At 32.8% G+C, this 72,089-nt stretch overlaps 4 protein-coding genes across 8 annotated transcripts; 1 reads left to right on the forward strand and 3 right to left on the reverse strand.

The window, feature by feature from the left end:
• Window positions 1-7,636: 7,636 nt before the first annotated feature.
• LOC114385126 (DDB1- and CUL4-associated factor homolog 1-like) lies at window positions 7,637-15,072 on the reverse strand. Of its 2 annotated transcripts, none has more exons than XM_028345107.1 (5): window positions 14,757-15,072; window positions 14,122-14,201; window positions 12,596-14,015; window positions 9,860-11,480; window positions 7,637-8,290 (listed from the first exon to the last, which is right to left on the reverse strand). In XM_028345107.1, the coding sequence occupies exons 1-4, from the start codon at window positions 14,979-14,981 to the stop codon at window positions 11,055-11,057; spliced, it is 2,151 nt and encodes a 716-aa protein (XP_028200908.1). In that variant the 5' UTR covers window positions 14,982-15,072; the 3' UTR covers window positions 7,637-8,290; window positions 9,860-11,054. The 2 variants fall into 2 exon arrangements, with proteins under 2 accessions (XP_028200908.1, XP_028200907.1); XM_028345106.1 differs by having other exon boundaries at window positions 7,637-8,301.
• Window positions 15,073-37,682: 22,610 nt separating this feature from the next.
• On the forward strand, window positions 37,683-41,972 carry LOC114383551 (endonuclease V). Of its 4 annotated transcripts, none has more exons than XR_003660541.1 (9): window positions 37,683-37,858; window positions 37,946-38,198; window positions 38,826-38,888; window positions 39,129-39,168; window positions 39,808-39,872; window positions 40,027-40,158; window positions 40,390-40,514; window positions 40,906-40,978; window positions 41,366-41,972. XR_003660541.1 is itself a non-coding variant. In XM_028343237.1 (9 exons), exons 1-8 carry the CDS (start codon window positions 37,779-37,781, stop codon window positions 40,963-40,965), a joined length of 822 nt encoding a protein of 273 aa, XP_028199038.1. In that variant the 5' UTR covers window positions 37,683-37,778; the 3' UTR covers window positions 40,966-40,978; window positions 41,366-41,972. The 4 variants fall into 4 exon arrangements, 3 of the variants coding, with proteins under 3 accessions (XP_028199038.1, XP_028199039.1, XP_028199040.1); XM_028343237.1 differs by having other exon boundaries at window positions 40,390-40,518; XM_028343238.1 differs by having other exon boundaries at window positions 40,042-40,158; window positions 40,390-40,518.
• A 1,553-nt stretch (window positions 41,973-43,525) lies between these two features.
• Window positions 43,526-47,078, reverse strand: LOC114384886 (glucan endo-1,3-beta-glucosidase 5-like). The gene is made up of 2 exons (XM_028344712.1): window positions 46,217-47,078; window positions 43,526-44,798 (listed from the first exon to the last, which is right to left on the reverse strand). The coding sequence occupies exons 1-2, from the start codon at window positions 46,564-46,566 to the stop codon at window positions 43,697-43,699; spliced, it is 1,452 nt and encodes a 483-aa protein (XP_028200513.1). The 5' UTR covers window positions 46,567-47,078; the 3' UTR covers window positions 43,526-43,696.
• A 7,224-nt stretch (window positions 47,079-54,302) lies between these two features.
• Window positions 54,303-57,368, reverse strand: LOC114384615. The gene is made up of 2 exons (XM_028344321.1): window positions 55,306-57,368; window positions 54,303-55,224 (listed from the first exon to the last, which is right to left on the reverse strand). Exons 1-2 carry the CDS (start codon window positions 57,200-57,202, stop codon window positions 54,947-54,949), a joined length of 2,175 nt encoding a protein of 724 aa, XP_028200122.1. The 5' UTR covers window positions 57,203-57,368; the 3' UTR covers window positions 54,303-54,946.
• Window positions 57,369-72,089: the final 14,721 nt, after the last annotated feature.

Below are 72,089 nucleotides of genomic sequence, written 5' to 3' on the forward strand. Positions count from 1 at the left end.
TCAGTTCATTGAAATTGCTATCCATTGCTCCAACAAGATTTGCCTCCACTATTGTAATGCTCAAGAGATTCAAGCAATTGAAGAAAGGACTCCAAGAGATAGTCATTAGTGACCAATGGTCTTCTTATAAGGAAGATGATGTTTCAAAGGCTAAATTAGTGAAAGATACTTTGTTGGATGATAAATGGTGGGATAAGGTTGATTATATTCTTTCTTTCACTAGCCCTATCTATGATGTTCTTAGAAGAACTGATATGGATGCTTCATATCTCCATCTAGTATATGAGATGTGGGATTCAATGATTGAAAAGGTAAAGAATGCCATATATCAATATGAGAGGAAGGAGGAGAGTGAAAGATCAACCTTTTATGAGGTAGTACACTCCATATTAATTGACCGTTGGACTAAGAGTAGCACTCCTCTCCATTGTTTAGCTCATTCCTTAAATCCTAGGTAATTAACTCTATACTTTTTTACTAACATTTTTTTTAGAATTACATAAATTTTAATCATGTATATATTTCTTTTTAATTGTAGATATTATAGTCAAGAATGGCTAAGTGAAGATTCTAATCGAGTTCCTCCACATCAAGACATGGAACTCACTCGTGAAAGATTAAAATGCTTCAAGAGGTTCTTTCTTGATGTGGATGTAAGGAGGAAAGTGAATATTGAGTTTGCCAACTTCTCGGATGGAAGAGAAGGTTTTGATGATCTTGATTCTTTAAATGATAGAGGTCAAATGGATCCAAAAGCTTGGTGGCTAGTTCATGGCGTTAATGCTCCAATACTTTAAAAGGTTGCCCTTAAGCTACTTGCGCAACCTTGTACATCTTCAGGTTGTGAAAGAAATTGGAGTACATATTCATTTATCCATTCTTTAAAGAGAAATAAGATGACACCACATAGAGCTAAAGATTTAGTATTTGTTCATAGCAACCTACGACTTCTCTCAAGCAATACTCCATAATATCATCAAGAGGAAACTAAAATGTGGGCTGTAGCTGGAGATGATTTTGGATCACTTGATGATTGTGGTATTCTTGAAATTGCTAGTTTGTCTTTAGATAAACCAAAGTTAGAGGGTGTCTTTTTCAATGATGATTTCTAGTTTGTGGAATTCTTGAAGTTGCTAATTCATCATCTTGCTTTATAATTTTTTTGTTTGTAAAGAAACAAAGCGTACAAATTGTATAATGAGGTCTCTTAGTATTTTTTGTGACTTATTATCATAGGAAAAGTTCTTTTTAGATGATAATAAATATATAAATCTTGATTTTGAATTTGGATCTTTTATGCATATCACTCATATTTAATTTTATGTAATTTTATTTTATTTAATTATATATTTGTGTGTGTGTGTGTGATGATAAATATATAAATCTTGATTTTCAATTTAGATCTTTTATGCATATCGCTCATATTTAATTTTATGTAATTTTATTTTATTTAATTTTGTGTGTGTGTGTCCTACATTTTGGACATTACAAATGTCCACGTGTCTGTGTCTGTGTCAGTGTTTCATAGCTGTAAAACACACGTTTTCATGTGTTGTTAGTGATGGTATTTGGAAACAATGGCAAGCTTGGTTGGACACTTTTACTCAGGTTTTTATGGATGAGTGTTTGGAGTTAATCTTGTGGTTTTGAAGTGATTGGCATGTAGGGGACAGAGTAATATCCATGAGGACGAAGTGGTGACTTTTGAACTATATAATTGTTGCGGGTAGTGGGTTACAAAGTGTTTGATTTTGGTACAGAGGAATGAGGTGAGATGATAGGGTGATAATTCTCATTTGTGAGTTTCATAAATAACCAAATGTTGTGAACCTTTTTGTCACATATCCCAATGTTGAGTAACGGTGGTATGAGAGGTAGAGAGCACTTGCTGGATCAATTTCATTGGTGGTAGAGTAATGTAGATAGCATGTATTTTTGTTGCCTTCTCCTGGTTAATAAGTATTCCACTCTTTCTTGATCTAATACTACTTAACCGATGAGATGCGCATAGTCAATTGGGTTTGATGCATGTAACATTCTAGTACCTCTGGTACCTTCCTCTATATTAATACACTCACATTTGCTGAGAGAAAAAAAAAGGTTTACCTCTAACATCTAGAGTCTAGATTCCGTATTTTAAGGAAATGTTTGTCAACATTTGTGCTAAGTTGTAGCTTTCACGAGATATTTGGAATCTAGAATCTGGATTTTAGGAAAAGGGAAAAATGAAAATTAACATTATGAGACTTTGGTCATGTGTGACTAGATCCCTTTGTCTTTGAACTTTCAAAGGGTGTATTTTCAACGTGTAAAAAATAATTCTTTTGTTAATTTTTTTGTTAAAAGTTGACAGAATCACTAATTAGTACATGATTAATTTGTTTCTAAAACTACCCTAAAGATAAATGTAAGTTAGTAACTCAAATTTAAATTGTGTGACATAGTCCTGACTTTTAAAAAGTCTATATAATTAAGGCTTAAAAATTTTCAAGTGTATAAGATAGTTCATCATTTTTTTCTATTAAAAATTAACAATTTATCATGGGACTAGTACATAACTCATTTTATTTTAAAATTATTTCCATTACTTAGACTTTCTTAGATGAATTATTTTTGCTAAAAAAAAAGTGGTAGAATGGGAAGGCACCCCAATACTACTCGTAGGATCCAATGATATGTTAAGACTATTAGCAAAGATTATTATACATATTTAAATCCCAAGTAATTTTACTATTATACATGTTAGAAAATTATTATACATGTTTAAATCACAAGTAATTTTGTCTAATTATAACTGCTCAACTAATATCTCCGTACCAAAAAATCACCCCAAAGAGGACCCATTAAGTAAAAGAGAATTGCTTTGGGCACACAGTATTTTTGTTGGGACACCCAGCAACTTAGGTGAAAGGACTAAAATGCCCTTCACCTGTTTAATATAAATAGGAACAGTGACTCGTCTGTACAAGTCATTGTCTCTCTCGTGCGTGCCGCTTCTGCTTCTTCTTTGTCCTCTGCTTCTTCTTTTCTTCTTCTCTGCTTCTTCTTTGTTTCTTCTTGTTCCTCCACTTCGCACACATTGGTGCTTCTTCTCACGCTTTCTCACACACGTTGCTGCTTCCTCTGGTTCTTCTTCTTCTTTCTGGTTCGTCTTCTTCTTCTTCGTTTCCTACTCATTTTTGTCACACACTTTGCTTGATTCATTGTTTTGGTTGATTGAATGTATTGAATCAATGAATTGCTTTGTTGTATTGAATGAAGTTCTTTCTTTGATGTGCTTTGAACTGAATCAATGGTGGAAAAAACCTTATTTTTCTGGGGAAAAACCCATTGATCCGTATGGGTTTTTTTTATTTAATTGAAAAAAAATTATGAATTATTTTTGAAATTTTTTTGTAGTGTAATTAAAAAATATATATTAAGACTATTATTTTTCTTTCTCTCTTTTGGGAGTCAAATACCAATTCTTCTGAATTCCAGGCATCGAGCAACTACCATTTATGCTTAAACAAGAGGATTAGTGTCAATTTTGGTATAGGATTGTATAATAATGTGCTTAAATGGTTATTTATGTCTGAACATTTAACAATGTGCACCCTTGAATTGTATGTGGAATTTAGAATTGATGAATCAAGACGCAAAACATTTTGTAAGCTTAGGCTCTGCTCCACCATCATCACGGTTAAGCACCCTCAACAAGGAATTGGAAATGGTTCTTGACACTCTGCCTAGTAAGAATGTCCAAGCCCTTGCGTTGTACTGAATGCATTTGTATTTTCACTCACAGACACAATATTATTTTAGCATTAATGTTCTATGCATGCACTTTCTTTGGTTAATGGAGCATATATTTGTTATGTACCTGCTTATGTGACGCTAAGAATGAACTGGTGTTCATCATGACTGCTAATTCAATGTCAATTTTGTTATATCGTTGTCTAATAATCTTCTTAAATAGATACTCAACATCATGCTTGAATGTGAATTATGTCAGAATTAACAAATGAAGAGCACAAACAGTGCTGCGAAATGGCCAAGATCATGTTGAATGTCACGGTTGCATCAGAGGCTATTTTAAACATCAATAATGTCAAGGACCAGGTCATCTTCATTTTGATTTAATTAATATATCATTTTTCAGTTATTTTGTGCAACTAACCAACCTATTTGTCTCATTCTAATGTTTTATCTATTTCAAATGTAGATTTACGGTGAAGTTAGTAGGTCATTTGCTATGAGATGGAAAGACGTGCTTGACCGTTATTGGCATTTGCTTGACAAGGATGGAAATTTGCATACCGTTCTCTACAACCAAGATTTGGATAGACCTGCCATTGTAGCAGGGTGGACAACACTGAGGAATTTCTATCGCATGCATGACCGGAGATCATCAAGGGTCGTTAACCCATTATGGTAAGAGTGTATTCTTTCTGACCTTATTCAAGAGCAGTCGTCATCCAAAATAAGTGTCAAATTCTGTCACTTTTAACGTGTTTCTCACTCAGCACAAAATTACCTGCAGCAGCCTAGTAAGCAACTTTCCAATTTACTTGCCAGCAAATCTTTATCTCCCAAGTTTTAAATTTCGTCTATTTCTCACATAACATTATTCTTAATATCAGGATGTTTCAAGCACCATGTATTATTTTCTTAAAGACAAAGGCTGGACTCATTTGAATTTGGAGAACATTGCAGAATGTCGGATTGTGTTCAATCACTGGAGAAAGACAGCTAAAATTGGAGCTAGATGGAAATATTTGTGTGAAACCCAATCCTTCAAAGCTGGCATGGAAATTATTTTCGAATTCCCTAATCCAACAGTTAACCATGTTTTATTTTGGCCATGTTTATGAATTAAATTCAACATTATTAGGACTTGGAACATTATCCCTTGTAGATATGCTTTTGCTACAAACAATTTGTCGAATATTATCCATTTGTTAATTACCAGTTTCTTATATAATAATTGTTTTACTATGTCTTGATCATAAATTTTTTGTAATATTGAAGTAACATTTGTAAATTTTTGTAAATTGCACACTTATTTGCTTCTCAATCTTGTGCGACAAACACTATCTTTTATCCATGTCATTCACATCTATATTGTCAATTGTATTTCTTAGCTTACCCATGGGAACGCACGGGTTACTTGTATAATCTAATTTTAGAAATCTAATGTTACTTTTACCAATCTAATTACTAAATTATTTTCAATTAATTACTAAATTAATTTTTTAAGTTTTTAAGCAATCTAATGTTAGTTTTAGCAATTTTTAAAAGTTTATATATATTATCATTTTTTTATCAATCTAATTATTAAATACATTTTTTTATACCACTATAAAATAATATCACCAAATCAATATTTCTAAAATTGCTAAAACTATTACAAAAAAATTTACACTACAAAAAAAATTAAATATATAATTCATAAAATTTTATTTACAATTAAAAAAAATAAAACCAATGGATTATCAATCCGTATGGCCATACAGATTGGGCTCATACGGATCATCAATCCGTATAACCAATATGGTTCATACGGATAAGCAATCCGTAGGTTTCTAAATTTTTTTTACACACCTCTTCTTCTCTAGTGATGAATAACGACTCAACTTCATCGTATACTCCTAAACAACACGTGCACCACTGGAGACAAAAAAACGTTTGAAAAAGGAGGTTAATGGACGCTAACAGAAATAACTTACACTAAGGGAATGAGATTTTACTAATAAAAGGCATTGCAGAAATGAAAAACAAATATTACTATTTATAACCGAAAATATCCATAAATGTATTTTTGGCATTTTCAAAAACTGCTGGATGCCCCAAGTAGTAAGAATTTTACATTTTCACGGGAATAAAACTTTCTCAATAATTTCATAAATATATTATTTTTGAAAATGTCAAATATTAACCAAACTAAAATTCCTATTCTAGAGAATCTCATCCAAAAAGAATAGCTTACTTAGAAATGAAGAATTCTTGTACCAAAATAACTTTAAAAAATATTGTCAATTATTTAACACTAGACATGGCAATGGGGCGGGTCGTGTACGGGTATTGTCTCTCCAATCCCTTACCCCGACTCCTCAACATATCCCCATACCCGTACCCGTAGCCGATATCCGACGGGTTTGAGTTTATTGTCTCATCCCCGTACCCGTCGGGTACCCGTCAGGTATCGGGTATCCCCAACCCCGTTCCATACACCATTTAGAAAAATAATTTTTTTTTGTAAAAAAAATATTAAAAATTTGATTTTAGAAAAAAATAAATTGATTGTTAAACATTTATTTTTAACTACTTATATATCAATAAATTTATTATAACGCGTGTGTCTACATAAATAGTTAAGAAAATAATATTAAATTATGTAAAAAATTTAAAATAAAATTAACTAGTAATAAAAATTATATGCCTTTTGATTAAATTATGCACAAATTCTAAAGATTTTAAGTGGCAGGGCGGGTTCGGGTTCGAGGTCGGGACCGGTCTAGTAATCCCATACTAGTACCCGTACCCGACTTTTGGTTATCGGGAAAAACCCGAACCCGTACCCATACCCGGTCAACTCGGGTATTACCCGTCAAAGTCGGGACGGATTCGGACGGGTACCCACGGGTACGGGTTTTCTTGCCATGTCTATTTAACACTACACAAATAAGTTTTACATTTTCACAGGGATAAAACTTTCTCAATAATTTCATAAATATATTATTTTTGAAAATGTCAATAATTTCATCCCCGTACCCGTTGGGTACCCGTCAGGTATTGGGTATCCCCAACCCCGTTCCATACACCATTTAGAAAAATAAATTTTTTTTGTTAAAAAATATTAAAAATTTGATTTTAGAAAAAAATAAATTGATTGTTAAACATTTATTTTTAACTACTTATATATCAATAAATTTATTATAACGCGTGTGTCTACATAAATAGTTAAGAAAATAATATTAAATTATGTAAAAAATTTAAAATAAAATTAACTAGTAATAAAAATTATATGCCTTTTGATTAAATTATGCACAAATTCTAAAGATTTTAAGTGGCAAGGCGGGTTCGGGTTCGAGGTCGGGACGGGTCTAGTAATCCCATACTAGTACCCGTACCCGACTTTTGGTTATCGGGAAAAACCCGAACCCGTACCCATACCCGGTCAACTCGGGTATTACCCGTCAAAGTCGGGACGGATTCGGACGGGTACCCACGGATACGGATTTTCTTGCCATGTCTATTTAACACTACACAAATAAGTTTTACATTTTCACGGGGATAAAACTTTCTCAATAATTTCATAAATATATTATTTTTGAAAATGTCAAATATTAACCAAACTAAAATTCCTATTCTAGAGAATCTCAACCAAAAAGAATAGCTTACTTAGAAATGAAGAATTCTTGTACCAAAATAACTTTAAAAAATATTGTCAATTATTTAACACTACACAAATAAGTTTTTGTGATCTTCAACAGGTTTTACATATATTAGCACAAACCCAGATGTTGAATATGAAAAATGAAGTACTGTCTACCATAGTTTTGAAACTTGGACCAGTGATCAACCTAGGTATTGGGTTAGTAGGTCAATGGTCGCTTATTTAACCGCATGAACTGATATTAATAAATAAAAATAATTAATGCAGTATATATATCATATTTATTGTATATTAAATAATTAATTTATTTGGTCTAGTGAGTTATTTCTAATCCTTTATACTCTATTTGGTAGAGACTAAACAAGTAAACATCCATAGGACCAGGCCTCATTGGTGTCCCCTTTCCAGCAATGTAACGCGACATAAAGCTTTGGTTAGACCGTTGTGCGTATTGAAGGTTTGCATTTCTGTCTCTATCCGCAGGCCACCCAGCTTCACCTACAATTGTGGGCATGTTTCCAAAACCATTCTCTGCAGTGCCCAAACTAGAGTATCATGGTTGGCATCAAAGGCATTGTCATAGATCCTTCCTTCTTCAATTATGGGAGACTGAAAGCCATTGAAAAAGGCATAATCAACAGGAAACTTGGGGTCTCAGTAGAGGCTGATGAAAGGATATAGATTGTTCTGGCTCAAGAACTTGACAGTCTGCACCATGAGATCATGGATGTCTTGCCTGAAGTCACCATCAGAAGGTACTTGAGCACTCTGCTACACGTTGGCATTTAGAGAGACTGTGACTTTAACCTGATTGCCTAAACCAGTTTTAACAAGGGCTGATTGGATGGTTTGAAGATCTGGAAGTGTCATAGCTTCCAAGGTACCATTTTAAGTTGACAAGGTTCATTCCCACTGCAACATACCTTGAAAAAATTACAAAAAATAATTTTTGAGAAAATATAGGAATTGCAACACTGACATATGAATAATCAGTAATTTGACAATTGGGGAAATAAACATTTCTAAAGTAGAAAACATAGGCTTCCTTGATTTCCCTCCATCAGAAGGAAAATATTTCAATCTTAACTTCTTATGAGATCTAACTACACTCAATATTTTCAATCTTAACTTCTTATGAGATCTAACTACACTCAACCTCTGACAAAATTACGAAGACATTGCAACCATTTAATTTTAAAAATGGAACAGAGTAAATAAACATAATATGTTTTCACACCACCAGCTCACACAGTGATACTCATGGAATTTGATAAACCATGTCGTACTTTTATGTTCTCATTTCATCAAACATTGGCCAAGAATTAATACTAGTGGACAAGAATTTAGCACCATGTCTGAATCACTCTTGTGCAACTATAATCAATTTGGTACAGACAAACAACAGAAAAGCAAGAGAGCAGAGACATGAAGTGATCAATAAATTCAGATTTGAAATTACACGTCAAAACAAGTTTAGTTTCAAGTAATGGAGGATCATTAATTTTACTCATCTAGGACTGAGAAATTCCTCAGGGATGCCAAATGCCAGTGGAATGACCATAAAATCCTGTTCAATAAGTGCAACACTTGATCTGCCCGTTCTCATGTTAGACAATAAGGACCAAAGAAGGACAACAACTCATCTTACATTGACTTGCATATATATATATATATATATATATATATATATATATATATGAAAAGGGATCAAATTACACCGTGTAACTTTGATCAACTATTACACCATTCAATAACTTTAAATTAGATAATATTTTCTTAAAACCCACCATTGAATTGAAAGTTCCTTTCAGATGGATCACATATACAAAATTTCATACCAATCCAAAATTATTTGAAACCTTATTCATATAGATTAAAATCAATGTAATATAAACTTGTCAAAATATATTAAAATATGGATCATTTGATTACTTTCTTATTGTTATTCAATTTTGACAAAGTTTGACACAGAAAATCTTGATTATATGTACATATAATTCAATGGTTGGATCAATAAAAATCACATTCATAGCAATAAGGTTCATATATATATAGAAAATCATGAATTACAAAGGTAATTTACCTGATGTCCATATAGAAAATCACTCAAACTTGGTCAGATTTGAGGGGATTTGATTTCAAAACCAAATCAATTAGAATAGATTTCTTAACCAAACCAAGTCAAATAATTCTATTTAAAAAAATTGAAGCAATGCTAATTTTTAATGATTCCAAACACATTTGAAAGGATTCCGCAGAGTATTCCACTAAAAGTACATCAAGGAAAGACAAGTAATTTCTATCATTTGAAAGTCTCCAAACTCACAGCTTAACACAGTTCATCCACAACATGAAATGCAGAATTACATAATAGTTGAATCGCACAATCCATGTATTCATACCTAAAGTTGTGAACTGCATAAAGCAATGGTTGATTGAACTCGACATAATTCAGACAATAGTAACAAAAGAGTAATTTACCTGATGTCCACTCCCCCAGATGAGATGAGCTGAAACATTCTTGGAAACCCATTTTTCAGCTGCTTACGTACTGTTAGCCATTGTGTAGAGCATGACATTTGGTACACCCACCATCACCTGAATCCCAGACTTCTTTAGAGCATTTAAAATCAGGGTGAGCATCAAAAAGCTTAACTTTTTAAAACCATTGTCCTATAGCATTTTAACCACAGTGGATGGTAGCAAATGGTATGTTGCTTGTGTGCCCCGATGAAACACCAATTCCACTCTCCAAACCCACCAACAGTCCAGCAAAGATCACAAGAACAAGGCACCCCCTAAACTTTCCACCCCATCAACTCCACAAACAATGAACCAAGATAACCAGAATCAAAGACCAATAGAAAATCAAATCCATCCTCTTTTATAAAGTATATCAAATTTGAACCTCAAAGCTGGTTTTTTTATTCCTGGGTTTCAATAAGCATGTTGATTTATTCTGCAACCAGCCTTGAAATCAAAGTGGAAAAGTTTAGAACACAACAGGGTGAATCAGTGACGCAAAAGCAAGACCAAATTTATGGAAAGTGCCAAGTAAAGGCCCCGGATGGAAATTCTCAGAAAGTAACAAAGTTGAGGCATTTAAAAGCAAAGCAGAAAAGCTAAGAACAGATCTCTGGATACCAGAAAAGATTTTGCTATGTTAAGCACTTTAGCTGATTAGCTTAGCTGCTTCCAGAAAACAGTAAATAGAGAAAGAGAGGAGGGGATGGATACGAGACAAAGATGGAGAGAGAAACTGGCATTATTGCATTATGAGAGATAAGTTTTATGGTGGAGAATCTTTTTTCTTTGGGTGAAGTATGTAGCCAAGCATGGAGAATCTGTTCATGGAAGTTAACACAGCAAAATTTTGAACCAAAAATTTCTCGTCATAAAATGGATATAAACAAGAAAAAATAACAATAATTAAAGCCTCTCAAACCATTTGATCAATAGTTAATACTCCAAACCAAAATCTTCTTCACCACTACAAAAAGATTCAAATATTTGTCTTCATCTTCATCCTTGTTGACTTCATTTACAATGCCCACTATACCAGTTCTTCCTTCCAGCTCTATACATCATCCATGATGAACTCTCCATCTTCGTCATCAAGCAATCTACCATGATCAAGCTCACTTACAATTTGTTCATCCTTTCTTTACTTGTGTCATCAATCGTCATTGGTTGGACTTCGATGACCAATTTCATAGATTTTGACACAGCCCCACGTCTCTGGAAGAAGACTTTCATCTGAATCTGAATCTTCATATTCAATATACCAATCATGTTTTGCTATAGTAACCAACCCTACAAATGAATCTGTTGGCTCAGTAGTAAAATCAAGCACACAATGTTCCACTGGGGTAGTAGCAATATCAGAATAATTCACTGCATCCACAGTGCGGAAAGCTGCAAAAAGCGGATGCTTGACCCGGCGTGTGTGAAATGCTGACATTACATCCTCAATATTTCTCCTTAGAATAGCATATATTACATCTCCATGAGCATTAAATGTTATTGTTGTTTGATCTAATGAAGGTACACTACGAAGAAGTCTGAACTTGCGCAGATCCCACACTTCAGAGTTTATAATAACCTAGTTACAACAAAACATTTTTTGACATTCAATAAAAAGATCATTCAAAAATGCCACATTATCCTTCAACCAACCCAAATTAGATCTACAAGAACTTCTGCGAAGGGTTTGTTTGGTACACCTTAAAAAATGTTTTAAGAAAATAATTACAGAATTAAGTAGTACTCAAATAGCAAAGGGAAAAAAATCCTGAGTTATAGCATAAAATTTTTCATTCCTACTTGTTTGGTAAGAAATAGAATGCAAGAGGATCAACTTTTAACCCCTGAACCATTTCTTGTTTAATATCAGTATAGATCCTGCATCTTTCAAGCAAAACAATGTCGCAACAGAAAGGCATTAGCACTGCTGCATAGGTGAAACTTTATCCATGCCGCAACGATATAGGGATTCATTGTTGCCAAAGCACTAACCTCAGGAGCCACAGCCCTAACCTCAGGAGCCAAAGCCATCTGTGACAGCGAAAACCCTTGTGGTTTTACTCATCCCCAGTGACCCAAGCCAGAGGAGTTACAGAGAAAGCCATCACTTTCTGTGCCATAGTCTCAAAGGTGCTGCCTAAAACCTTCTCTACCACGGCACACTCCCTACTGTGGCAGGGAAGAGAACCTACTGCCTGACAGAATGATCACCATTCATTGGTTAAAGTTCTCATCAACAACTACCAATCAGTTTGTTGGTACCAATTCCATGATTTGATGGCCGTGATCATTGGTGGCAAAGACAACAAAGGATGGTGAAGCTATGAGTATGAGGTACAAAATAGGGGGGAAGTTTTAACCTAGTGAAAGTACAGTAACATTTATGCCCCAAAATTGGAAAAAAAATCAGAAAATATTACTCCCCTTAACTTTTCACCTCTCCTTTACAAGTAAAGAAAACAAAGTCACTTTCATCAAAATTTACTGCTATAACCCCCTACCAAAGCAAGTATCAACCCTTCTCTATATCTCTTATTCCCCTTAATTGAGACTCATCAGTCAATGTCAGAGTAAGTAGTATACCTATATTTTCTAGCTAACTTTACTTGCAGTCAGTGAGTCAGATCAAGAAAACATTCCTACTTCCTGCAGCATACATTCTATTTTGTAAGACAGGTGCAAGATTAGGAATACCTCATTGCCAGCAGGATGAAAGCCTCCACCCCCAAAGTCTGTCAACTGATCAAAATGATGAACAGGCCCAGAAACCCTACGGTCCCACAAGACACCATTCCAAAGCAGCATTGAGTCAGAATGGCTAAAATGGATTGGAGAATAAAGATGACCCCTACTGGCAAAATTTGTAGAAGTATATAACAACATAGACTCTAGCTCACATGTTTCGATATCATATAACTTGATTTCCTGTGGTGCAGATTCCGATGACAAGGCTGCAAAAACATTCCCTGAGTGGCTAAACCTGGCAGCCTTGCATCCATGAAAAAAATGGATTACATTTTCGTATTCGTCCCAAACATTGTCATTTAAAAATGATGAAACATTCCACAACTTTACATCTTCGGAACTTGAAGAAAGCAACAGCTGGCAGTCAGCAGAAATAAAAGACTGAATAAGTGTCAAGGGATCTCTGTGACATTCTTCATAATGATAGGTGTCGTCATGGTGCTTCAATGAAGTAGTATCCCAAAATTGGATGTCTCCACTGTTGTTTCCAACAGCAATAAAAGGAGAGTCCCCAAGAAACGTAATGCCTGTTAACGAGTAAACATCAGCAGCAGTGCCCGATGGTCTGAATTGGCTATAAACAAATTTACGATCCCTGCGATTTCCATGTACATGATACATAAATTTAAATTCACGTGTACCAAGACGAGATGTCACATTAGAAGGGGCATCAAGACTTTGCTTGGGTTCAGCACAAACATGAGGGTGCAAAAGAGAAAGTGATGGAAGAGTGATAATAGGAGTTGGGCACTGGCAATGCTGATGCTGCAGATACTGAACCACTAGAGAATCTAATGTTATACGTTCTGGGTAATTGGGCAGATGATCATTAATTACCAGAGAGGATGGTGTAATCTGACCTAGATTTGGCATACTTCTTTGACTCTCATCCACATAATCAGCTGTACAGGGCCCTTGTTGATTTCTCAGATTGGAACTTGGTGTATAAAGCACAGTGGCATCAGTCTGCAGGCTACTTTTACGTATCACACTTGGAGTTGGACAAATAGGAGAATGAAATCCTAGATCCCCAACATTCAATCGCTTTCCAGATGATGACGACACTCCTATATCCTTTAAATCAGATAACTTATGTTTCATTGGCAAGATTATTGGAGTCTCATACTGAGATTCAACATCCTTATCCTCTGCATTAAGATTTAATTTCTTAGACAGAAATCCTGGAACTGGAGCAGAAGGCCACTGAAGTTGTATTGGAGGAGCTTCCTGTGAGTAGGGTTGTTGCACAAGAGAAGATGGGGCAACCAATGTTGGCAAAGGTTTCAACTGAGCCTCTTTAAGCAACATTGAAGCAGTTTGTAACAATCCAGATGCCAGTAGGTGTTCATGAATTAGGAGCAAAAGGTCCCTGATTATTCAAAGAGAACAAAAACATTCAGATGGGAGGATGAAAATAAAACTGCAAATATATGGGAAAATTCAGGAAAGGACAATCATACAAAAACACTGAATACCTTGGAAGGTACGTTATAGGGGTGGCAGCAGCTATAGCTTCTATTTCAATCTGCCTTAAGGTAGGAATAGCTCCATCAATCTACAAATATAACTTGCATACATATATTAATACTGCCGTCTCAAAGCACAGATCATTATTAGGCTATCTCAGTTTAAGCAACAAACTTAGAAAAACCACGTGATCATTATCCCCGAATATGTAAAACTAAAGTCCAAAGACGTAATTGTACTACAGCCATGTTGAAACACTATAACCATGTGATCTACGCCCTTGATTCTAAGGTTAGTGGCATATGGACAAGAAACAGACAAACTATGACAGAATTTATTGAATATGAGGAATATATCTGTTAAGAGTAACTAATTAGGAATATTAGTTTGTTACAAATTAGCTCTATATCCTCAACCTCGGGCATAAAAAAAATCACGTTTTTTTTAAAAAAAAATCGAAAAGGGCAAAAATATGTATATAAAAAAGAGGCAATTGATGATATGATATTGTGTGCATGGAAAAACCATTAATCCTGCTCAATCCAACAACAGAATTCAAAGCTTTATTAGTATCCTCACACAGAGTTGAAATCAAACAATTAGATAATGAGAAGCGTATGTGATATATATGATATGAATATACCTTCTTTTCGTGATGGCGAGGCAGAGAAGAAGCAGGATCACGAAAAGGATGTTGGTGAATTAGGGCGGAAGAGAGAGGTTGAAGAAGGTCGTGGAGTTGGTCGATTAGGTTTGAGACGGTGGGGTTGGCTTGGAAAATTGGGTCTTCGAGTTCAATTTGGAGGGAGCGTATGCACTTGCTCAGCGCCCTAAGGGATGAACCATCCCAATCTACGCTCGTCGCCATTGTAGAGTAATGGAGTCAGAGACAGAGTCAGTTTGCACTGCCGTGTAGTGGAGTGTTTTTAAACATAAACAGGGCTTTGTTTTGTTTTGAACCTCAGAGAAGGCAGGGTCAAGTTTCAGTTTCACCTTTAAAAAATAATAATTTATTGGTTCTGTTGGATTTAGTCTTCAGTTTTTTTATTCAAATTTGATTTTTTAATTTTTACAATCCACTCAATCTGATCATTACTTCTGAACTAGATTAATGATATTAAGAAATTATATTTTATAAATATTTAAAATCATATTAAATTAATTTTAAAAATTAAATGATTAAATTAAACAAAAAAATTTAAAAAATTAAATTGAATATAAAAAATAAAAAATTAAGTTAATGTTTTTTTCTTACCTTAGAATTCACTTGAATAAGAGACTAATTATACTTGTAATATATGATTATCATTGTATTAAGAAAATTTTAGAAAAATTCAACATGAGTTTCCCATGATATTTGACAAAAAAAAAGTTTGGGATCATCATATTTTATATTTTTCTTAACTGAAATAACTTGCAGTGTACACTTGAGGAATGTCCTCTATCTATTTAAATCAATTTTTTCTTCCGCTTATCACTTACTCTTATAATTGTGTATTTTTTTTTATTTCAGATATAATATATTATAATCTAATTATGAGGTTCTGCCACCTTTCCTGATCTATATTATATTATTTACTTGTTTGTTTTTATTTCTAATCCTGCCTAGGTTAGCTTTGCTATTCTTAGCCGGTCCCAAGCCCGGATAAAAGGAGAGGGTTGTGTTAGGCTTTCGACAGCCAACGTTAAACTTTGTCGAATCTCTATGACATGGATCAATTACGTAATAATGTGAATGTTAGGTCGTTGCCCGGAAGCAACGCGTTGTATGGCTCGAGTACAGTGTCAAAAGAGCAAGGGCCGCTGCATCGCCGCCCGGATGTAGTGAAAAGTAAGCAAGGGTTCCCACATTTTCGTGAACGGGTGTGGGTAAAGAAGCTAGTTCATGACAGGAGGATTCGCTTTGGTACATGGAATATAGGCACACTTACTGGAAAATCTATGGAAATAGTGGATGTTATGGTGAGGAGGAAGATCAATTTTATGTGCCTACAAGAAACTAAGTGGACAGGTGAAAAAGCGAGAGAATTAGACAACTCGGGATTTAAGCTGTGGTATACGGGAAAAATCAGATCAAGAAATGGGGTAGGGATTATTGTGGACAAGGAGTGGAAGAAGGATGTCGTGGATGTAAGAAGAGTAGGAGATCGTATCATAGCCTTAAAATTGGTAGTGGGACAGGACACCTTTAATGTTATTAGTGGGTACGCACCTCAGGTTGGGTTAGCAGAACACTTTAAGGTAAAATTTTGGGAGGATCTAGAAGGGGTACTTCAGGAGATACCCCAAGGAGAGAAAGTTTTCCTAGGAGGGGATCTCAATGGACATGTAGGTAGCGTGGCTAGAGGTTTTGAGGGGGTGCATGGGGGTTTTGGCCTAGGGGAGATGAATGGGGAGGGTAAATCCATCCTGGAGTTTTCGGAGGCTTTGGATCTTTCTATAGCCAATACATGGTTTAAGAAAAGAGAGGAACATCTTATCACTTACAAAAGTGGAGGGACATGTTCTCAGATAGATTTCTTCCTTATCAGGAAGTCTGATAGGAAGTATTGCTTGAACTGTAAAGTTATCCCAGGAGAGAGCTTGACTACCCAACATAGAGTTTTGGTTATGGATGTAAGAATTAGAGATAGGGCAAAGAGAAGAAGTCCTATGGTAGCACCAAGGATCAAATGGTGGCACTTGAAGGGTGAGAAACAAGGAATCTTCCAACAAAAGATATGGGAGGGATGGTGTGGACAATCACAAGGAAGTGCAAATGATATGTGGAACAAGATGTCCCAAGAGATTATTAAAGTGGCTAAAGAGACGTTGGGTGAATCTAGAGGTTTTGGACCTAGGGGTAAAGAATCGTGGTGGTGGAATGAAAATGTTCAGAGCAAAGTTAGAGTAAAAAAGGAGTGTTTCAAGGAGTGGTCTAGGTGTAGAAATTCTGAAACTTGGGATAAGTATAAGATAGCTAGAAATGAAACCAAAAAGGCGGTGAGTGAGGCAAGAGCCCAAGCTTTTGACGGACTATACCAAGCTCTAGGAACCAGGGACGGAGAAAGATCTATATATAGGCTTGCTAAGGGTAGAGAGAGGAAGACTAGAGATTTGGATCAAGTAAAGTGTGTTAAGGATGAAGAAGGAAAAGTCTTAGTGCATGAAAAAGATATCAAGGAAAGGTGGAAGGCGTATTTCCACAACTTATTTAATGATGGATATGGATATGACTCTAGCAGTCTAGACACAAGAGAAGAGGACCGAAACTATAAGTACTATCGTCGGATTCAGAAACAGGAAGTAAAGGAAGCGTTGAAAAGAATGAGTAACGGTAAGGCGGTGGGGCCAGACAACATACCTATTGAAGTGTGGAAAACTCTTGGAGATAGAGGTCTTGAGTGGCTCACCGAACTCTTTAACGAAATTATGAGGTCAAAACGCATGCCGGAGGAATGGAGGAGAAGCACGTTAGTGCCAATCTATAAGAACAAGGGGGATATACAAAATTGTGCAAATTATAGGGGAATCAAGCTCATGAGTCATACCATGAAATTATGGGAAAGAGTGATCGAACGGAGATTAAGAAAGGAGACTCAAGTTACTGAGAATCAATTTGGTTTCATGCCGGGAAGGTCGACCATGGAAGCGATTTATTTATTACAGCGGGTGATGGAGCAATATCGCATGGCCCAACAAGACTTGCACTTGATTTTTATTGACTTGGAGAAAGCGTATGATAGAGTGCCTAGAGAGATTTTGTGGAAAGCTCTAGAGAAGAAAGGGGTTAGGGTTGCATATATTCGAGCTATCCAAGATATGTATGATAGGGTATCGACTAGTGTTAGGACACAGGGTGGAGAGTCAGACGATTTTCCCATCACAATTGGTTTGCATCAAGGGTCAACCCTTAGCCCCTACCTTTTTACCTTAATTCTGGATGTCCTCACGAAACAAATCCAAGAGATAGCGTCGAGATGCATGCTTTTTGCAGATGACATAGTCCTCCTTGGAGAGTCGAGGGAGGAGTTGAATGAGAGGTTGGAAACTTGGAGACGAGCTCTAGAAACACATGGCTTTCGCCTAAGCAGAAGCAAATCGGAGTATATGGAATGTAAGTTCAACAAAAGAAGGAGGGTTTCTAACTCAGAGGTGAAAATAGGAGACCATATTATCCCTCAAGTCACACGGTTTAAATATCTTGGGTTTGTAATACAGGATGATGGGGAAATTGAAGGGGATGTGAATCATCGTATTCAAGCAGGATGGATGAAATGGAGAAAAGCATCGGGGGTGTTATGTGATGCAAAGGTACCGATCAAGCTAAAGGGAAAGTTTTATCGAACTGCGGTAAGACCGGCGATTTTGTACGGAACAGAATGTTGGGCGGTCAAGAGCCAACATGAGAATAAAGTAGGTGTAGTGGAGATGAGGATGTTGCGGTGGATGTGTGGTAAGACTCGACAGGATAAAATTAGAAACGAAGCTATTAGAGAGAGGGTTGGAGTAGCGCCTATTGTAGAGAAGATGGTGGAACATAGACTTAGGTGATTTGGGCATGTAGAGAGAAGACCGGTAGACTCTGTAGTGAGGAGAGTAGACTAGATGGAGAGAAGACAAACAATTCGAGGCAGAGGAAGACCCAAAAAGACTATAAGAGAGGTTATCAAAAAGGATCTCGAACTTAATGATTTGGATAGAAGTATGGTATTTGATAGAATATTATGGCGGAAGTTGATCCATGTAGCCGACCCCACCTAGTGGGATAAGGCGTTGTTGTTTGTTTTTATTTCTAGCTTGTTTAATTATTTCCTTGTTTATACTCGGTACCTCTTTGGTATCAGAGCCGTTATTTAGCTTTGGATAGACATAGAGATCTAACCGGTACTAACAGTTCTATTAATAAATTTTCAATAAAATCCTTTGAAGATTTATCTAAAACTTTAGAAAGTCTAAAAAAACACAAAATTTACTGTTTAACAAGGTACAAACTTTAGAAAACAAAGTTAACGATATTTTGGAAAATCTTAAATTTAAAGATCAACAAATTCGTTTTTCTACAAACGAACTCGACAAAATTACAACACAACTCTCTAAACTATCTTTAGAAAATACCACTAACCAAACCTCAAATAAATTTGTCTTAGCAAAACCAAGAAAATGAGAACAATACCATTCACAGGAACCTTACAAACAGTTTTAGGACACAACCCTGTGACTGAATCTATAAACCAACACCCGGGAATCCTAGATAGATTCTTCAGAAGAACAAACTCCGAAACCAGACAACTAGAACAAATAGTAGATATAAAATCCAACATTGATATTGGGTCAAATTCTAGGATAGACTCCCTCAATCCTAGACATTTATACAACCTAAACTGGCTAAGTTCTGATAGAACTAGTTTATACAAATATAGAAGGATTGACGACTTTCATCTTACTAATGGAAGACATGAGATTATTAGACTAATCTCAGGACAAACTGGACGACAACTTCTTAGTACAAACAGAATATATGTAGACCTAGGGTTAATTGCCAAAGGCGTCAGGTCTCTAACAAGATCTATTGTGGGAGCTAAAGCTTTTGTAGTGCTATTCGATCAAAGGTTCAGAGATAATAATTCTCAGACCATAATAGGGATAATAGAAATAGATCTAAATCAAATAGTCTCTCTGGTGTATATTGCCCCTAATTACACAATGAATCTTAGTGATTTCATACAAAACATACACTTAGAAGTGCAAACAATAGGTTTTGGAAGAAACTTTGTTGAACATAACTTACACTTAGATATCACCTTCATAGGAAGAATAAGTGATCAAATATCCCCTAGATATAGGATAAACATTAATCCATTAGTAACAACCTTATCATCTGATGGAATTCAATTTTTGCTGCCCGATATCTTTGATTCCTCCAGAAATCAAAATAATCAATGGCAAACACATATCGATGTTGGATCCTCTAGGAGTGCAATAACCATTCCTGGATCAGCTATAATAAAAAATAGAAGAAATAGTCTTTCAATAAGATTTACTGATTATGAAGACATACAAAATCTTTCGAAAGAGGAGATGGAACCCTCTAAAATGTCCATGATGAATTTATGGCATTGCTCACATTTTGAATCATACATTTCCTACGAGGAACCTAAACAAACCGAAAACTTTTTTTCAGAGAAAACTTTTCTCTCCCAAAAACTTCTTAAAGCAGTTGAAAAATGGGAAGAAGACAAGAAATGCCAAGGACAAAGTTTTGTAAATAATGAAACAAATCCTAATGACACTGATGAATATATTTTCAGGCAAAAATTATTCTTATCAATAGATAAAGAAAATTCAGATATATATATATATATATATATATATATATATATATATATATATATATATATATATATATATATATATATATATATATATAGTATTGAAGATTTACTTGAGAAGATTGATTTACACGAATTTTACGAAAAAGAAATCAACTTCAAAAATACTTTAGAAATTAATTCCAAGATTGATGAAACAGAATCATTAGTTTTGTTTCCTGAATCTTATAAAGGTCTCATGGCCGATGCTTTTGGTACTAGTTCAAATTTTACCCCTCAATTTGATTACAAGTATGGAAGATTATCAGATGGAATTCCTTACCCATGAAAAAATTATCACTTCAGTAGACCTAGCTCTAGGAGATAATATAAAATCCAAAAGGAAAAGGCTACCCATAGAACCAACATTTAATATGCCATCTCTTTTATTAAACATAGGAAGTGTTGATCCTCAATTACTTCCAAATTACATAGAACGGTGGGCTTCTGCTATTATAAGAAACTATAGGATGAACCATGAAAATCATGTATCCACCAGCCAAGACATGATAGCAAGAGCTGAAACATATCTAGGAGATATAGCTAGAGCCTACTAGAAATCATTTAAACAAACTTTCCTAGAACAAATCAAAATAAATCTAGTAGACCTTGGTCCAAACATCTACAATTTCTGTAGCCTAATATAGAGAATCTTTACAGCTCAATCTGTAAATGATGGAAATACCATCAGACAAAAGATTTACCTAGGTAACCTGGAAAGGCACTCTATAAGTTACTTTGGTCAAATAAAAGAATTTACCCAAGATTACCTAATGTATGCCTCTATAGCAGTAGGATTTACCGATAAATCTTTGTGAGAAAAACTATTCCTAAAACTCCCTAGTAAATTAGGACAAAAAATCAGAGACAGTTGGAATGATCTGACTGTTAGAATCCAACACATTATGAAAGTGATGGAAGTTACATGTACCAACATAGCCATTAACAAACAAATAAAGATGGCTGATTCAGAAATCGGTAAACAGATTTACACTCCACAACAATACCATAAAGAAATTAGGATGAAAAGGCCTCAGTACAGACCTCCCAATAGACAACCCTCTAGGAAAAAGAATCCAACTCGTAGGTATTCAATTAGAGCCTCTAATTCTAGAAAACCTACTCTTAATAAAGAAAGGAATGTTAGAAAACTTAGAGATAACAAAACATATACAAAGCAATTAGAATGTTATGCTTGCCACCAACCAGGACATTACTCCAGAGATTGTTCGAACAAAACCAATATGTTTACAAGAGAAGCATAACTGATAAAAAGCTGTAGGATGAATCTCATTCCCATAGATGAGACAGTCTCTACTGACTCAGAAATATATTCAATAGTTAGTTAGTCTGACTATACTTCTGAAGAAAAAGAAAAAGTTAACAAAGATTATAAAATCTTAAACGGATTCACTAGAAATGAGTACACTAATCTCTATCCAGTGGACGATAAATATAATCATTATGGAGAAATCCTTGATGATTTGGGATATAGCCTTATGCTCAAAATAGAATTAAATGAATGTGAACATGAGATACAATTCCATATAGGACCTAATCACAAAGAATGTCATTTTTGCAAAAGATATCCTCACAAAACGTTAAGAGCTCATTGTAGTTTATGCTACAAGAATTTTTGCAAAACTTGCGTTCAAAAAGTTTTAAAAATTGACTTTCCTGATTTTAAAAAGGAAAATGATTCAGGAAATAAAATTATAAATAACAGGATTTCCACTTTGGAAACCAGATTAAACCAAATTGAAAAAACGGTAGATTTTCTCTACGAAAATTTTGAAAAAAAATAGAGCTCCAAATTTTTCTGAAAAACACACAAGTGGGCTTATGGAACTACAAAACAAAAATTGCATTCCCATAATTTGCAATAAAAAGAATAATAAAAGCCTACATATTTTGGCTAAAATAAATTTTCGTAAAATAAACAATTTTGACCAAACTGAAGTAATCTTGCAGGCTTTGGTAGATACTGGTTGTTCATTTACTTCCATATGCAAAAGTGTTGTACCCCAACATAATTGTTTTAGAAGTAACATAATAATTAAAACCAGAACCATGTCTGGAGACATAATAACCAATGATACAGAGACCAGAAATTTCACTATCCAATTATCTACAAATTGTGACATTTTTAGCAACAAAATTTTTATAAACAAAGCAGACGTTGTAGATTTGCAACCAGCCACAGAAAAAATGATTTTAGGACTTGATTTTATCGTACACAATAATAGATCAGTCACTATTATAAAAGATTACTTATTAATTTCTACAAACTCACAAATGTTACCCATAATAGACGAACTCACATCAGAGTTACGAACAAAGCGTGGTGATGCCCACCAACACCAACACTAATACCAGTAACCAATGTCCTTGTCACATACCTGGTAGTTGTACAATAAAAGAATCACAAAATTATGGTAGGATAAGCACTTTAGAAACATCCCATGATTCTTACCATGAAAATATTTTAGACAACATAAAAACAGAAACTGAACTACAATATGAATTATCCTTAGCAGAATCCAACTACAATTCCATCAAAATCAACAAAATTATAACTTTCGATAACATACAACAAATTATAGATGGACTAAATAAAACAAGCATAATAGGAGAAGATCATACTAAATATTGGGAAAAAGATTCTATTATATGCAAATTAGAAATTATAAACTCAGACTTGATAATTAAAACTAAAGATATTCAGTATGAGAATTTTGAACAAGAGGAATGTAAAAACCACATAAAATCCCTCTTGGATCTAAAGGTTATAATACCTAGCACTAGTCCTCACAGAAGCCCTGCTTTCATTGTTAATAAACATTCTGAACAAAAAAAGAGGAAAACCTAGAATGGTCTATAATTATAAAAGACTTAATGATAACACTCACATAGATGGATACATTATTCCTTCTAAAGATGTGTTGATAAATAGGATACAGAAAGCCAAATGGTTTTCAAAATTTGATTTAAAATCAGGATTTCACCAAGTTAAGATGCATCCTGACTCAATAAAATTAATTGCCTTTTCTTGTTTAGAAGGATTATTCGAATGGAAAATAATGTCTTTCGGATTGAAAAATGCACCACAAATTTTCCAAAGAAAAATGAATAATATTTTTGGAAATTACAAAGAATTTATGTGTACATATATAGATGATGTACTTGTTTTTTTTTTTAAAACTAAAGAAGAACATTATCTACATCTTAAACAAGTTCTTCATTTATTTGAAAATTTTGGCTTAATTATCTCAAAGTCAAAAATGGAGATTTGCAAGACTCATATTTCTTTCCTAGGAACAAAAATAGGAAACGGAAAAATATGGCTTTAGCCTCACATCTCCCAAAAAATTCTTGGTTTTCCAGATAAAATGGAAGATATAAAAACCCTAAGAGCCTTTCTAGGCCTGCTTAATTATGCAAGAAATTTCATTAAAGACTTAGGGAAATACATAGCTCCTCTTTACAACAAAACCTCTTTAACTGGATAAAGAAAATTTAGTACAGAGGATATAAAATCGGTTCAGAAAATTAAAGAAATGGTTAACAATTTGCCATATCTATCTCTCCCACTAGATTCTGACTATCTGGTCATAGAATGTGATGGTTGTGAACAAGGATGGGGAGTCATCCTAAAGAAAAAGAAAAATAAATATGAAAAAATTCATGATGAAGAAATCTGTAGGTATGCTTTAGAAAAATACCATACAAAACCACAGGTATACTTAACTTCTATAGATTACGAAGTAAATGTTGTGATAAATGCCTTAGAAGGATTTAAACTCTTCCTGGTCAATAAAAGCGAAATTACCATAAGAACTGATTGCGAAACAATAGTAGCTTATGGTAGTCAACAGATAAATACTTATAAAAAACCTCACAAAAGATGGCTTTTATTCCAAGAATATGTTTATCATAACAGAATAAAAATAAATTTTGAACACATAAAAGGAGTTAAGAATGTTGTTGCTGATATTCTTTCTCGTTTTGCAAGGATACAACAAGATGAAGCCTTCTAAGGTCTTCTATCAAAACATAAAACAAAAAATAAAATTCGGCAATCAAGAATTGCCCGTACTTACAAATGAGTTTCACTACCCTGGTAGAGAAGCCATCAACGATAAATTCAATTGCCTTATTGATAATATTTGGAATATTCCAAAGCACACAAACAATAATGAGCAATTTGTCTATTCAGTAAAAAAGGGCATAATTTGTGCCTTATAGAATTTCTATATAGCAGATAACCAAGGAGTCCGTCTCCTTACAAAAAGCCCCTCCTTTTGGGAAAGGTTATATAACTTTTGTTCTGTTATCAGGATCCCATAAAGGTGTTTACACCAATTTCAAAGACCTTTGCTTGGCAAAGGAGGGTATTCAAAGCCCAATTTATAAAAGATTTTATTCAAGGGAAGAAGCAGAAAAAGCCCTTGAATACCACAAACATTAATAAAATCAAGAAGGCCCTTGAGCCAAAAACCACAACCATAGTCATAAATGCTGACCAAACCAAAACCTGCCACAAAACCTACAAGGACTCAGTCAGCCCAAATGTCCCCAAACCAATAAACAGCTTGATCCTAGACAACTTCAAGAAAATACAAAAATTATTGTTTATGGTACACAACAACCAAACCCAAATTTCGGGTCTTTACATAGGTGTGCATGCTTACTTTAACCAGAAATTTGGATGCACCAACAAAACCCCATTCTGTGAAGACAAAACTAATTGTCCTTGCAAAATAAATTTTCTTTTCAGGAAAGCCAGATTAGACACGGACCAGTTCAAGTCCTTCAGATATGAGGACTTGGCAATTTCCACAAAAAGTTTTATGGACTATGGATGCTTAGAATCAATCTTGATTCCTCCATCAGACAGATTTGAAGGGTTTAACCCCTCAATTAATGAAGCCAGAAATGATGGATTACATTTTCATCAAAATTATAAGCTGCTCGAGCAATTTTTCTGCTCAAAATTATCCATGTCATGTTATGAAACTCCTACTAGAGGACCATAGAGACTTTCCCTATCTATTCAATGATGAATATGAAACTTGGAATGTACAGAGTAACATATAGTACCAATACAGCCTCATGAGGGCACAAATACAAGGGTACCAATGATTTTTCTCAAATTCAGACTAACGAGAGTTTGACCTGATAAGAGAAACCTACGACACAAAGCTCTTCCAGCCATCATACAATGGGAAGTTTTTTATTCCTTTCCTGATTGATCATAACAATAAAGTGGTTCAATTCTTCCAGAAAGAGAAGAAAGATAAAGAGATCTATGAAGTCAGTGGATGTCATGGACAAAAAACTCCTCCTTTTCCATCCATTGATCTTTCCATGGAAGACTCATCAGATATTTTCTGCTCTGGAAACATCCAAGAAGAAGAAATTGTTACTATTACAAAGTCACCAAAGAGTTTAGAAGACTGAAGCATCCTGTCAAAATACAACTGTAAATTTAAGCAGGAATCTTTGCTTTTGCCAAGACTCTGACACTGAGTCTATCCATAAATATGTATTGTAAAATGGGCCCTATGACAAAGTAAATGAATAGTATTTTTACTATTCTTGACTGAAGGGACCTTTTGTCGTTTTCTTTCTGCTTTCTCTATATAAAGAACCTCAGGGCTTAGTTGTAATACACGATAGACAGACACTAGAAAACTAGTGAAAGAAAGAAAAAGTGAATGTTTGTAATAGTTTTTGGCGAACAATAATATCCAACTTCCTTCGGATCTCTCCCTCTTCCCCCTTGATCTTCTTTCAATCTATAAGTATGATATCTACTATGATCGGCTAAATTCTTTGAAGGCGTCCTCAAGGGGCCTTAGTTGTCTTCATTTAGAAAATGCAAATATGATTTAGAACTTAAACATTTTACTTTATTTTTTTTAAGAAAACCTGGGATTTGTAAGCTTGCAAAGGTGTGTCCTTGATATCTATTTTTGAAAACAATAGAAGTACCTTATGATTAGGCTAGTACTTGGAGGAAAATAAGAACTTCGTAAGACCCAAAGAGTGTGGGTTGTTAGTGATCTTTAGTACTCAGCTTAATATCCAAAAAACCTAAAAGGTTCTTCTATTCTATTTTTTTATAAAAAAAAAAAAAGAAAGAAAAAAAAAGAGTTTGAAATCATCATATCATATTCTATATCTGAATTTTCTTTATCTATTGATGAGAATAATTTTTGTCTGAAAATATATTGATCATCTTCGTCAGTGTCATCAGGATCTGCTTCATTATTTAGAAAACTTTGTCCTTGACATTTCTTGTCTTCTTTCCATTTTTCAACTGCTTTAAGAAGTTTTTGCGAGAGAAAAGTTTTCTCTGAAAAAAAGTTTTTGGTTTGTTTAGGTTCCTCGTAGGAAATGTATGATTCAAAATATGAGCAATGCCATAAATTCATCATGGACATTCTAGAGGGTTCTATCTCCTCTTCCGAAAGATTTTTGTAGACGTTAGAATTCACTTGAATAAGAGACTAATTATACTGGTAATATATAATTATCGTTATATTAAGAAAATTTTAGAAAAATTCAACATGAGTTTTCCATAATATTTGACCATGCAATCATGAACTCATGATCCAATGACTCGTGTTATATATAGTATTAATATTTATTTATAGAAATAGTTGAAAAATAAAATTAACAGTTGAGACATTTAATTTTTTGTTCTTTTATAATTTATCTCATATATTAGAATAATTACTTTAAATGATAATGTTTTTTAACTGTTATTCTTTTAACAACAGTATTTTTAAGAATTTTTCATAAATATTTTATCTCTTTTATTCTATCATTTTCAATATTTTATTTTTATCTTTTATTTTTTGTGTCTTTGATGTGGGATTTGACTATTTGATACCTTCCTAAAAGGAATTCAACATTTATGGAGTCTACTAAGAACTTTTAGTGATCGAGATGACATAAGATATACTTGCGAACATACAAAACTATATTTTATTTATGCATTTAATTTTCTTATAATTATAAACGAATTAAATTAGCTTTTTAAATTAGTTAAATATTTTTTAAGAGTGTAAACGAGTCAAGCACCAGATATATTTAGACTTGATTCATGAAAAAATATTGGTGACATTTAGGGTTTGAATTCAACTAAAACCTTGGATTTGACTTGTTAAAAAAAGAGTCTGAACTTGAGCTCATTTATAACTTAATTGTTTCTTTATTTTGTCAAAAAATCCTTAAATTATTTTTAAATTTTATCAATTTAGTCTTTAATATAATATTTTAATATTAGATAATATTCTACAAATAAAAACATATGTTAAACATATATATATATATATATATATATATATATAACATCACCTTCTTCACTAAAACTTAAATTTGTTCTATGACAAAATTATCAAAATATTGTGCCTCCATGATAATCATATAACGTAATTTATTATCTTAAAACTTCCTTTCGTACTGTTAGATTGGAAGAAAAAATTCAAAATTTTATACACAAATAGTAGACACTGAAGTTATTACCATAAAGCCTAGTTTAAATAAAAATTTAAAATAATGTTCATAAAACATTTTTGTGCAATTAATAAATAGAATGTTCGACATCCAACACAGATGCCCCAAGTAGTATCAATGTACAACCAAAGAATAAAATCCATTTCTTCAATTTTACATTAATACAACCCATATGTATCTCTGATCCAAAATCGAGAGACAGCAAGAAGATAGCAAAGTATGAGGAAAACACTGTTTTGAAACGATATATGCAGTTACTTGACCATTTACTTTAACATGGCAAAATTTAGAACCAAAAAATTATTTTTTCCTAAAAATTAAAATGAATATAAAGAAGAAATAAATAACAATAATTACATCCTCTCAAACAATTTGATTAATAATTAATCCTCAAAACCAAAACTTTCTTGTTGCTAAATAATCAATTTTTCCTCAAATAAAATTACACACTCACAAAGCATTATGAGAACACTACAAAGATGACAAGATTGTAACTCACACTAAAATTCTATATTACTCTACAAACCATAGTATTTCACTCAATAGTTACAAAAAGTGATAACACTTTCACACAAAGACATTTTTCTCTTAAACAAAATAACTTTGTTTCAAAATTCCTCTTTTCACGCACTTTCTCTTCACGTGTGTCTTCTCCCCTAATTCTTTTTATTTATAGTAAAGATTGTCAACAACTATAATAAATAAGTTTTCTTGAAAGTTGAAACAAAAATAACTTTCAAATAGACTTCATCTATTAAAATTGAATCTTTTCCTTTACATTTAAATCACCTAATGATAAAAATTCAATTCTCACTATACATTAAATTAAATGTATGTTATATCTTTTGGATTGAAATTTTATATTCAAATGCTAGTACTTGGCTATCTTAATCATGTTCGTTACATTTAGCTAATATCATCCATGATGAAATATTCATCTTCATCAAGCTCACTAACACTATCATCATCGTTATTAGTGTCATGTGAAGGAAAATAGGTATTCAAAAACACACATTGCGAAATAAAAGGATCTGTTTTGTATTTAAAATTATATTATAAACAAACAACATTTAAAGAGCGTACATGTTGATGAACTCTTGAAGCAAAAATAATTTTTCAATAGTGTGAAGACTCTACATGTATCCACACGGAGATTAACCTCTATTCATCAACAACGTTAACAAGTGAAAAAATAAGAATAGAAAAGTGATGTTTTCAGAAGCATTTCAACGTGCAGCCGAAGACTCTATTTATAGCACGCTAAGGATACCAAATTTCTGATCAAATCAAAATCATTATTGATAATATCTTTTTTTATACTATATTATTTCTTGTTACCTTTTATTGCTAACCATTTAGCAATTAAAATTGAAATAATAATTGACCAAGTCAAACTTGTATCTAGCCGTCTTTTCAACCCAAATTCCAAATACAAAATCATACATGTTTGTTTCTCTTCTTTTATCAAATCTTTCATATTATTTTTAGTGCTAGCAAAAATATAATAATATTCCACCTTTTGAAATCAATTAATCATTTGATCATATTAAATTCTCTAATTTAATTAATCATCAAATATTAAAATAGTTTCTTTAACAGAGATTAGAATACTCGTTTGTGTGTGACCCCATAGGTTCAATACTAAGCCGGTAATATATTAATCAAATTGATATACTAATCAAGGTAGGCGTCTAGCAACACTCCTTAACGTCTGGATAACATGAAGTGACATTTTACTTTCAAGAACCATTAGAAGAGTAGTGTAATAATTTCTTTCATCTTTACAACTCTAGGTTAACTCTAGAGTATGGTATTACTGTCAAACCCTTTTGAGTTAACTCATAATTCTTTCATTTAATTTTCTTGGCCAGGATATAATTTTTATTCATAGAGCTCAAACTCATTACCAAGAGTTGATGGATTCCTTTTTTATTTTTCTTGATTAATCAATATCCATTTAACAAATGCTTTGAAACATTAGGTGTCCGGAATCAAAATACAACAAATAACCTGTTAATTACTATGACAATCTCAGGTCAAAGAAAACTATTATACCTCTTCTTGAAAATTTTCTATTGACAGTTTATGGTAAATTTTAACCATTAGAAAATTTCAATTGAGTCAGTTCAATGATCACATCAACATGTGACTCATCTATATATGCAAATTAATAAATGAGATCTATTAATATTTATCCAATAAATACTATCACATATATATTAATCTATTCGGATTATTGATATCATATTTACAATAATCTTATCATCAAGAATGGTTTAAATTAAAATTAGAACAGACTTGTTTCTCATTATCATAATCTATATTATAATAACAAATCTTTAATTTTAATCAATGACATTATCAAATGCACCATTTAATCAAATAGTGAAATATGACAATGAAAATAAATTAATACTTTATTATTAAAATTAAAATTAATTACATGATGACTTGGATCGTAAATATATAAATTTATTCCCAACATCATGAAGATTAGAATCATTATTTGTTGGTGTTTGATAACCAATTTCATAGGCTATGACATTGCCACACATATCATCTACATCTCCACCTTCAACATAGTCATCATTCTCTGACATAGTAAGCAGCCCTACAAACGAATCTGTTGGCTCGGTTGCAAAATCAATAACACAGTCATCCACTGGAATAGTAGCAATATCAGAATAATTTATTGCATCCACTATGCGGAAAGCTGCAAAAAGAGGATGCTTGACCCAACGTGTGTGAAATTTATCAGACATTACATCCTTAATATTTATCCTTAGAATAGCATATATTACATCTCCATGAGCATTAAATGTTATTGTTGTTTGATCTAATGAAGGAACACTAAGAAGCAGTCTGAACCTGCGCAGTTCCCATACTTCGGAGTTTATAATAACCTGGCCACAAAATAATTTTTGACATGCAATAAAAAGATCAGTCATAAATGCAAAATTATAAAGTAAATAAAGAAAATTTGGATACACCTTGCCCTCCACAACACCCTTCAACCAAACCAACACATTTGGTTCATTAGTTAATAATCAATACTACTGTAGAGGTTCATTGTTGTTATGGCCCTAACCTTAGCTGCCAAAGCCATCTATGACAGATTGACAACATTCCCTTTGATTCCATCCTGTGTAACCCAAACCATAGGAGTTATAGAGAAATGCATCTCTTTCCATACCATAGTCGCAAATGTACTTCCAGTAACTTTTTCATCATAGTGCATTCCTCACCATGGCAAAGAAGAGAACCTACTGCCACACGGAGAATGATTGTCATTCATTGGCTAAGTTCTAATCACTGTTGGATCTAGAACATTAATCTAGCACAAATCAAGCAATGAAAACTTGAATCACACACACAAACTCACCAAGAAAAGTGGAGAAGATGAGCAAGAAAGAGATGGAGGAAAAAATAGAATAACGGAATTACATATCTTGTGAAAACTGAAATTACAGAGTATTTATCTCATAGAAAACTCTCTTATTGTGAAATTACAATTATTCCCCCTACTTATATCAGTATAGACAGAATTACCCCTTTCTCTAATAATCACGGCAATCACCAATCAATTTGCTAGTACCAGTTCCATGCTCTAATGGCAGACTCAGGGTGACCGGTGGTGGAGATAACAAAGGATGATGAAGCCATGAGAGACAGAGAATAGGGGAAGAAGTTCTAGCCTATTTAGAAATACAATATCAACTCCCTAAAATTAGATTAGAAAATTTTACTCCTTTTATTTTTTACCCCTCCTTTACAAGAAAACCAAACATAGTCATAAAAATGTACTCCTTTAAACCCTTATCAAACAACCTAATAATGAAGATATTTTATTCCCTTCGATTGAGACTAATGAGTCACGAATAAGTTGTATAACTATATTCTTAGAGTAGCTCATCCAAGAAAATATTCCTAGCTCCTAGAACATTGTTAGGAACCTTCTCACACAGTAAGCAAAAAAATGGAGAAATAGAGAAGAAAAGAGAGAAGAATTTGTTATCAACACACTAAGATGGTGCTCTCAGTATTATTGACGAAGATCATACAACAACACTTACACAAAGAGCTTATCTCCTTCAACACAGGAATTTGTTCCTGTTTTCAAAGTTATCAATGCTTAGCTCCTCCTCTTACAAAAACGTATTTATAAACCTCCCCTGCCTAACTGTTCTAGCAGACTCTCTAATTGATTTAACTGCCATAACAACCCTTCCCATTATTCTGTTATATTCTGTTAAAACTCTCCCTATTTACAGTTAATGCCCCTTAATGGGCTATCTGCCTTCTCTGATATATAGGGGTGGGAATAGGCCAGGCAGGCCTACAAGGGCCTATGACCTGACCTACATAAAGTCTGGCCTGAACTGACCTATTTGATTAAAAGGTTAGGCTCAGGCTTTTTTAAAAGCCTATTAAATTAAATAGATCAGGCTTAGGCTTATTAAAAAGCCTTATAAGCCTGATAGGCCAACCTATATATATATATATATATATATATATATATATACTTATATTATTTTTTGAATACAATTAATTTTTTTTTGAAACTATTAGACTTTGATTACACATTACTGCTCCATAACTTCTATTCCTATAATCAAGGAATTTAATTACAATTTAGGTGTGAGTCATGTACCCTTTTATATTCCTCATTATTTTGATTGACTTTCCTTTTTCTTTAACTTTCCTATTACGTTCCTATTCCATAAAATATTAAATATTTATTGCGAATAAGGCTTTTAAAAAGGCTATCAGGCCAGGTCAGGCTTTTAAAAAGGCCAGGCCGAGCCAAAATAAAAGTCTTTGATAGGCTATAGGCCAGACTCAGGCCTCAAATATTCATCGTAGGCTAGGCTCAAGCCTTTCAAAGCCTGGTCTGGTCTGGCCTATTCTCACCCCTACTGATATATTAACAGGGCTTTAGGCTTAATTTGTTTGAATTCAGGAAATTATTGTTGAATAGCAGTTTTGTCCTCCCATGTTGCCTCTTCAGGTGATTTTTCTTGCCACTAAACCAATATATGTTGCACCTGATCATTTCCTTGGTTGATCATTCAAGTTCCCAGCACCTTAGTGGGTTGCCAACCTGCTGAAGATCCTTGTAATTCTGTTGGAAGTTCAACTTCCACTAAGCAATACCCTATAGCCAACTTAAGTTGAGAAACATGAAAAACAGGATGGATTCTAGCTTGGGCTAGCAGTTGTAGTTGAAAGGCTACTACCCCAATCTATTTGATAACCAGAAAAAGGACTATAATATCGAGTTGACAACTTGGGGTGCAATCTGGTAGGCATAGAAGTGTGCCTATGAGATCAGATTTTTAGAGACACCCAATCCCCTACCTTGACCTTAAAGGGTATTTTGTGGTTATTTTCATTTTTGACCATACGATCTTGAGCTCTCTCCAAGTGGTATTTCAGTTATTTTAATGCTTCATCTCTTTCCATTAAATCTTAGGCTATAGCGTCCACTAATATCTCTCCTGGAATGAACCTTGCCAAAGAAGGTGGAGCTCGACCATACACTACCTCAAAAGGTGTGCATTTAGCTACCCCATGATAACTGGTATTATACCAGTATTCTGCCCATAGTATAAATTTTGCCCATATCTTGGGTTGCTCCAAACTGAAACACCATAAGTACATCTCCAGCATTCTATTTAGGACTTCTATCTGGCCATCTAACTTTGCATGATATGCAATACTCATCCTCAAAGTAGTTCCTTGCCTTTTAAATAACTCCTGCAAAAACTGACTGAGAAAAATCAAGTCCCTATCAGTAATAATAGATGTTGATGTTGGTACTCCATGTAAACTTACCCCTTCTCATGCAAACACACCAACCACTGACCTAGCTGAATATGGATGTTTGAGCAAGATAAAATAGTTGTACTTACTCAATCTATCCACTACCACTAGGATAACATCAAACCCCTTAGATTTCGGTAGACCCACCACAAAATCCATACTAATGTCCTCCCAAACAACATTTTGTATAGGGAGAGGATGAAGAAGTCCAGCTAGTGATGAAGCTTGATATTGCTACCACAAATTATGTAACTTTCCTTTTCATATCCTTCCAGTACAATGACTAGGCAATTTGTCTATAACTCTTGTATACTCCTAAATGTTCCCCCCGAAAGAGATGAATGAAAACTCTTGCAATAGCCTAGAAATCCAAGTTGAAGTTGCTACCAATACCAATTTCCCCTTGTAGTATAGCATGTCATGTTCCAATGTGTACTTCCCATGGTTGTTAGAATCTTGTTTGATCTCCTCTATAATTTTTTATAGTATTTGATCAACTTGCACCTCTTTATCTATCTCAGTTATATCCTACCAATATGGCCTAGATAAAACTTATAATTCCTTTTCCTCATCCTTTCGAAAAAGTGCATCAATCACTTTATTGGTTGCCCCAACCTTGTATACAATATCAAACTCATACCCAAGCAACTTGGCTAGCCAATTTTGTTGGCCAAAACCAAATCCATCAACTCTTTTTCATAAACTGACTTGCTTAAGGATGATTAAGATAGAGGTTTACTAGAAAATGTAATAGCCTTACGATTTTGAGATAGCACAACCCCTATTCCTTTCCCTGAGGCATCACATTCAATGGAGAAAGGTTGAGAAAAATCAGGCATTGTTAGTACCAAGGTAGAAGAGATAGCTTTCTTCAACTGTTCAAATGCACTTGCACTTTCATTTGTCTACAAAAAATTTCCCTTCTTCAACATATTTGTTAAAGGCCTGGCCATTTTTCCATATCCAGCAATAAATCTTCTATAATAACCTGCAAGACCTAAGAAACCCCTTAAAGCCATAACAGATTTGGGAATTGACCATTTCAATATGGCTTCCACCTTCTTAGTGTCCATTGCAACCCCTTGTTGAGATATTAAGTGACCTAGATATTCCACCTTAAGATTATCAAAAAATAATTTCTTTACAAGTGTTTCCAACACTTCCCTCAAATACTGCATGTGATCCAACCCCCCCCCCCCTCCCAAGTTTTACTATACACCAATATATCATTAAAAAAGACCAATACAAATTTTATGAGGAAAGACTGCAATGTTGAATTCATAGCACATTGAAAAGTGGTTGAGGCATTTGTTAATCCAAATGGAATTATTATAAATTCATAATGCCCTTGATGAGTTCTAAAAGTTGTTTTTGGAATGTCATTTATATTCATTTGAATTTGATGATACCCCGCCCTTAAATCTATTTTTGAAAAATACTTGGCTCCATTTAATTTATCCAGCAGTTCTTCAATAACCAGAATTGGAAACTTGTCTGGTATAATAACTTTATTAAGGGTTTTTTTGTCTACACAAAATCTCCGGCTATCATCTTTCTTTTTTAACAAGTATTACAAGACTAGAGTATGGGCTGTTACTAGGTCTAATAATACCCAATTTTATCATATCAACTACTTGTTTTTCTATCTCATGCTTTTGTAAGTAGGGGTGCCTGTGGGGTCGCACCTTGACTGGATCCACCCCAACTTTTATTGGAATTATGTGATCCACCTCTCTGCTTGGGGGCAACCCTTGTGGTTCTGAAAAGACCTGAGCATATTCTCTCACAATCTGCTGTAATTGGATCTGTTCATCAGAGTTTTCACCATTCCATTCTGAATTGGTACTGCCTCAGAATTTTCCTCAACTTCCAATACCCATATCATAGAAATCTCTTCCACCTGTGTCATTTTAAGTAATGTGTGAGGAGAGACTAAGGTTCTAGACAAACCAGGATCTCCCTTAATTTCCACCATCTGTCCATGGCACATAAACTGCATGGTTAATGTTTTCCAATTCACCTTCACTTCACCCAAAGTGGCTAACCATGCTCCCTCCGAAATTACATCCACTCCTCCTAACTCAAATAAAAAGAAATTCTCTAGTAATTCATGATTTCCCAACTTGACAGCAATCTACCTACAACAACCTTGAGTACTTTTTTGGTTTCATCTCCTAACCTCACCTTATAAGGTTGTGTGGGTTCAACCATCAATCCCAACTACTGTTCCAACTCTGAAGAAATAAAATTGTGGCTTACAACACTGTCAATCAAAATCAGCACCCTTTTTTCCTTGAATAGCCCCTTCCAATTTCATAGTTTGTGGCTGAGTTAGTCCTCCAGCTGAATACATTGGCAGATCCATCCACTGACTACACACCTTTGTATTCTCAACCTCTTCATCCTCACTTGCTTCTTCATTTTCCAGCCTAGCAATTTCTCCTTCCCAAGTGATTTGTTCATCCTCAGCCAGGATCACAATTCTCAAACTCTTTTCTGGACAATTGGTTCATCAATTTTGGTTTGGGTCGGTCACACTTCTAATTTAACAAGTCTATATTGACTTAAAAGTGCAACTAATCAAAATTAATAATTACTAACTTTTAATAAATTTCAATTCTACATCATAAAAAGAGTATTAGAAAAGAGATTTGTTGTTAGCATTTCTTTTCTTATATTCCTTTATATAAATTTCTCTTAGGCATATTTTATTATAAAATAAGTCAAATATTAATTAATTTCTCTTAGATGTATTTTACTGTAAAAATGTAATGTGATCATAAGAAAATTCACTTATAATTGTGTATGTGTATAGGAAATAATTTTTTTTAATATTAAGAAATTAAAGACAGATACAAGAAGATTTTCAATAATTTATCCATATTATTTAATTAATTGAGATAAATCTCTTCATTGTGTGAAATTATTTTAAATCACAAAAAAATTATCAATTCATAAATCAATCAACAGTTTAAGTGCACTTGATATAGTCAATGCACAATCAAAATATGATTTTTGGTGATGGAATTTGTGACCGTCAACTTATGGGTTTCATTTTTTTTTAATCTCTTCCTGTGAAAGATTATCTTTTGATTTATCGGAAGCAGAAGAAAAACTAGTAGCAGCACTTCCTTTACAAAAAATTGATAATATTACTCATATTTTGATGGTAAGGACTAAAAAAAAATTAAAATATGAAGTATAGGAACTAAAAATATCACTTTCAAACTATAGAAACTAAAAGGAAATTAAAATACTAATTATAAGGATTAAAAAATCGCTTTCAAATTACAAGATTAAAATAGATAATTAAGATGTAAACTATAGGGACTTAAAAATTACTTGGACTAAAAAAATTATTTATTCCTTTATATATGGCACAATTCATAGTGTCCCATGCATTAATTATTTTTAAATTAACATACTCCTAATTAAATAAGAGAGAAAATATATTGACATGCATTTAAAATAGAGAGAAACATAATGATAATGACACTTTTAAAATATATATATAAATTTATTGATATCAACTAAATTAATAAATTTTTCTTTTAATCTTAATGAATTATTTAATTGAATTTTATAAATAAAAATAAATGTAATATTTTTTATTTTTAGTCTCTAGAAATATTATTATTTTTACCTTAATCCTGATTAGGTGGCATGATGACTTGTTATCATTGTGAATCATGTCAACATTTAACAAAATCCCCTAATCTCATATACTAAATTAAAAAAACCAAATTTTACACTAAATTGAGAAAAAAAGACTTTAAAATAGTTTAGTGAAAACGATAATTTTTTTTTTTTTGGTGTAAACCAAAAAGGATAGTTGAGCTTAAGCAAAATATAATAAAAGTGTAAAACGAAGCTGAAAAATAGAGAGAGCTCGCAATTGCATCCTCCTTGTTAGAAAGAATTGAAAACAGCGCTGGCCTTCGTGTTGCTCTGATTTGAATTTTGAAACAATGGAAAAGAAATCACCTGAACCACCCGAAGAAGCATCACAGTCACGAGACTCATCGCGAGATAACCAGACCTGGATAACGTTACGTGTGTCAAAATTTACATTCCCACAATTGCAAACTCTTCTATTTTCTTTCTTTTAATCGTTAATATCTATCACCATTTTCAGTGCACAAAACATTCTGAGAGAAAAACTGATCACAGAGGACTGTTTCGCATGGAAATTACAAGCTGGTTCCAAAGAGGAAGAAGCATTGAGATACGTTGGTGGGGTTGACATAAGCTTCTCAAAGGATGACCCATCAAGGGCATGTGGCACCCTTGTAGTCTTGGACTTCCACACTCTTCAAGTTCTCTATCAAGATTTCTCTTTGGTCACTCTTCAAGTCCCTTATGTGCCTGGCTTTCTAGCATTTAGAGAGGTTCCTTTTTTCTCTATTTATAGCCAATAAATTTGATTTTTCTTTTTCTATTTTTTAGGGAGCCAAGTGACATATGTTATATCTAGACAAGGTTAGAAATAAATGCATCAGAATCTCGAGTGGTTGGTTGAATGGAATAAGATAGGTTCTCGAATCTGACAGGATACAGATTCAAACCCCCACTTGTCTTTTTGTGATAAGGTAAATGTAAATTCCTCTTTAACCGCTCTTTGAGCCTGGAAGGTTCTCTAAATTTTTGTTTACCAGGACAAAATGCATTAGAAGGAAAAAAGTTGGGTAGTATCTATTGTGGAAAAGAAGATAGAATCTTCACCTAGGTGGTTTGGGCATGCATGGGGAAGACTAGTAGAATCTTCATTAAGGAGATTAAATCGGATGGAAGGTAGCCTGGCATCTAGAGGCAAAGGTAGGACTAGGAAAAATTAAGGAGAATCGATTACGAATGATTCAGAAGTTAATAATTTGTCTATAGACATGATTTACAGTAGAACATTAGGTGTTGTTTGATCTATGTAGTTGACCCCACCTTGTGAAAAAAGGCTTGGTTGTTGTTGTGGTTTCTAAAATGTTTGTTTCAGGCATAATTGATTGCTCCTATAATTTTAGGCCCCAGTTCTTCTGCAGCTTCTAGAGAAAATGAAAAGGAGCAATAATCCTTTCTACCCTCAGGTAAATGTTGTATGCTACATTAAATAAAAGGATATGAATTTGATGGCTTTGAAACTTGCTCCTTTTTTCATTATTCAGTACCCACATTGCTGGTTCCAATCTTGTTAGCTGCACTAAAAACTCATGCAGAATTCTAACAGATTGATAACTATTTTGGATTTTTTTTATAACAAATTTTTGATGTTTTTGTACTCCAAGTTTCATAATCTGAATAGTAGTTTATTTGATGGTTGTTGACAGCTATTAATGGTTGATGGAAACGGAATACTTCATCCCCGAGGCAAGTGCTTCACACGAATATTTTTGCATCCCCCTTACAAGAGTCATGCACAAGATTTTTCTGATTGATGAATTTTTTCCTTTTCTTAAAAATGTTATACTTTAGAAGAATTTACTTAGCTTTTATGAATATGATATTTACAAAGGTACTCTTATTATTATTCAATTTTTGTTGGATAAAAGAGAAATCTAATAGCTTTCATGTGAGGAATAGTTTCTTATATTTTACTGTTCTGTTAAACTAATGGAGTATTGAATCAATTGTTTTCCTTAATTGATATAATGGTTGGCTGTTGTTTTACTATTTGATCAATTTGCAAGATTGAATAGCAATTGATGTTTGGTGTAACTGAAAACTTGAGAGGCAGTAAGCGCCAATTTTCACTCATGAAAGAAAATTACTCCCATTGATAAAACATTTCTGGCTATACTTCATAATTTACCCATCCCAGCCAAAGGACTTTTATGATTCAATTTCCAATTTTAGTTCCATTCTTTTTAGATGGAACTATCTTCCTGGGAAAGTTGAAGTCATTTTAAGTTCTTCTGAATATGTTATAATTGATTTAATTTAACATGTAAATTTTAGCTTGCTACCTGTGTTTAACAGAGCATTTCTTTAAACCTTTAACTTTTGCAGGTTTTGGGCTGGCCTGTCATATTGGAGTTGAGGCCAATCTCCCAACAATTGGGATTGGAAAGAATGTTAGTATTGATAGTATCACTTACTGATCTCTCAGCTCATGTATTGATTAGCCTTCTATAGATTTTCACTTGTTTCTCGATCAATTCTGAGACTCAATAGTTATTTCTTGTAGTTAAGAACTAGAAATACTGAATATGTGCCTGAATTCTTTAGCTGTATAAGTTACAGTTGCATCATGTGGATGGTCTTACTCATTCTAGAGTGAGAGAACTTCTTGGAGCTGAAGAAAACTGTTCTGAAGATTTTATTAATTTGGTGGGTTGTTCTGGGCATATATGGGGAGTGGTAAGAACTTGAATTAATGGTTCTCCACTTGTTCTTATTTCTTATAACAATGATGTGCTTATGTCATTACAATAAGACTGTATTGTATTCATGGAAAACAATTTATTAAATGTTATCAAGCATAACTTACATAAGCTGCGAAAATTCAGTTTTGTGTTTTTATGCATTTTTATTGATATATTGATTTGTCATGCTCTAACTTTTTTCTTTTCTTGCCACACTTGTGTCCAGGCCATGAGATCTACCCAGGGTTCCATAAAACCAATATTTATATCAATTGGTCACAAGATATCACTTCAGACTGCCATTATGATTGTTCAAATGACATGCAAGTACCGTGTGCCTGAGCCAATTAGGCAGGTGAAACTATCTGCCATTTAAAAGCATGTAACATCAACTGAATTTCAAATAAATGTATAATACATACATCTTTCGTCACTGATGAAAATTAAAGAAAGAATACACGAACCATTCATGTGAAGGGAATATTTCTACTTTTTGCTTTTAATCCTTTATCTCCTATTAAGCTAATATTGACTCTTCTATGGAAGTTGTTGCTGGTTTATTGTAATAGACCATTTGCTGCTTAATACATACTTTGATTAGATAATTTATTTGGTTAGGTTTTCCATCATATAACTTCTGCTGGAAACATTTTGTTCTTAAGAAAAACTATAACTCACTAGCTGTATTCCAATTCTTGGAAATCAAAAGTACCCAGTCCTTACACCCCTATTTGAACTGCAGGCTGACATAAGATCTAGAGACTACATTCGGAAACTTGAAGCAAATGCCAAAGTAAAGTAATTTCACTCATATGGTATGTCACTGTCAACTTGTTACTACTTACTACATGCTATCATGAATTAAGTTAGACACCTGTATGGTATGTAAGTGGTCACTGCAGCGTTAATTTTCAAGTCCAGAGATGTAAATGAATAGACTCAAAGTTATATTATGCTTTCAAACCATATATGTGCAGCCTTGAAATCAAATACATAAAAGTATCATCGAATACAATCTTGATCTTTAATGTTGAATGTACAGCCTTTTTTTTCTGTTTCCTCTTGCACTCACCTAATTCTCAGTATGGATCTTGATGTCTTGAAATTTTTTGCATCTCTACTATACTTTATAATGTTGTTAAATTTACAAGGGTTTTCTTGTTGTTTTTCTTTTTTAATTGTAAAATGTAAATTTGTTTCAGGTTTAAGTTTTTATCCTGTTAAATTATGAAATAGCTAGCCATGTGAGATGACAATAACAAGTTTGGCTGCAAGGGGCTCAAATGAACTTGATAGAACCATCACAATTCGTCAAGTGGTTAGAAACAATGCCAGTGCCAGTGGATTTGCTTATAGCTTCATTGAATGATCCATTTCACCTCACAGGATTACATAAGGACTCAGCATTCCATCCATTAGCATAATTATATCTAAACCACTCATGTAAAAGAGTGATGATATATGCACAACCAAATCACTCTCAAAATAGAACTATTTGCGAGCTAGCATTCTGTGTAGTGTAGAAGCAGAATTTTTATTTCTGGTTGCTTTGATTGTCTGATGAGAAGTGCTAGCAACATTCTTTAATACACTCCTTGTAGCACTCTACTATTAGTTAAAGTTTATTAAAAACTATAAAAACATGAGTAGAACTTATTAAATACCCATAAAATTGTGATTTTTATAATTTTCAGGCAATAGTAGAGAGTGGCAAAAAAAAAGTGTTATAATAAACTGTGTTGGTAGTATTTCTCTTGTATGATTACCACCAACCCATGAAAAAAATAACAGTGACATTTGTTGAATGCTTGAGCCATGTGTTTGACTGTTATTCATTTACGTTGCTTTAAAAAACCATGTATTTGAGAAAGTGACAAGAGCCGGAAGCATCATTTATTTGTATTAAGAATTTAGTAGTGTGAGTTACAATTAGCTGGGAATTGAGTGTCATTTTCCACAGAAGTCTCGAATTCCTTGTGTAAACTAATTGCTCGAGAGCATACGATGAATTAACATTTGACTGTTCGTTGAATTTACATTACGTACAAAATATTATTCTTAGGTTTATTTTGAACATCTACAGTTTAGATTCCATATTTTAAGGAAATGTTGTCGACATTTGTTTTAAGTTGTAGCTTTCACGAGATATTTGGAATCTAGAATCCAGATTTTAAGGAAAGGGAAAAATGAAATTTAGTAGTATGAGGTTTTGGTCATGTGTGACTGGATCTCTGAACTTTAAAAGGTAGTATTTTCAACGTATGTTGAATAATTCTTCTTATAATATTTTTGGGTGAGAGTTGATAGAATCAGTCACATAACTAGGTAGTCCATAATTTTTTTTTGAGTTGGAGAAGCTTAGTCCTAACTTTTAAAAAGTGTATATTTCAATGCTTTAACATTTTATAAGTGTACAAGATAGTCCATAATTTTTTCTATTAAAAGTTAGTAATCTATTATGGAACTAGCACATGACTCGTTTTATTTTAAAATTATTTTTATTATTTAGACTTTTTTGTTGAGAAAAAGTAGTAAAATGAAGAGACACCTCCAATACAGCTAGATAAGACACCAACGATATATTAGGATTATCAGTAAAAATTTACTTAGAAGATTATTGCATTAACCTAAACCATGAACAATTCTATCTGAATATATACCTATTCAACTAGCCTAAGTATCAAGAAATCTCTCAAGAGAAGGTTATCTACCAAGTAGGAAAAGTCACCCCATGATCTCTTATCTACCACACAAGTATTTCGCAGGACTTCCTTATGTCTTATCCAACACATTTCTATTCACTTTTTATCCAAAAATTTTGATCTTTAATATTTTTTTATAATTCATGAACACCTTAATAATCAAAATGCACCTTTTTAAAGTCCAGGATCGACCCCCAAATTTCAAGATGTAACTTTTACATTTGAATGAGAATAAATGTTTCCATGTTTCCTCCAATAGAATAAAAATATTTCCTAAAAAATTTCAGAGAATATTTTTGAACTAGTTAGAATAATTTTTTCTCATGAGTGAAAGATTACTTTAATTGAGTGAAAGATTAATTTAGTTTCTGATAGTAATTGCATATATATATATATATATATATACACTGACAATATAAAATAATTTTACATTATCATTGATCAAACACCACCATGTATGATAAATTTATTATTTTAACAAAATTATCTTAAAAGTTATATAAACGATGATTTATGATTTGATAATAGTAAAATTATTTTACATTATCAATACATTACCATTAAACTCATTATTTTTTAAAAAGTGAAATAATAACCAAACCAAAAATTCTATTCTAGAGAACCTCACCCCAAAAGAATGGCATAGTTAGAAACGAAAGATTAACGTACCAAAAGTCACTTTAAAGCCAATATTGTCAACTATTGAACACTGCAAAGAAGTTTCTGTGATCTTCAACAAGCTTTACATATATTAGCTCTAACCCACATGATGAATATGAAAAATCAGGCACTGTTGACATTCTCCAAAAATAAATCTAAAATCTTTAAAGGTCACATAAGAGTGAAAAACAAAAGTACAAAGAGTACTATTCTGAGAGACCAAATTCTCCCATTCCCATGTAGACCAGCAGAATCTGTCTGAATCATGATTTTGAACTTGCAATCTCCAGTTGAAGGATCTTTGTCAGTGACAACAGAAAGACCGGGGAATTTGCATGCACTGTCAATCTGGTCATTCACTTGGAAGTAACTATTGAATGCATAAGAAAGATTACCACGAGCATCTAAACCACCACATGAAGTTTGATATCCAAGACTTGTGCAATCTGCATTTTGACAAGCATAAGACACACTTGGTGCCACTTGATCACTATTGAGGTTTGCTGAGGTTTTCAAAATGCACCACTTTTTGGGTAGATATGCCACCCCAGTAGCAGCTACTAAGCCATTGGCTCTTGATCCTATGTTAAGCATGTACTTGGGTTGTCCATCATAGTAAAACAACCCCCAATGTCTTTCAAAATTACCCGGCTGAATGCTTTTGAAATCTTCATCTATGAGACTAAACAAGTAAGCATCCATAGGACCAGGCCTCATTGGTGTCCCTTTTCCGGCAATGTAGCGCGACATGAAGCCTTGGTTGAAGCGTTGCGCGTATTGAAGGTTTGCGTTTCTGTCTCCATCTGTAGGCCACCCAACTTCTCCCACAATTATAGGCATGTTTCCGAAACCATTCTTCTGCAGTGCCCACACTAGAGTATCATGGTTGGCATCAAAGACATTGTCATAGATCCTTCCGTTGTCATTTATAGGAGACTGAAAGCCATTGAAGAAGGCATAGTCAACAGGAAAATTGGAGTCTGAATAGAGGCTGATGAAAGGATAGATGTTCACGGTAAATGGAGCGTTGTTCTGGCTCAAGAACTTAACAATCTGCACCATGAGATCATGGATGTTTTGCCTGAAGTCTCCATCAGAAGGTACTTGTGTGCTCTGATACACATCGGCGTTTAGGGGAACAGTGACCTTAACCTGATTGCCTAAACCAGCTTTCACAAGAGCTGATTGGATGTTTTGAAGAGCTGGAAGTGTTATGGCTTCAAAGGTTCCATTGTAAGTTGACAAGAAAGGTTCATTTCCCACTGCAACATACCTTGAAAAAATTACAAGAAATAATGTTTGAGAAAATATAGGAATTACAACATTGACATATGAATAGTCATAATTTGACAATTGAGGAAATAAACATTTCTAAATTAGAAGACAGGTTTCCTTGATTCCTCTCCTTCAGAAGGGAAATATTTCAATCTTAACTCCCAATGAAAATCAGATCTAACCACACTCGACCTCTGACAAAATTGCGAAGACATTGCAAGTTTGCAACCATTTAGTTTTACAAAAGCAACAGAGGAGTAAATAACCATATTATGTTTCTCACCAGCTCATACTGATGGAATTTTAAAAACTATGTTCTACTTTTATGTTCTCATTTCATCAACCATAGGCCATGGCTTAATGTTACTACCTCCTTCCCATAGCTTTTGATGTTTAAGGTTATTGCGCACATAGATAAAAAAATATTCAATGGAACTAAAAATTGTTATATTTGGACTAAAATGACCTTATTTAATACCTTGATCTTTGATATTTGCACCACTAGTAGTGGTATTAAATAAGCGTATATTTGAGAAAAAAGCATTAATTAGACTTTGAAACTCTAATACGTCAAATGTTTTGAGGAAAAAATAGAAACTCTTAGGCATCAAATGTTTTGGGGAAAAAATAGAAAGCTAAAACATTAAAAGATATGGGAAGGACCAAAGGAGGTAGTAGTTGACAAGAATTAGCATCATATCCGTATCACTCTTGTGCAACTACAATCAATTCAGCACATAAAAAAAAAACGAAAGAGACATCAAGTGATCCATAAATTTTGATTTCAAATTACACCAAGTCAAAACAAGACTAGTTTCAAGAAATGGAGGAACCTTATTGCTGTGAAGATCATATTAAAAAAGGATGATTGAACACTAACTCCAAGGCTTTAAATATCATGATCTATTCACACAAATATTCATTTATAAACGATGAAGAAACAAGGGGCATGCCATGTTTTGCAGAGATTGACACTAGAAAGCCATTCACGAAGGCAGAGACTAGAAGAAGAAAAAACATTATTCCTTTTACCTTGTTTCCGTATAGAAAATCACTCAAACTTGGTCATATTTGAGGGGATTTGATTTCTAAAACAAATAAATTAGAATTGATTTCTTAATCAAACCAAATCAATTATACTTTTAATGATTATGTGGAGTATTCCACTTCCAGTTACGATGATTTCTTCTAAAATTGTTCTGTACCATTTCTTCTCAAAAGCATTGAAGCAGATACCACAGTCCTTAACAAAACCTCCAAACTCTCGGCTTAACAAAGTCCATCCACAACATGAAATGCAGAAATTGCATGATAGCTGAATCAATCAATCCATGTAATTCATACCCAAAGTTGTGAAAAGCAATGGTTGATTGAACTCAACTTAAATCATATAATAGAAATAAAAGGGTAATTTACCTGATGTCCACTCCCCCAGATGAGACATGTGCTGAAACATTCTTAGAAACCCATTTTTCAGCTGCTTGCATATTGTTAGCCAGTGTGTAAAGCATGTCATTTGGTATACCCACCATCACCTGAATCCCAGACTTCTTAAGAGCATTAAGAATATCAGGGTCAGCATCAAAAAGCTTAACTTTCTGAATACCATTGTCCTTTAGCATTTTCACTATAGTGGATGCTGGCAAAGGGTGTGTTAATTGTGTGCCCCAATTAACACCAATTCCATTCACTAAACCCACCAACAGTGCAGCAAAGAACACAAGAACAAGGCACCCCCTAAGCTTTCCACACACCATCAATTCCATAAAAACTGAACCAAGATAAACACCAATAGAAAAATCAAATCTATGCTCTTTTGTAAGAGTATATCAAATCTGAACCTCAAAGGTGGCTTTTTTATTCCTGGATTTCACAAGTTTGTTTATTTATTCTGCAACAAGGCATGCATGCTCAAAACAGCAGAATCTGAATAATAGTTCAACCACACACTGAGCTGATAGCAGAAGACTACTACTCCACAGTGAAGAAGTTTGGTTAGAACGCAAAGGGTGAATCGGTGACACGAAAGCAAGATCACAAGTATGGAAAGTGCCAAAGAGAGGCCCCCAGATGGAAATTCTCAGAAAGTAACAAACAAAGATGAAGCGGTTAAAAAGCCAAGCAGAAAAGGTAAGAACAGATCGCTTTGGATTGCAGAAACTTTTTTGCTATGTTAAGCGCTTTAGCTTTGCTGCTTGTACAGAAGAGTAAAGAGAGTAGTGAGAGAAAGATGGAGAGAGAAAGTGGCATTATTGAATTATGTATGAGAGAGAAGTATTTTATGGTGGAGAATCTTTTTTCTTTGGGTGAAGTAAGTAGCCAACAGCATGCCCGGCAAAATGGTACACCTCACTTTGTTAAGAAAACTACAGAAAATCCCACGTGGCTACTCACTATAACAAAATTCACATTGACGGTTGAAACTTTAAAGTTGAAACTGTTTTCTTGTAGCTGTAATTAAAGTTCCTATGTGTTGAAAATTGAAATTGTTTTTGGTAGTATAAGACTAATTCTCATACTAGACTTAATATATATTTAAAGTGTTTCGTACTTCTATAATAATAGTATGCTTCATAGAAATTAAATTTTTATTATCTCACACAAATTTAGTATGTAGAATTATAAATTAACTTGCTAATTTGAAAAGAAAATTTAAGTATTGAAGAGAAAAGATAGAAAATTTAACTTGCTAGTTTGAATTCTCTCAGTAATATTTTAATAAAATTAACATTGACTTATAAAAAAAACATAATATTCTTTTCGAATCCAATTGCAAACAAGTCTACGACTTGCTTTTGCTGTGCTCTATTTTGAATTCTGAATTTGGTTTCATTTTGAATGTATGTAATCACAGACTTAGCCAATTAGCAACTTGAGAGTGAGTGAGTTTTATTCGTAGGTAAGCCATTCATGCTCTTGCAAATGTGTTTAGGCTCTATGCTAGTCCACAAAGCTTTGATGTTTCTCCTCTTATATTGATGTTTTGCTTGTTAATGATATTCTCTCTTCCTCAAAAAATATAGATATTTAAGGTTTTTTCACATAAAGTAAATATTCTAACAGAATTAGCATTTATTAAGAGATAATTTTATTAAAAAATTATTATTCTCTCACTTAATTTCAATAAATATATTATTAAATCTTTTAAGAAAACATTATTTATTACAAGATAAAATTAAAATAGATATTTAAATATCTTATTGAAAAGTGAAAACATCAATCAATTTAAAATTATTTTCAAATGTTAAAAAGATAATCATTTTGGAACGGGGGAGTATAAGTAAGTTTGTTGCAGTAAAAAAAATTAAGTCACACTTATTAACACTTATTAAATTATTGATAAGATTTTTCAAAAATTAATAACGAACCAAATTAGATAAAGCATTAAAAAATTGAACCATTTTTAACCGTATAACAAACTAAAGAAATGGTTTGATTTAGTTAAAGCCAGTTATTTTTTTCATTTAGATTCGGGGCGAGGAGAACTTTTTCCTAATTTGATTTAGGTTAATTCAATTTTGTATGTTGAATCCAACTATAAATAAACCTAAGGGAAGGTAATGATGAAGAATTTTTAACCTCAGTTGTTAAGAATTTTCAACATCAGTTATTAATCGATGTTGAAATTATGGCATTAATTTATCAACATTAACATCGATGATTTAAAAATGGATATTATTGTAACAAAAAAAACATTGATTTTTAAGAAAATTAATATTGTTGACAACATGGATTTTCAATAAAAAAAAATGATGTTTGTAAGAATAAAACATTGGTTTTTTAAAAAATTGATATTTTTTACTAACAATATCGGTTTTCTTGAAATCAATGTTGTTTTATGATTTATTTTTAAATATCATATTTATTTTTTTAATTAGCAACCTAAAGTAATTAATTCAGATCACAACTTATCGTTCAAAGTTGTATAAAAACACATAAAATCAGTCATGCACCAAAAGTTATAAACAAAGTATATCAATATATCATGTACCAAGGATAGTTATAAACATTTCTAAACAAAATAACATATTATAAACAAAAATTTACAAATTAATAATATATTAGAGTAGTAATTTATTTTATTTACAAACAAAGCCAGAATAAAACAAAGTTAGAAGTTGCATCTAGGAACTCAAATATAATTTGAGTTTCAGAAAGCAAATTTTGTGTTTGTGCAAAAGTTCTCCATCTATTTCCAATTTTTGCGGTCTTCCTATGATAATTATAAATTATTCTATACTTCATCCCTTACAAGTTTAGATCATTGAATCTTGCAGCTTTCATAAATGAGTACATGGTACTCGGCATATCCTAACACGCAAAAGAAATTCATATTAGATAACTATATGATATCAAAATTTGACATATAGAGAGGAGTGTTTAATTATTTACCACCAAACTGGTGCAAGTCACTTTGTACTTGGTGAGTAGGACTTTAAAAGTAACTAATTGTAGTCGGTGAGTTAGACTTTAAAAGTAACTAAGTTAGGAACTTGGTGGTACAACATGTTAACATCGGTTTTTTAACAAACCAACGTTAACTCAATTATGATAATATTGATTTTTTGAAAAATCGATGTTAATAAAATCAAGTTATTTATGATTGTGTTATTACGTTTTTGTTAACATTGATTTTATCAAAAATTGATGTTAAGATAATGATATTAAATCTATATTTTGTAGTAGTATTTTATTTCTAATTTCTTGCTCAATTCAATTCAAAAGTGCAAAAGCATTTTGTCTTAATAGTCATGAACTGATTCGTTACAAATTTTATTTTAGAATATAATAAACAATCTATGTGATCGTTACTAAGGGTAGGTAAACGGACCCAAGTTCATGGACGGACCCATGGGATCTGCGGTCCGCGCGGGTTATGGACCAATTTTTTTAAACGGTCCATGATTATGTCATATTTTTGGGCCTGCCCTGCTTAACCCGCGGACTATGCGGGTTTAACCCGCGGGGTCCGCGGGTTGCCCGCAACCTGTATTAGATTTGATTTGTGTGACCCTGACCCAATTATATTAGATTTAATTTTCTCTTTTTTACTTCTTTTTCTTTTAAAATAATAGATAAAGAAATATATATTAGATAAAAATAAAATATTTAAATTAAAAGATGATAAAGATAAAAAAGATAAGATAAGAAAAATAAAATATTAATATAAATAAAGATAAGTGATAAATAATAAAAATCTTCCTTTTTGATATTTTTTCGATCTTTTTCTCTTTTAATCTATCATTTTCATATATGCAAATCATAAATAATAAAAATATCAATTCTTATCATTTAACCCAAAAATAATTGTTAAATAAATATTTTTAAAGATATTTCAATATATTTTTATTATAAAAAAGATAAGTGATAAAAAATCTTCCTTTTTAATATTTTTTCAATCTTTTTCTCTTTTAATCTATCCTTTTCATATCTCCACGTCATAAATAATAAAAATATCAATTCTTATCATTTAAGCAAAAAATAATTGTTAAATAAATAATTTTAAATATATTTCAATGTATTTTTATTATAAAAAATAGCTCATATCATAGTTAGTAGTTATCAGTTCTCCACCACGTAGTCACGCACACTCGCATGTCATACGACTCTTTCATTTACAAAGAGACAAAACACAACTAACACTCACGCAGTCACGCGACATACCACAGCGGCACAGCCTTGGCCCACCACTGCGCCACCACGCAAAGTACATCTCTTATTTCTCTAGAATTTGTTTTTATTCTATTTTTGTTGAGGTTGATTCATTGTTTTTAAACTCTTAAATTCTATGCCTCTTTTCTCAATTCTGTCGCACAGATAATTTTGATAAGGGAATGAACCACGAAACTCTTGATCTGCAAGTTATAAACATGATGAATTGAGTTTTTGTATGATTTATTTATTTTATTGATGTAATTGACTAATTATTGAGATTTTATTTACATTTGTATTGAACTTAATTTAATTATATTGTATTTTTATTAAAATTGAAATTCTTTTAAAGCTAGACCCGTGGACCGGCCCATTTGACCCGCGGGGGCGGGGGCGGGGGCGGATCAATTTATTTGATTCATGTAAGAAGCGGGGACGGATTGACCCGGTCCACTGTCAATGCGAACTTATGCGAACGGGCCTTACGTAGGACAGGCCGGCCCGCTTACCCACCCCTAATCGTTACCAGAGAATTAGTACTTTTTTTCATTGGATCGATTTCGAATGCCAATTTATCAAAGCTGCCCGCTTAATTAACTAATTTCTTACTGAATGAGCACTTCCTCATCAACAAAACTCTCATATTAAATTCACTTTCTTATGAAATATGTTTTTATTCCTTATCAATGTTCTTTCCTTTTTGTTTTATCAATGGGTTGTTGTGGTGAAATAAGCAACTTTACTAAGCATAGCAGAGAGACAAAAGACAAACGAAGGATCACGAAGCTGGATGACATACTACTATACTAGTGACATACTTTCCATATTTTATCGTAATAGTTAGACATACCATGCGCATGTAATAATAATCTTAACGTTTAAGGCTTTAAGGAATTTGTCTCCCTCCTCGTTGTCGAAAGCTTCGCTGTCCTACTGACATGTTCCGCTTATCCAAACAAAAAAGTGTCTTGCCCTTGAGCTAATCCAAATTCCAAAACAACCTCATTGGGTGGTTTTTCCAACACAGTTATATGCTATATTTTGCTTTCTCTTGAAGTATTGGTATATGCCAATTCATTCCGTCTCAGTTTCGTCTTTATGTTATTTTACATAAATAAAAAAATTAAATAAAATAATAATAATTTTAGAAAATTAATTTTATTATTATTTTTTTCATGTAATTAATATCATAAGAGACATAAATTAAAATTTAATTAATATTATTAAAAAATAAAATAATAATTATTTGAAAATAAAAATTTTCTTTAGCGATTATTATGAGAGGGAGTGAGTACTGACTATTAAGATTTAAAGATAATGATTATGATTCAAATCTCAACTTGATCACTTTACTATTTTCTTAATCTTCCTTTTTCAAAAAAGATGTGACTCGCTTTATTTTTCTAAAGGAAATTATTGTCGGGCTCTGGAAGTTAGTCCCGTGATCAAGATCTTTACAGTCAAGGATATGCTTGGTGTAAGAAAATAACAGAAAAGAAAGAATAGAAGAAAAAAATGTGAGAGGATTTTTAAATTGTTTAATGGAAAATCAAAGTTCAGATTTTGTATGTTATTTAATTGTGTAAAAATAAATAACAGAACATATATAAAATATAAAATAAGATAAATATTATATTATATCTAATAATAAAATATAATAAATTTATTATTTTTTATAATAATTATCTTAAAAATCATATTAATAATATTTTTTTTAATATCATAAAACTATTTTAGTATCTTACACAGTTAATCCATACCTATTAAACTCATCAAATAATATAAATATCTCCAATAAAAAAATGTGAAAAATTAAGAACAATTTTATCTTTATGCTAACATGAAACAGCTAGGGACTTTTACTTTCAATTTTATTTTTTTCTTTCACTTTTTAATTATAAAATTGTTACTTTATTTTTATTATATTGTCTGTTTTTAAAGATTTGTAAAAAAAGAACATCAAAATAACTTTTTTCGTTTTGTAACAAATCTTTGAATACATAAAACAGAGTGAAAATAAGATCGAAGAAAATTTTAAATTAAAAATAAAAACAAAAAATAAAATTACAAGTAAACTCTTCTTATCTTTCCTTCCATCTCTCCTTATCATCCTAGATTATTTCACATAAATTAAGAAAAACTAATAAAAAATAAAAAAAAAACAAATTCTATAAAATTAATCCTATTATTATTAAATTATTTTTGTTTCTTATATATTAATATTACAAGAAATATAAATAGAAAAAAATAATTAATATTACATCTAAAAACTAAAATAATAATTATTTTAAGATAATTTTTTTCTTACACAATAAATATTATGAAACGGAAGAAGTATTGTTCATGAGCACTAAATCCATTTTAAAGCTTGTACACAACCCTAACATCCAACTTGGTAGATCCATTAATTTTAAATAATTTTGGTCCCCCGGTTCCATTTATTAACCCACCAAAAGCATTATCTATACCTAGAAATAGTTCCCACTTTCCAGCAACCTCGCCAACGATGGTAAAGAGCACAACAGTACTACATGCCTTATTAAGACACAAATAATGAATTGTGTGGCCTACTTGTTCAACCCATTGAATTAGCTAGTGAACTGAAACTGTTGGATGTTGTTAATTGATTAAATTCTTTTTCCTTAAGCATATCAATCAATGAATGTAGTAGTAGTAGTTTATTACTCCCACCATCGCATTATAATTATCATTCTAAATTAATTTATACAGATAAAAAACTAATAAATAGAAAAATAGAATAATAATTTACAAAATTATTTTATCAATAATAATTTATTTTTTATTTTTGTAGCATATATCATTAATATTTGAAAGAATATAACTTGAAAAAAAAATTAATGTTACTAAATGTCAATTGTTTTAAAAAAAAAATTCTTCTAATACGATAATTATTGTGGGACCGATAATTATTATGGCACGTAGGGAGTAGTATTTTTTATGGAAACAGAAAATTTTTTAATGAAAAAACATACCAGTACAATAATTCTCGTTAATTGAAGCCATTAATAGATCACAGTTAATTTTGCTCTATTTTTTCAAGGTAACGTGTTTCATGATATGAATTTTAATTTTAACTTTCTTCTTTTTTTTAAACCCGAAATATTTTCAATCGAACATCAAATACTAACCTATAAAAAATATAAAGTAATTTATTTTTAGTTTATAATGGTGACACCAATATTTAAATTTAGGGCCTTGTCCATACTAACCAAATTTCTTCACCCGGCCCATCCCAAAGATAGCTACTGATATTCATTTAAAAAATTGATATTTTTAACATATATTTTTTTGGATAATTACTCCGTCCTTGAATTTGTAAGATAATAATAGATGATTTTTTTACTCAATTGCACATTCTCTCTCCAGTAAATGCTCAATGTACACTAGTTTGGAAAAATATTTCCAAACTACACCTGTTTTGGCTCATTCACAGAAGTTGGGTTCTCACACCCCGACTTCCGTTCTTTCTTTTTTTTTTAATAAAAAAGTTTTTATATTATTAAAATTAAATATTATATTATATAAAATTATTTTTAAATAATTTGAAAATTAGTTATTTATTAAATTAATTTATGTAATATTATTTTATAATTTAATTTTGTTATTAAGAAAATGATATTATTAAATTTAAATATTTTTGTTATATTATTTAAATTATTTAAGATATTTTTTGGTGAATATATATTTTAAAATCTAAATTTTGTATAATAATATATTTATTTTAGTAAATATTTATTTTGTATAATAATCTGAATTTTAAAATTTTTAATTTAACTATTTTACTAAATATAATTAGTTTGTTTATGTTTTTAGATTTAATTAAAAATAATAAAACTAAAGCTTTTAACAATTTATTTATATAAGAACATTATACTACGTCATCAATAAAATATTTAAACAATGACATTTGTCTAAGGAAAAACTAAGATGAGGATACATTAGGACAATTATTTCTGCTATGACCATGTTGTTGACAAAGTCCACATTTTTTTCTACTTGCTCGTTCATTTTCGTCTTCGTCCATCTCAGTAGGAATGCGAGTTGAAACTGGACGACCCTTTACAATCCTCTTTCTCCTTGGATCAGGACCCTACTGATCTCCTTCATATTCTTGCCACATTGATTCGTGTGGCAATAAACCAAAGGAGTTGTCGTAGATGTGCAAAATGTGTTGTAAAGTGAATATCATCGGCACATAGGTCATGGGATCAACATTGACAGATTTACAGGCAGCCATGACGTGAGAACACGGTAAATGTTTAGCCTGAAATTCACCACAATCACACTTTTGGGATTGTAACATTACTCTAAACCTTCCAGGTGGTCTGGGTGTTTCAAGTGGGGATTGAGTCTCGGTTATAATAAAAGTGTGATTGTGTCTATCGAATTCATTTACAATGTGTGTATTAGATTCTTGTTGACCACTATTGATTGCATCGAAGACGACTTCAGAATACTGTGAGCCGGAGTTGATCATTGCCTGAGTTTTTGACCTCTATTAGCAAAGAGTTGTGCGGTCTTGAAATAGGTCTCCTCAACCAATGATGACACCGACAAATGTCTTGTGTTTTTGAACATGGAATTAACAGACTCCGACAAATTGGTAGTCATATGTCCCCAACGTTTCCCCTTATCAAAGCATTGTACCCATTTTTGTTTGGGTAATTGATCAAGCCATTCAGCTGCACTTGGCTTATTCGCACGAATATCCCCAAGATGTCGCCAGTGCATCTTCTCCGTGTATGCGTACCCTGTAAATATTTAATCAATGTATTATGTTATAAAATTTGATTGAAAGAAAATTATAACAAATAAATAAAATAGATTCTCACCAGCCAACATAAGTGGTTTCTTTAAATGTTTGCAGTTTGAGTTACCACGAAGAAAGTTTTGTGCAATGTGGCGCAGGCAAAAGAAATGGGATGTGTCCTGGACCCATAAGTTACTTGGGTTGTTGTAGGCACTTATAATTGAGGGGTGTCGGTCTGAAATAAGAGAAATGTTAATTTGCGGAGTAACATGTCTTCTCAAATTCTTTAGAAAAAACCCCCAAGCTGAAGTTGTCTCCCCTTCTACAATGGCATAGGCAATCGGGAAGATATGGTTAGCTCCATCTTGTGCGGTAGCTATCAACAGTGTGCCAGTATACTTTCCGTAAAGCCATGTACCATCTACTTGTACAATGGGTTTGCAATATGCAAAACCATTAATGCATGGACCAAATGACCAAAAGACACGTTTAAACAATCTTTTGCCCAGTACTATTTCTCCCCCCTCATACAAGGATTCTGTTTGAGCAGCGACCACAGTCCCGGGAACACAAGATTGCAAAGCTCCGAAAAGTTTTGGCAGTTTGACATATGATTCTTCCCAGTTTCCATGAATCATCTCCAATGCTTTTTGCTTTGCTAACCATGTCTTCTTGTAGGATGGGGTATAATTCATGAACGTTTTGATCTCTACAATCAATGTCTTGATGGAGACAGTTGGGTTTGTTTTGACAATTGGTTGGATGATCTGTGCTATGACGTGTTTGTCGAGTTGGCGATGATCTTGTCTAAGCATCGGCACGAGACAAGTGTGATGACCTCTGATACTCTTGATAATCCATTTGTTATGCCTCTTTGAATTGCATGCGCCCAAGCTCCATGTACAACCATTTTCATGTAACTTGCAGACGAAGTGTAGCCTTCTTTGGTCAGAGTAAATTGTTCTGCAATCAAAATGATTTCTGATGTTGTATTCTTTGATTGCTCGAATACATTGTGATTTGTCATCGAAGGTCATGCCAACCTCGAGTACACCGACTGGTGGTTGTACATTGTGTTGCTGATGAACAAAATGGGGTCGATCAATATAGTGTGGTAGGTGGTCAAAGTTCAAGTCTACTGGACACCTAGGTTGCTGATATTGCAACGGAGGTGACGGAGGTGTCGTTGGTCTGCCAACACCCTCGTCATCGGTTTGGTCATCACTTTGGTCATCGCTTTGCTGATTGATGTGATCAAAGAACTGTTGATCCTCATCCTCAGTAAAATCATCCATGTTTTCATGATGAAATCGTATAATGAGATCTTCGTTAGCAATGGGATGTTCATCTCGGTTTGATGTTTGCGTTTGTGGTAGTTGTGAAGGTGGCGTAAAGGGGGATGAAGGATGGTTTTGTTGGTCAAAGGAGGTTTGTTGGCCATGAAAAAAAGAATCATTCTCGGATAATATTTGTGTGTATGAAGTATAAATGTCAAAGGGGTCTTGTGATTCAAGGTTGTTGTATAAAGATACTGGATTATTGAGGTCTATGTTGTTGTACGGTAACTGTTGTGGAGGCGGTAGTTGTAGTTGTGGACATGAGGGTTGTGGAGACGATGGTTGTGGTTGAGAAATAAGCTCAGTAACAACATAGAATTCGGCATAATTCAATTGTGGATTCTGGATAATTGTTTCCATTGCGCCTCTAAGATCATCATTGTCGAATAGTTGAGCCGAAATAAAACGTGTCTGACCGAGATGAATTGAAATAGGGACACGAAATAACAATTGAGCAACTTGTTCAGTTGCTCGAGTAGGAAGACGATTGTTAATTTTTCGAATGAATTGTGTAAACGTAATAGAACGACTGGCATAAAAAAATATTGGGGTCGTACATTGGTACGTCGATCCTTGAACTGGATCGTCTACAATGTGACCACTGTGGTAAATGAGGGTTGGAATTTCTTTAGGTGGAGCCATGGTGGTGCTTATGGGATATGAGTGGAAATGGTGTGAGAGTTACAAATCGAGTTTTGTTTTGTGAGAAAATTGTTGTGTGTGATATGTTGTTGTCAAATGGTGATATTATATATAGGCTGAGAAAGTTTAGTACCAGAGTTAGATTGTAATGTTAGGTGGGAGAGTTAGATTGGAAGGTTAGGTTGGGAGAGTTAGTTACGAGGGTTAGATGGGAGGGTTAGGTGGGAGTGTTAGATTGGAAGGTTAGATGGGAGTGTTAGATTGGAAGGTTAGGTGGGAGAGTTAGTTACGAGGGTTAGATGGGAGGGTTAGGTGAGAGTGTTAGATTGGAAGGTTAGGTAAGATAGTTAGATCAGAAGGTTAGATGGGAGGGTTAGGCAGCAAAGTTAGTTACGACGATTAGGTAAGAGAGTTAGGTAGGACATTAAGTGCATGTGAGTAATTTAGTGTACACATGTGAGTGAACAGTATGCAACCTCACACATTAATATACATGACAGACTGTTCGTTTAATCATGATTGTTGACCGCAGTGTTCTGTATCGCATGCCAAGGTCACATGGATTGTTCAGAAACATGTTAATGGGATAAACATACGCATGTGAGTGAACAGTGTGCAACACCAAACTTCAAAGCATCTCTGAAATGATGCATATGTAGACTATTATTACTGAAGTAAATTAAAAATAACAACTTCAAAGCATGCAACAACTACAACTAGATAATAAAAACGGAGAAAAACTTCAATGCAATACAACAACAAAATATGTTAAATTATTCATTCTAATTTCATGGTATTCTCCAGCTTCTACTCCATGTCGGCCCAACTTAGGTCATTAACTTGAGTAGGTGATAATGAATTATGAACATCAACTTTAAGTTCCATACATATTACACTTCTCATATTGAGAAATGTATGAAACATGCATGAGACACCTTCTTCGTCAATAATTTGAATTGCCCTATATTGAACTTCACCATTTAATTGATATACAGGACAATGATACCAAAGGGTATTAATTATAGGCATAACACCATTATCTGTAATTGATGACTGTATTGTAGTGATTATATTTGGTAGCGTCATTGTTGGATTCAAGAGTAACGACTTTGTGTTGTCACCTCTGAAAATTGCATTTGCACTTGAACTTTGAATGATTTCACCATTGATATAAACGTACACACAAATAGGCTCTGACCTCATTGCTAGCCCTCTATGTTTTCTCTCACAATTTGATTAGACACAACAGTGCAAAGTATTAGGTGACATGGTAGGTTTATATATGCAATCTATCACGGGTCCATGGTTCACGTGAATTAGAATCTCGATGCATCACAGTACCACAGTCGTGTTAATGTGCTTTGGAATCTCGAGGCCTTACAACGAGACAAAATATAAATGTGGTTTGGAATCTCGAGGCATTAATATTACATTAAGTGTAATGTTGAGGCCATGCGAAATGTTGAGAACAAAGCTAATGCGGTTATCGTACGCATGTGGGTGAATAGTGTGCACGAAAATGTCATTGGTTCACGTGCATTAGAATCTCGATGCGTGACAGTACCACAGTTGATGTTAATGTGCTTTGGAATCTCGAGGCCTTGCAACGAGACAATTTATAAATGTGCTTTGGATTCTCGAGACATTTACAATTACCTTATCGTACGCATGTGGGTGAATAGTGTGCACGAAAATGTCATTGATTCACGTGCATTAGAATCTCGATGCGTGACAGTACCACAACTGATGTTAATGTGCTTTGGAATCTCGAGGCCTTGCAACGAGACAATTTATAAATGTGCTTTGGATTCTCGAGACATTTACAATTACCTTAACGTACGCATACGGGTGAACAGTGTGCACGAAATTTTAGTGATTCACGTGAATTAGAATCTCGATGCACCACAGTACCATAGTCATGTTAACGTGCTTGGGAATCTCGAGGCCTTGCAACGAGACAAATTATAAATGTGCTTTGGAATCTCGAGGCATTACAGTTATCTTAAGTGTATTTGTGCTTGCAAAACCGAACATAGTGTAAATAATAAATAGATGAGAGGTGCATGTCAATACCAGATGTGCATCACCCAACTTCAAATTTTATATCATTTGTATTCGGTTTACCATTTGACATCATTCTCATGGATGATAAACCTCTATTGCGTCATCAACATGTTCATCGTTCACGTACTACGATTAATGAGTTAATCACTTCCTATTACCATACAATACCTGAACCAGAACCACAAATTATACCATTATTATCGTCTACCGGGTTCCAACATATTGCCTTAATTAAACAGTGTAAAATTGATCCTGCATTGATCACTGCAATGGTTGAACGATGGAGGCCTGAAACACATACCTTTCACCTGCCATGGGGAGAGTGCACCATCACACTCGAAGATGTTGCACTTCATCTAGGCATTAGAGTCGATGGTCGTGTTGTGACTGGACCTAGCTTCTTACATTGGGATGAGTTATGCCACGAGTTACTAGGGGAACCGCAATGAGGCTAACATGGTTGCTAAACATGTTGCGCGCACCATTGCCTGAAGAACCAACAACGCACCAACTACAATGCAGGTGTAGAGCTTACATAATGTACATGATTGACGGTGCTTTAATTCCTGATAAATCTGGAAATAGAGTTCATTTAATGTATTTGAACCTATTACGTGATTTGAACAACACAAAAAAATATATTTGGGGTTCGGCTTGCTTAGCAAACCTGTATAGAGAACTATGTCGAGCATCATTGGAGGTTGGTAAATCTATGGGTGGTTGTGTCATACTATTGCAGTCATGGGCTTGGTACCACATGCCTTTTATTGCACCAAGAGTCCCACGACCGGAAACAACTTTTCCACTGGCTAAAAGGTTATTTACATATAGCGAAATGTAAATTTTTTTATTTCAATGACGTGTATTATAACATTACAATGAATACTGATTATGTATGTTTTACATTTTAGATGGAGTGGTGGTAGATTAGAATATAGGGCCACACCGCATGGTGACTTAGTCGGATATAGGTCTCGTATAGATCATATGGAGAGCCATGAGGTATGATACTATCATGATCTGCACCTTAAATATAAACATACATACTAACATGTTGCCTTGTTGGCATATATTTCAGTTTTCTTGGATCCCATATAGAGGATTTGAAGAACACCTACCCAGACGTGCATATAGAGACATGGAGATTTGGTCTGCATGTACTGCAATTATTTGTTTCTCGATTGTCGAATGGCATCAAACAAATAGAGTGAAGCTACAGTTTGGACTACAACAAGATATCCCTGTTGATCCCATGAATCTTGATTTACTTCACCAAATTGACATGTGAGGCAATCATTACACTGATTGGATGGAATATCATGCGGAGTGGATTAATATCTGGAAAAACAAACACAATGATATTTTAGCTGGGCAATGGGTTGAAGGAATAGTGACACATACACCAGCGTACATGGAATGGTATAGAAAAAACACTACTTTGTTCTTGTTTGTTGAACAACAACTACATGATCCACGCACAACAATTACACAAAATGTTGCAAGGTCAGGTGTTGAACAAACACATTTTGAAATTCCACATCCTCAGTCAATGTATTCTACTCCTTCACCTGTTCATCAAACTTTTGGCCACACTGGCGAGTCAGTCACCGCAACCACCCATGAATGGATGACCGATTTATTTGGCGTCGATTTCAATACACCAAATTCAGCGGCATCATATTTAGCTACTTTACAACAGTTCAATGCACCACATTCGTTTGGAGAACAAGGTCAAAGTTCTTCAGCTGCAACAACCAACATTGAAAATACTAACATAGAACAACAGCATGATCATGACGTGGAAGAACCAGTCATACTGGAAAGAAGAAATCCTCGACGTAATCGGCGTCCACCACCTTGTGGGACTGATCATCGTCTTGGTCATTGAAGTATAAAATGTTGTGATAATGGGATCAAATATGTGTAAGTACCCCTGTAACGGCATCATCAAATATGATTTGGACCCTTGCAACTATGCTTAAGAGCCCATGTTCTGCATTTTTTTAAAATTATGTCCAACACATTAATGATGTTTGTGACTCATTTTTTCTATAGTTTGAACGTCAGAGAATCCAAAAAAAATTATTTAGTGCACCAGTTCCATCGACTAACACCTCAAAATACAAGTACAAAATCAAAAAAACTATGATTTGGACCCTTGCAACTATGCTTAAGAGCCCATGTTCTGCATTTTTTTAAAATTATGTCCAACACATTAATGATGTTTGTGACTTATTTTTTCTATAGTTTGAACGTTAGAGAATCCAAAAAAAATTATTTAGTGCACCAGTTCCATCGACTAACACCTCAAAATACAAGTACAAAATAAAAAAACTATGATTTGGACCCTTGCAACTATGCTTAAGAGCCCATGTTCTGCATTTTTTTAAAATTATGTCCAACACATTAATGATGTTTGTGACTCATTTTTTCTATAGTTTGAACGTCAGAGAATCCAAAAAAATTATTTAGTGCACCAGTTCCATCGACTAACACCTCAAAATACAAGTACAAAATCAAAAAAACTATGATTTGGACCCTTGCAACTATGCTTAAGAGCCCATGTTCTGCATTTTTTTAAAATTATGTCCAACACATTAATGATGTTTGTGACTTATTTTTTCTATAGTTTGAACGTCAGAGAATCCAAAAAAAATTATTTCGTGCACCAGTTCCATCGACTAACACCTCAAAATACAAGTACAAAATAAAAAAAACTATGATTTGGACCCTTGCAACTATGCTTAAGAGCCCATGTTCTGCATTTTTTTAAAATTATGTCCAACACATTAATGATGTTTGTGACTTATTTTTTCTATAGTTTGAACATCAAAGAATCCAAAAAAAATTATTTCGTGCACCAGTTCCATCGACTAACACCTCAAAATACAAGTACAAAATCAAAAAAACTATGATTTGGACCCTTGCAACTATGCTTAAGAGCCCATGTTCTGCATTTTTTTTTAAAATTATGTCCAACACATTAATGATGTTTGTGACTCATTTTTTCTATAGTTTGAACGTCAAAGAATCCAAAAACAATTATTTCGTGCACCAGTTTCATCGACTAGCACCTCAAAATACAAGTACAAAATAAAAAAAACTATGATTTGGACCCTTGCAACTATGCTTAAGAGCCCATGTTCTGCATTTTTTTTTTAAAATTATGTCCAACACATTAATGATGTTTGTGACTCATTTTTTCTATAGTTTGAACGTCAAAGAATCCAAAAACAATTATTTCGTGCACCAGTTTCATCGACTAGCACCTCAAAATACAAGTACAAAATCAAAAAAACTATGATTTGGACCCTTGCAACTATGCTTAAGAGCCCATGTTCTGCATTTCTTTAAAATTATGTACAACACATTAATGATGTGTGTGCCTCATTTTTTCTATAGTTTGAACGTCAGAGAATCCAAAAAAAATTATTTCGTGCACCAGTTCCATCGACTAACACCTCAAAATACAAGTACAAAATCAAAAAAACTATGATTTGAACACTTTTTCCATGGTAATAACGTCAAAAACTTCAAAAAAAAAATATTCGTGACACACTGCAATTTTCACAAATCAATTTTTTTTTACTCTGAAATTATAATGGACTTCTGCTGCATCAATTATCAGGGATAAATCACAGTCGAAATTGACAACACTCGACAATTTCTATAGGTCTCTAAAAAAATAAATATCTCACCAGTAAAACTGACATGACATGCACTACTCAATTTTTTTTCACTCTGCTAATTATAATGGACTTATACTTCATCAATTACCAGAGATAAATCACAGTTAAAATTGACAACACTCAGCAATTTACACACGTCTCTAAAAAAATAAATCTCGCACTAGTAAAACAGACATGACATGGACAACTCAATTTTTTTCACTCTGATAATTATAATGGACTTCTGCTCCATTAATTACCAGGGATAAATCACAGTTGAAATTGACAACACTCGGCAATTTTCACACATCTCTAAAAAAATTAATGTCGCACCAATAAAACTGGCATGACGTGGACAACTCAATTTTTTTTCACTCAGTTGTTGTTTTCACTCAGCAATTTGCATATTATGGACCCTTGTAAATATGCTTAAATGTTCATTTACCCGTTCATCTAAATGCACAGTTAACTAGTGACTCACTCAATTATAACCAAATTCTATAAATACCACTACAGTTAAAGACATTCGTAACAATTTCAAATTTTCATCTCAATCCCTACCACAATGTGTCACCTAACTGCATATGTTTGTGTTTACTACGACGGCCAAATTTGCAATACTAATGAGGGCACCACCTTCATTAGTAACAACACAAAAACTTTCATGGTCGACAAGGTTATAACCTTTACACAATTGCTTGAACTTGTTCACCAAAAACTAAACATTGACCCAGAACAACATATCCAACATCTCCATTTTCGGTGCCCTATATTTGAGTCAGGACAACGTTATATGTACACATCTTTTATTCTGCGAGATGATGCTGGTGTTCGACAAATGTTCAACATTTTTGACAACAATCCATCACTACCATTTGTGGAGTTATTTGCCATAATCTGTCACAATAATGACCCACCAGGCAACCAACATGGCTTAACCTCTAATCTTGAGGACTTAGGTGAATACGAGACTTGTTGGCTCAAAAACCATGATAGTGATACGGATTCCTCTTCCGGGCCCGAAGGAAGTAACCTGTCTCCATCCCACGAACCTATATTCAAACGGGATTGGTAATCTACGGATCATTCATGTCTAAGTTATTTCTTCTTTGAGATTTTCATGTAATGTCTTATGTCTGTCTTCAGTTATCACTTTACGTATTGAAATAATTTTTCCTTTAAATTTAAATTAGCAATTTTCAGTTTACCCACTTTTACTGCAGTAGTTGACATGGTAACATAACTGTCAAAATTCACAATACTTTGTCATTTACACTACACTGTTTTTAAAAATTCAATGTCTCATCGACAAAACTGACATGAAATGGACAACTCATAATCTCTTTATTCACTCTGAAAATAACTATGGACGTTTGCTGCTTTAATTACAAGGGAAAAATCACAATCCAAATTGACAATACTCTGCAATTTGCATACGTCTCTAAAAATTAAATGTCTCACCTGCAAAACTGTCATGAAATGGACAACTCATAATCTCTTTATTCACTCTGAAAATAACTATGGACATTTGCTGCTTTAATTACAAGGGAAAAATCACAATCCAAATTGACAATACTCTGCAATTTGCAAACGTCTCTAAAAATTAAATGTCTCACCTGCAAAACTGTCATGAAATGGACAGCCCATCATCTCTTTATTCACTCTGAAATTCATCATGAACGTCTGTTGCTTTAATTACATGGGAAAAATCATAGTCCAAATTAACAACACTCTGCATTATGAGCTGTCCATTTCATGTCAGTTTTACAGGTGATACATTTAATTTTTAGAGACGTGTGCAAAACTAACATGAGATGGACAACTCATAATCTCTTTGTTCACTCTGAAATTATAATGGACGTCTGCTACATCACTTACTAGGGAAAAAGAAACATTGGATTCCAATACACATCAACGTGGCAGAATACCATACAACTATAAATAACACAACACAGACACAATACAAACACACAATCTCACACCACATAATTTCACAAACCAAATTCAATCTTATTACTATGTCATTTTTGGGAGAAACAAGCAGTCAGACCATTACTAACTCCAGATTAGCTTTCATTTTTCCAAATGGATCAATCAGTTACAACCAAACTGGTGTTTATTTTCAAAGTCTCATTCCAACACCAATGCGAGTTCCTAACAACTGTTCTTTTGATACACTCAAGCGTAGAATGCACAACACCCTTCAACTAACCAACGATCAATTACTGGATGAAATCTACTACCGACAGCCATTCATAGATGCAGGTCAACAATATTTTTTTCAATCTTTACAATTGAAAAATGATGATGATGTTTACACAATGTTAATGTGCAATGACCAATACTCGTGTGTTGGCCCTATAGAATTATTATGTACCATTATTAGAACACCGGATGCTATACTCAACCTGCTTCAATCAACCATTACTCCTACTCATGATGCAATTATGTATTACAACGGGAAGTGGAACATACCACGTCAAGGTGAGTTTTTGGGTTACTCCTTTACTGGAACTAATCCAATAAGATTTGGCATTCCTTCGGGATGTGGCATGGAGAAACTCAAGGATTTAATCAAACAAGTTGCACCTACAGGGGTTCCCCCTAATGGAATTCACGGATCACAATTGGTTAGACGATTATTCTTTCGACAACCAGCTCATTCTAAGTATTCCGAAAATTTGATTGAATATGACATAACAGAATTGAAAAATGATGAAGACGTGCTAAAAGTGTTAGCACAATCCAACTATTGGAAACGATTCTGCACAATAGAAATTTTGGCTATTTTTAGCAAACCAGTAATATAAATAGAAGAAGACATGTATTCTGCACAACATATTTCATATCCTCATTAGTTTTGTTATGTTTGCATTGTAAGTGTAATTTTTAATATGTTTCATTATTGTCGAGTATCATTTCAGTTACTGTAATTTGAGTATTTTGTTTATGACTGATTTGTCATATATTTTTTTGCGGTGTTTTTCTTCCTGTATTTTAATACTACTAACTAATTTTATTATTTTTTAATTACAAGAACATACAAAAATTAACAAAACATAAATTTAACTACACAATTACATATAACATAAATAAAAAATTATACTCTAATTTTATCCAATTTTTATATTTTTCTTTATATGTATATTTCTCTTTACAAAAAATTATAAAATAATATTACATAAATTAATTTAATAAATAAATAATTTTCAAATCAATTAAAAATAATTTTATATAATATAATTAAATTAAAAATTTTAAAATTCATATTATTATACAAAATAAATATTTACTAAAATAAATATATTATTATACAAAATTCAAATTTTAAAACATATATTCACCAAAAAATATCTTAAATAATTTAAATAATATAACAAAAACACTTAAATTTAATAATATCATTTTCTTAATAACAAAATTAAATTATAAATTAATATTACATAAATTAATTTAATAAATAACTAATTTTCAAATTATTTAAAAATAATTTTATATAATATAATATTTAATTTTAATAATATAAAAACTTTTTTATAAAAAAAAAAGGAAGAACGGAAGTCGGGGTGTGAGAACCCGACTTCCGTGAATGAGCCAAAACAGGTGTAGTTTGGGAATATTTTTCCAAACTAGTGTACATTGAGCATTTACTGGAGAGAGAAGGTGCAATTGAGTAAAAAAACCTGGGAATAGGCCAGGCCGGTCTACAAGGGCTTACGACCTAACCTATATAAAGTTTGACCTGAACTGACCTATTTAATTAAAAGATTAGGTTAAGACTTTTTTAAAAGCCTATTAAATTAAATAGACCAGACTTAGGCTTATTAAAAAGCCTTATAAGCCTGATATATATATATATATATATATATATATATATATATATATATATATATATATATATATATATATATATATATATATATATACTTATATTAGTTTTTAGATACAATTAATTTTTTTTTAAAATTATCAGACTTTGACTACACATTACTGCTCCATAACTTCTATTCCTATAATCAAGGACTTTAATTACAATTTAGGTATGAGTCATGTGTCCTTTTATATTCCTCATTATTTTGATTGACTTTCATTTTTCTTTAACTTTCCTATTACGTTCCTACTCCATAAAATATTAAATATTTATTGTGAAGAAGGCTTTTAAAAAGGCTATCAGACCAGACCAGACTTTTAAAAAGGTTAGGCCGAGCCAAAATAGAAGCCTTTAATAGGCTATATAGGCCAGACTCAGGCCGAGCCAAAATAGATCTCAAAGATTCATCGTAGGCTAGGTTCAGGCCTTTCAAAACCTGATCTGGCCTATTCCCACCCCCTAGATAGTAATAAATTAGTTTTTAAAAGATGGAAATTTTGAGCTTAGGTCTTTAATGTGTAAAAAGTGCAAATAATTGGTCTTAGTGTTAAATTTGTGAGAATATTTTGTTATTAAATTATAATGTTTAAGGATTGATGTTGAGTTTGACTGCATGTAAGTCATATTGAATCGTACCAAACAATTATATCCCAAAGGTTTTGATATTAACAAAATATAAATTTTATGTACTAACATTTCATGCTTAAGTTATAAATTATGTTATCTCTATGAGATAAAGCAAAAAAACATGAACAGAAAGGTTCTGTATGATAGATAAAATATCAGTTACTGCACAATACTGCTTTTGCATCCACTTTCACTTGTCTCACAATGAAAAAACAATGAACAATTACTCTATCCTTAAGAACTGAAAACAATTACAAGAAAGTAATGTTCATAGACTCAATAAGAAACTCAGTGTTATAGCACATAAAAAGGAAGATTTAAGTTGTTTTGTCTTGACATTTTTAATTCCTTTTGTCTTATGTCGTGAATGTTTCTTTCGATTGGTATGCTGAAAATTAGCTCTGAGCATTATGCAACATTGGAAAATTGTATTTCTCTAAAGATATGTTATAGAAAGTATTAGTGGTCTCCACTCTCTCTACATTGTAGTGACCTCATGTCAAGCGCCAAAACTATTAGACAACAGTTAGTTGGGATCTCTCAACAGATGAAAGCTCTAAAGTCTATATAAAGCTTGAAGATGCTCGTATTAAGGTGGCCGAAAAAACAAAAGAATATTTTGAGACAAAACAAACAAGTATTGTAACGTTGTCAGTCCACTGGACGAAGGGAACTTGAGAAAATTGAGTTAATCTTACCTTTGTTAAGTTGGCGAGTTTCATTGTATTCAAGCTTATTGTGTAAACACCTATTGAGTGATTAGAATACATTTTCTATCAAATATATATTATTTGTGAAAGACAAGAGTGACTTAGAGACAAATAATATTTGGATCTTAATCTCAAGGGGAGATTAAGTATAGTGCTAGAAGTGGCCTAGAGAGTACTCATTGTAGTCAAAATTGACATAGAGGATACTTGGTTGTAATCAAATATTTGATTAATGAAACCCTTCAAGGTTTGAAGGAAAATTGAACATAGCCCAAGAATTAGAGTGAACCAGTACAAAATCTTTGTGTTTTCATTACTGCATCTATATAACTAGTTATTTTCTTTAAATCACTTCCACATTATCATATTAAGGTTTTGTGAATTAGTTTTCTAAACACAAAGTTATTTTGAACCCATTGGATGAAACCCTCTGCCCATCGATATTTGTCTGAGAAAAGTTTTCACACACACATATTTAAGAGAAGATAAACTTTAAACATAATTTTTTAAAAAAAAATGTTTTTAAAAAATACTTTTTAATAAGTAAATATTACTTATTATAAAAAGAAAAAAATAGTTTAGACAAACATATTAATAAAAAAAACACTTTTGAAAAATAAAATTAAACAAAATACACATTTGTTAATTTTTTAATAAAATTATCTTAAAAATTATATCAATTAGAAAATGCCATTTAAAATTAATTGAGTATTAATTGAGAATAAAAATTAGTTTACATTATCATTCCTTAACCATTGATCTTTTCATTAAATTTAAAATTTCTGCCTTTTTTTAGCTACCAAACAAACACCGGCAGCTGATTATTTTCATATTTGTTTGACGGTGTAGTAAATGCCATTTAAAACCGAAGCTTTGAATTTTGACGGGTTATTATTAATGAAGTCTGAACTCTGAAAGCAACCAACAACGTTGTGAAGGCATCATTACTTTAACTGACAAAATTTGCACACCTTGTTTGTTTGTTTAACCTTTTTCTACTTTTTGTATCAGCGTAACTGGCTTGTATCGAAACAACCTTGGATGTTCTCTAAATTCATTCTTCATTCTGTATTCTTCTCTTTCCAAAGGAGTCATCAAACGCTCGATTGGACTTGCAAATATCTACTATAGATTTGTTTTTTAAAAATATTTTTCTATTTTTATTAGTAGTTATAAAATGTTATTTTTGTTTTCTAAGATTTATATTATAATAATAATAAAGGATATTTTCATTATTTTGTTATTTTTTTAATCAGTTATAACTAATTTTTAGAAAATACATATAAAAATAAAATGATATTGTGAAAAAATTATTTTCTCCAGACTTTAAGTATTTGTTTTGTTTGACATAGAAAAACTAAAAGTGGGTTTGCATCAATTGCATCTTTTTTTATAATACTTCTTGGTTAAGTGTTTCATCCGATCCCATTGTGATTTAAGCCGTAAAATACTGTTTAGTTTAACTAGATTCTCTACTATAAAATTTAGGTAAATTTCTCACTTTAATCTCCTTGTACAAAGTATTTCTCGAAATGGTGTTCTTTTCAAATATTTTTTCTGGGGGTGCTATTTTTGCACGTACCCAGCATGCAAGTCGCAAGTGGGAGTGGCGATTTAGGGTAGAAGTGGACACGTGGCATGCAACACGTCAGTTGGAGTGGCGACTTCGTGCATGATCGACACGTGGCAAGGGCTGGGGGACGCGCCAGACTCATTGGTGCTTTGAGCCTGCTATGGTCACGTCTCGTCAGAGCAGTGCAGCAGCCTAGGAGCAGTGTAGCAGCGTAGCCATGCAGTGTGCAGGTTTGCAGCTAGAAATCGCAAATGCCATTGGCGATTTGCGTTGATTTGAAATCGCAAATCGCATTGACGATTTGTGTCATTCTTCGTTTAAAAGCTGATGGTCATGTCATTCATTCCTTACATGCATTCCTTGCTTTCGAGTTTCCTTGCGTTAACCGAGAGAGTGAAATTGCTTGTGTCGAGAGAGAGCTAGTTGCTTGTTGTGGTTCGTGTTCTTCCATTCTCTTAAAAACTTGTAAGTTATATATTGAATATTTTGTATGTTTTTATTTATGTAGATGTTTATATTCTGATAATGGAATGGTTTTAGGTACTCTAAGCTAATAATTTTGTATAGTTTAGTTTCAATTCTTAATGTTATATGGTAGATTAGATTTAGTTTAAATTTTTTATATGGTAAATTAGGAATAGTTTTACATACTCTAAGTTATTAATTTTATATGGTAGATTAGGAATAGTTTAAATTTTTATATGATAGATTAGGTTTAGTTGAAATTTTTTATATAATAGATTAGGAATAGTTTTAGGTACCATAACTTATTAATTTTAGATTAGCTTTAGTTTAAATTTTGTACATGGTAGATTACATTTAGTTTAAATATTTGATATGATAGATTAGGAATAATTTTATGTACTGTAAATTATTAATTTTAAATTAGGTCAGAATTAAATTTTTTATATAATAGATTAGGAATAATTTTAGGTACCGTAACTTATTAATTTTAGATTAGTTTTAGTTTAAATTTTATATATGGTAGAATACATTTAGTTTAAATATTTGATATGATAGATTAGGAATAATTTTATGTACGGTAAATTATTAATTTTAAATTAGGTCTGAATTAAATTTTTTATATTACGTTAGTTTTAGTTATTATTAGTTTCATATGTTATGTTTAAATTGGAATAGTTTTACGTATTTTAAATTATTGATTTTGTATGTTAAATTATTTTACTCGTAATTATTTGAAGTCATTAATTTTGTATATATATTATTTTAATTTTAGTCAAAAATATAAATATTATGTTATATATTTAAATTTATATTTGTATGTAATTTAATTTATTTGTAGAATATATATATGAATTAGGTTATTTGCAGAATTTATATTTGTATGTAATTTAATTTATTTGTAGAATATATAATTTGTTATTTATGTAAAGTTGTGTTTAGATGTGATTTAATTTATTTGTAGAATATATTTAAATTTCCATGATTGTATATTATATTTTGTTATTGAAATATGTAATTTTTGAAAAATATAATTTGTTATTTATTTTAAGTTGTGTTTCCATGTATTTGAAATTATTTGGAGAGTATATTTAAATTATATTATTCATATAATATATTTAGTTATTGATTTCACTCTATTTGTTTTATATATTTAATTAATTTTTTGTAAATATACTTAATTTGTGTATGTATAATTAATGTATAAATTTTATCGTCAATTAATTGTAATATATTTTATTTTGTAGGATCAATGACATCTTCGTCGTCATGCTCATCAAATATACAAACTAGGTCTGGTCCAATTGATGGTGACGTTTTGTGGATGTAATCCCAGCATGTTTCAGAACATGTTTGGAATGGGGAACCAGACAGAAAATTACACATCATTGGAATGGGGAACCAGACAGAAAATTACACATCAGACGAGCAGTCCCCACGTATCAAGGTGAAGAACAAATACCAGAGGAAATTATTCCTCTGCTTCGGCAACCTGGGTTTTACTGGATAATGAAGATGGGATACCTAAAGATAAATGCGGCATTAATTAGTGCGTTGATTGAAAGATGGAGGCCCGAAACACACACGTTTCACTTGAGATGCGGAGAGGCTACCATTACTCTTCAAGATGTGTCAGTTTTATTAGGTCTTCGTACTGATGGGGCACCATTAATTGGTTCAACAAATCTTGATTGGGCCGATTTATGTGAAGAATTATTAGGAGTCAGACCACAAGAAGGTGAACTTGAAGGCAGTGTGGTAAAATTAAGTTGGCTGGCTCACCATTTTTCTCACATAAATATTCATGACCGTAACGTAGACCAATTACAAAGGTTTACCCGTGCATAGATCATTCGATTCATAGGAGGTGTCCTCTTTGTTAACAAAAGCAGTAGCAGAGTTTCCTTAAGGT

This window comes from Glycine soja, chromosome 14, assembly GCF_004193775.1.
Source record: "Glycine soja cultivar W05 chromosome 14, ASM419377v2, whole genome shotgun sequence".
In the NCBI taxonomy this organism is placed as follows: Eukaryota; Viridiplantae; Streptophyta; class Magnoliopsida; order Fabales; family Fabaceae; genus Glycine; species Glycine soja.

Excerpts from the sequence above, each read along its gene's own strand:
- LOC114385126 (XM_028345107.1), bottom strand. The coding sequence starts at position 14,981 with ATGGCGACGAGCGTAGATTGGGATGGTTCATCCCTTAGGGCGCTGAGC. Across the intron at positions 14,202-14,756 it reads CTCGCCATCACGAAAAGAAG|ATTGATGGAGCTATTCCTAC; the intron begins GTATATTCATAT and ends TTATATTTGTAG. Across the intron at positions 14,016-14,121 it reads CCTATAACGTACCTTCCAAG|GGACCTTTTGCTCCTAATTC; the intron begins GTATTCAGTGTT and ends TTGAATAATCAG.
- LOC114383551 (XM_028343237.1), top strand. The coding sequence starts at position 37,779 with ATGGAAAAGAAATCACCTGAACCACCCGAAGAAGCATCACAGTCACGA. Across the intron at positions 38,199-38,825 it reads GCTTTCTAGCATTTAGAGAG|GCCCCAGTTCTTCTGCAGCT; the intron begins GTTCCTTTTTTC and ends CTATAATTTTAG. Across the intron at positions 40,159-40,389 it reads CTGGGCATATATGGGGAGTG|GCCATGAGATCTACCCAGGG; the intron begins GTAAGAACTTGA and ends ACTTGTGTCCAG.
- LOC114384886 (XM_028344712.1), bottom strand. The coding sequence starts at position 46,566 with ATGGAATTGATGGTGTGTGGAAAGCTTAGGGGGTGCCTTGTTCTTGTG. Across the intron at positions 44,799-46,216 it reads TCTGGGGGAGTGGACATCAG|GTATGTTGCAGTGGGAAATG; the intron begins GTAAATTACCCT and ends AATTTTTTCAAG.
- LOC114384615 (XM_028344321.1), bottom strand. The coding sequence starts at position 57,202 with ATGGCTCCACCTAAAGAAATTCCAACCCTCATTTACCACAGTGGTCAC. Across the intron at positions 55,225-55,305 it reads GAAACCACTTATGTTGGCTG|GGTACGCATACACGGAGAAG; the intron begins GTGAGAATCTAT and ends AAATATTTACAG.